A 72089-nucleotide genomic window follows, 5' to 3' on the forward strand; every position below is an offset into this window, starting at 1 on the left:
GGTGAGAGCGTTGAAGGCCTCACTATGACTTTGAGATGAAGAACCGCAATAAAACTGCTGATCCTTTGCTTTTGGTTTTGTCAAATGCATGTAGACATTTTGTGTCATTAATTTATTCACAATATTTATCCTTTCTTATTACCCAAACAATTATTGTTAACAGACGACGACAGACCTACACATTATATTAAGGTCAATATTTGTTTCAGTATAGAAATTGGGGAAATTTGTGTGCAAGATATTAAAAGTTGAGGGCAGGTTTTTTATGATGCTCTGCTCATGTAAAGAATTTAATGGTTCTACATGTTTCTGGTACAAGTTAACTAGGATATGAATAAAAAAGAGCAACTAACCTGAAAAAAAATCTTCTATGCAACTCAGTCATGATCAACATAAATTTTTCTTACACACTTTCATGACTTTATGACTTTATAAATCTTCCATTACTGAAATACAGTTCGCCTTTACAGAGTAACCATCAATGCAGCCATTGATGCAGAAACCATAAGGTTTTAGCTTATCATATGAATCTACATGCCATAGATAGTTAGGCCCTTTGCCATTATATTGTCGCCTCCTAAATTTTCTCCTCGAACGAGTGGATGAATAATGCAACATCTAGAATATTCGAATATTCTTTTCGTAGAAAAAGTATGTGTGAAGAGAGCATTCTCTTTACAGTTCTCATTAAAACAATTAGTCCGTGCTACAATGCCAGAAAATGCAGTATATCCTTATAACTTATTCCCAATATGAAATACGTGAAAATCAGATCCATCTGTGTTTGATTATAAAACTTACTGACAAATACAAGCAGGCTTATAGACATATATGACTGACAGTTCTGTGGACAGTTTAAAAAGTCGTACGCTCAAGATTCAAAGTTGTGCGCTCAATTTTAAAAGTTGTGCGCACAAGTTTAGAAATGTTGTGCGCACAATTTCAAAACTTGTGCGCATAAGATAAAAAGTTGTGCGCACAAAGACTAAAAATTGTGCGCACAAGATTAAAAGTTGTGCGCACAAGATTAAAAGTTGTGCGCACAAGATTAAAAGTTGTGCGCACAAGATTTAAAGTTGTGCGCACAAGATTTAAAGTCGCGATCACCAATATTATACATTTCATCTTTGACACTTAAGGGGCTCCGTAGCTAGTCGACGAGCCTTTTTACGAGCTTTTTGTTATAGTCGATAGTAAACTTGTAAATGTATTTTAATAACAGTTACTGATAATGAGTTTTCCCAAATGAAACCTTAAAATGTATACAGTTCTAAATGAGTTACCTTGCGTGTGATTCAGATTTGGATCAATTGACATCCGGGTATTTTAAATATCTTTACAAGCAAACATAAATTTGTCAAAAAAGCTGTAATAAAATTCAATTTGAAAACTGTAAATGACTTTAAATGCTTCAAAATTACAATTTTAGTACATCCGTGTATTCTTTTCATTAACAACGTATTTTTAGCAGAGAGATAGAAAGAGAAAAAGAGCACGGTAAAGAACACAATGAAAATTATAAATGAGTACATAAGAACTGTATAAGTGTATCCTCCTTCCGATCGCTTAATCTGGTATTTTTTTCTTTTGAGTAATTGCATCATATTACTTCTTTCTATAGTTATCTATTATCATGATTATATTGATTTTGGCTATAGTAGTTACATGTATACCTAGAACAAGGAGTAAAATCTCGAACCTCACGGCAAGTTACGACCAATTTTGATTGAAATCGCTGCTAGATTTTATATCGCAATAAATATATGCATTACAATGAAAAATTGTATCGAATTGTTTTACCTATGTGCGTGTGTTTTTTTTTAAATGTTATAGTTTTCCTATGAAAACACTGTGAAAATAAATATTGTATCATATTCTAACAGTATTAAAAGGTGTATAAAGATATATTGAAGCAACGTAAATTTAAACTAGAGGCTCTAAAGAGCCTGTGTCGCTCACCTTGGTCTATGTGCATATCAAACAAAGGACACAGATGGATTCATGACAAAATTGTGTTTCGGTGATGGTGATGTGTTTGTAGATCTTACTTTACTGAACATTCTTGCTCCTTACTATTATCTCTATCTATAATGAACTTGGCCCAGTAGTTACAGTGGAAAATATTATGTAAAAATTTACAAAAATTTACAAAATTTATGAAAATTGTAAAAAATTGACTATCAAGGGCAATAACTCCTTAAGGGGACAATTGACAATTTTGATCATGTTGACTTATTTGTAGATCTTACTTTGCTGTACATTATTGTTGTTTACAGTTTATCTCTATCTATAATAATATTCAAGATAATAACCAAAAGCTGCAAAATTTTCTTAAAATGACCAATTCAGGGGCAGCAACCCAACAACGTGTTGCCTGATTGGTCTGAAAATTTCAGGGCAGATAGATCTTGACCTAATGAACAATTTTATCATCATCAGATTTGCTCTAAATGCTTTGGTTTCAGAGATATGAGCCAAAAACTGCATTTTACCCTATGTACTATTTTTTAGCCATGTCGGCCATCTTGGTTCGCGGGCGGGGTCATCGGACACAATTTTTAAATTAGATACCCCAATGATGATTGTGGCCAAGTTTGGTTAAATTTGGCCAAGTAGTTTCAGAGGAGAAGTTTTTTGTAAAAGATTACAAAAATTTACGAAAAATGGTTAAAAATTGACTATAAAGGGCAATAACTCCTTAAGGGGTCAACTGACCATTTTGGTCAAGTTGACTTATTTGTAGATCTTACTTTGCTGAACATTATTGCTGTTTACAGTTTATCTCTATCTATAATAATATTAAAGATAAAAACCAAAAACGGCAAAATTTCCTTAAAATGACCAATTCAGGGGCAGCAACCCAACAACGGGTTTTCCGATTCATCTGAAAATTTCAGGGCAGATAGATCTTGACCTGATAAACAATTTTACGTCATGTCAGATTTGCTCTAAATGCTTTGGTTTCAGAGATATAAGCCAAAATCTACATTTTACCCCTATGTTCTATTTTTAGCCATGGCGGCCATCTTGGTTAGTTGGCCGGGTCACCGGACACATTTTTTAAACTAGATACCCAAATGATGATTGTGGCCAAGTTTGGTTAAATTTGGCCAAGTAGTTTCAGAGGAGAAGATTTATGTAAAAGTTAACGACGACGGACGACGACGGACGACGGACGCCAAGTGATGAGAAAAGCTCACTTGGCTCTTTGGGCCAGGTGAGCTAAAATGAGTAATTTTCCATTTTTCGTCAGTTCTATTTGTGTAATGTACGTATTACTTGTCGGGCTGAGCGGCATAAATTAGAGAATGATAACATGTATGAAAAGTAAAAAAATAGTTCATTGTTCATGATTTATGAATTCAACACTGATGTGGTTAATTTTTTTACGAAAATCAATACATATTAAATATATTTTTGAATTGATATAAAACATCTCTAATACAGTATAGTGTAATACTTACTCATAGAAAATATTAAAAAAAAACAATTTAGCATCACTGTAACCAAATCACTTATTTTTTGCGTGCTTCCATGATTTATATGTCCCCTATGAAACGTTTTGTGTCCACTAAGCAACGGGTTGTGTCCATTACGAATTCGCAATGAAATGTTGCGTAGTGGACCGTTGCGCAGTGGACGTATTTACATGTTAGCAGTCATTGTTGTTACACGCGGTTTCTCAGATACATGCTTTTGTGATTATTGTCTTAGATAATACATTTTATTTCATAAACTCCACGTTTTTTATGATTTCAGGTCAATATTTCTTACAAAAGACGTTGCAAAGTGGACAAGTAAAAAAGTACGCTGTCAATAGGACTTGCCAATTGATTAAATGCAGACAAACTATATCATCAGAATCCATAGATGACCGCCATTTTAATAAATGAAGTTATAGTAGTGGGAAATAAAAGGGAAGACTACAATTTGAATATAAGAATGATTATAATTTTGCCAATTGTCTGTTGTCGTTGCGAAGTGGGCATTTTTTTCATGGACGCCACTTAAAAGGTTACTAGCACAAATCTATTTGAACTTATCTAAATATTCGAATACTTTTTTGTAATGTTCAGATGTAGCTCTATGACAAAGCATTGAAAAAAGGCGCAAAAAAGTTGGGTAAATTGTATGAAATTTTGAAAATTTGAATAAACTTTCAAATGTGGAGAGCGTTTTTGCTGTTTTTGAGCATTTTGGTCTGATATTTTCAAAGCAGACAAATAATGTTGTTGTCTTTAATAACTACAATTTATAGACGGAAACAAAAAAAAATATATAAATGATTTTATCACAGTTTAAGCCCTGGACAGAGAAAGTGGACATTTTTTGAAAAACGCCCATATATGATATTCAACCACAAACTGAAATGTGGGTTATTGAGTGACAAGACATCCTCAATATATCTAGATCTGAAAGTGCAAAAATCTTTTCAAAGATGTTTTTTTTTTTTGTCTTTAAGAAGGTTTCGTATGGAATCTGCAAATACAAATCGGCCCGACTATGTGTCGTTCTTTTTTTATTTGTTTAAGGATTTTTGTTATGTTGGGGATAAAGACGGGAGATTTGTATTTCCCTTTTTTATGTTAATACCAGTGGAGAGAGGACGGATTTGTGATTTTCACAAATCTATTCTTTTGTGAATTATGTAGGGGTATATGTGGGGTTCCAAGTTCTTAAGTTCAAAAGTCCAAATAAGGATTTTTTTGCATATAAATAAAATATTGTTAGAGGCTTTGTCTGATGGACAAACAACATATTTGTGGTGGAGAGAGGAATATGCACCCACAACCTCGAGCTTCTTGGAAACGGTTAAAAACCCATGCGTTCATTGTACATCGTAGAATTATTGTGACAGATATTAGTGTAAACATATTTTATTAATTAAATTCAAGTTCAATAATGTACACAATTTGGCATTAACATATTAATAGAATTGAATAATTAATAGGATCCGGAAACAAGCTTTTAACTTATATTAATCCGTTTCCTAGATATCCGCGACAGATATTTGATTTGATACATAGATGACGTTACAATTATTAATTCAGTTTTACTTATACAACATTTTGACCTATTTCGGACAATAACCATATTTGGTAATTTCTAATTTTATGCTGACAAAGAAAGTGATGTTGACATACCATCAATTAAATGATTGCTATGTAAGTAAAAATTCTGTTTTGAGACGTCAAAGTTTGAATTTTGAAACTTATAGGTAATTCATGATTTTAAAATTATTAAGATTTAAAGTAAAATATTTTTAAACAAGTTTAACTAGAATAAAGATAATTAATAGTAATCATAAATAAAGTTTATCAAAATATTTATTGTTTTGTATTAGGGTAATAATTGAAAATATTTGTTTTACTTTATTGTTGTTTTTAACTGTTTTGTATTCTTTTTGTTTTTATTTATTTTATTAAAAAGTTTGAATTTTGAAACTTATAGGTGTCAGTCGATCCCGGCCTGCCTCAACATCGGCATCAATGCCCGGCCTGCCTTTACATCGACTGCAATGCCATACACCATCATAGGCATTATCAACGGCTAGTTCCCCCATCATGTAAAAATCAAGTACCAACTCTCACAGAAGTAGTTATTCTGTTGAGAGTCTGAGGGAAAAGAACAGTAAGCAGACCATGTTGCATTACGCGAATATCAACTTACTTTACAATAATTGGTGGTTCATTCTTTTTATACAATAGAATCGTTAATGCGTTTCTGAATGCATCACGGCGAAAAACTTTGATCCTTTCAACTACTGGAAGTGTTTAACGACCTTGACTGGCTGTTCAGCCCTCGCACGGTCGGTATCCTTTCAGATAAATTGTCCACACGTGTTGGTTTATCTGTCTCGCGCTTTATTCATTATTCTGGTTTCTTAGGAATTTTATGCGACTATCATACAAGTGAGAGGTTTAGCTAGCTATAAAATCCACCATGTTCTACATAAGGAAATGACTGTACCAAGTCAGGAATATGACAGTTGTTTTCCATTCGTTTGATGTGCTTGAGCTTTTGATTTTGCCATTTTATAAGGGACTTTCCGATTTTAATTTTCCTTGGACTTCGGTATTTTTGTTATTTTAATTTTTTGTATGACAGTCGCATATAATTCCATTATATTGACAACAATCTGTAAGCAAAACAAACAGACATAATAGGTAAAAATGTCAAAAACTGGGGTACAGCAGTCAACATTGTGTTACAATCTTAATCACTATAAAACAAACAACTATGTAAACAAAGAAATACAAAATGGTATATAGGCACTCTATAGACTAAGCACATATAAAGCAAAAATGAAAGACAAGTATACAATAAATTGCTTCGCTGAGCGCAGCTGGATACGACCACAGATGTACAACCCTGAAAAGTTGCGGCCAAAATGGACACATTATTCGCGCTTGATGCAGGTTTTAATTTGGATTGTAATTAAATATTTGACACATGATAGGTTTCTGACACAGAATAAGTATAGTCAAAGAACTTAAAATTGGTTATATGATTTAAAATTATATTCAATTTTTTGCTTTTGTGCAAACACTATGCTGTTGCGAATTGCCCCCCCCCCTCCCCAAAAAAAATTACCCGTTTTTTTTTTTTGCTTTTGTGCAATACACTATGCTGTTGAATATTAAACCCCCCCCCCAAAAAAAAAATATTTGAAGAAATTTTCTTTTTAATTTCTGAAATCTGAAATGAGAAAAATGGTAGCCCCCCACAAATTCTTATTTACCCCCCTCCCCCCAAAAATTTTTTTTTCAACTCCCCCTTTTCCTTATTCCAAAAATAATTTCAATTCAAATTTTTAATGGAGTTTGCAACCATAACTACTCATTTAAATACATCATAAAATATCAAAATATGAAATGACATACAGTCATGGTTAAAATTAATATTAATTAATAGTAACTTCTAAAAATAAATTTACAGCTAATCATCTCAAGACAATCAACATTTCTTAATACATAATTTACAAGCAGTGTAAGGGAGGTAATCAAACATATATACAACAGTATTCTTTAAATGGATTGGATTACCTCCCTTAAACTGCTTTTGAATTGTCTAAATTGTCCTTTAACCATAAAAACCCTTGTTTTTCCCCCTTTTTTGCCCCTAATTGCTAAATGGTTTGAGCAATAGCCCCCATAACCATCCCTTTGTTGTATGGAAACTTGTGGTATAATTTCAGAGAGATTCATACACTTAAGTTACTGTCTGGAAACTGCAAAAATGCTTATTTGGGCCCTTTTTTGGACCCTAATTCCTAAACCTTTGGGACAAAAACCCCCAAAATCAATCCCAAACTTCCTTTTGTGATTATAAACCTTGTGTTAAAATTTTATTGATTTCTATTCACTTATACTAAAGTTATTATCCGGAAACCATCTGATTTCGGACGACGCTGACGACGACGACGACGACAACGTGATACCAATATACGACCAAAAATTTTTTAATTTTTGCGGTCGTATAAAAAATGACCATATCACAATAACACAATGGTTGGATGTATAAATACCGAGCCACGCCAAAAAAGGATATTACCGAAAATGGACTAAATAGTAAAGGTTAAAGATATATACATAGACAAATAAAAAGAACACTATAACACGTAATTAAGATGACAAACAACGTGACCAGTTCCTATAATATATACTTCAAGACCATCATGTATTATTTGTGAAGTTGATACGGAATATTTATCAACAAGGTCTTGGTATCTTCTGATGATTTTTTTTTTTTCTGAAAAAGGACGAGACGTTCTTTGACATATCCCTGGTTCATCAACTTTCTGCTGAGTTTCTGGTGACGTTTTATAAAGTCTGTGTAGCAGCTTCAAGCTCTTGAATACCAAATAAGTTAGGAAATGTATATCCCATATGCAGGTGAAGTTGGTATATAGGTCCTAAGGTGGGAGAAATTTATAATTTCAAAATTAATAATAATATATTGTTATACAGTTATGACGCCGATGGCATTCATCCTATCGATACTTATATTAATGAAGTATTGACACTAAATATGTTGGACGTTAACTGATTGATACCTTAGTCTGGAATAATATGTTTATTGTATAAGTTGAAATTGATTTCGAGATAGCTTGCAGTGACTGCTAGTAGTCTAAGATCGGATTTTGTCCTAGTGTTATATTTTTGTTTTTTTGTTTTTTTTTTTTTGTTTTTTGTTTTTTTTTGTCTTCGTTTCTATCTAATGAATTGAACCCTTTCCAACTGATTTTTATAATTTGCTTTTATGCTGTGCTGTTACACCACGACCCCAGTTTATGGGAAGGTTTAAAGCCAACAAACGTGTTGTAACAAACCCGCCACATAATTTGTGTTCTTGTATAAAGTATGGAACCTGTTATTCAGTTGTTATCGCTGGTTGCTTCCTGTCATATTAGTTTTTATTTATTATTTGTAGCATTGCATATTCTGTCTTCACGTGGCATTTTATAACTTACTATATGGTATGGGTTTTGCTTATTGTTGAAGACCGTAGGATGACCTATAACTTTTTACGTCCTCGTTTTTGGTCTCTGGTATATAGATGTCTCATTGGCAGATATACCACATCTCCTTAATTTTATATTTATTTTTTTCTAATAAAATTCCAAGCCAAACTGTTGTCCAATATAGTACAAACTGTATTTAGATAACTAATGATTTTGATTCAACTGAATAATTTCATTAAATCTATACTCTTTTTGTTTTATTTTATATTAATTAATATTTAAAATGGATTTTTATGTTTTTCATGTGTGCATTAAAAAAATATTTAAACGATTTTGTCCCTCCTGCAGGAGAGTGATCCTAGATTCCGTCGGTGTCGTCGACATTTGTTTCTGTGGTTATTTATACAGCCATTACTTTGTCAAACCTTCGTGAAATTTTACGAATCATGGACAGAACTTTCTTAGTTATCAAAACACATCATCTAGTGCAAAAGTTTGAATTATTTTATTTTTATTTTACCGTGTTTCGTTCCCGTTGGTATCACCTGCCCAGTAATCAGCACTTTTGTGTTGACATGAAATATCATTTATGCAGCCCCGATATTCCGATACCCCATTAGTCCAACACCAAGTTGTCCGAAACCCCATTTGTCCGAAACCCCAATAGTCCGACACCCCATTTGTCCGAAACCCCAATAGTCCGACACCCCATTGGTCCGACACCCCATTGTCCGGCACCCAAAAAGTTCGATACTCCATTGGTCCGAAATTCCAATTCCATTAGTCCGACATCGGAGTATCTAAAAATTACTTAAATGGCTCAGGATACAGTATCACTGAGATACAGGTTAAAGGGAACGCAGTAAGAAAATAAAGGAACCGATTAAACTTTGCTGTTAACACGTTTTTATGTGTGAATATGGCTTCAGTGAATGAGACGGGCACGTTTTTCTGGTATAACTCCAGCGATAAAAAGTAATAACGGTTACTCAACTAAAACTTCTTATCTAATTAATGTTTTCAAAGGGGAGCTAATATGTAAACGGGAAGCCATTATTTGAAGAAGAACACCATTCTAGGTTGTCTATATCATGTTTATGGCCACCAATATTTAAAATTAAATTAGTGAAATAAGAACAGAACACTTGAGGTGAAGTGCTGTTTTTTCCATTTCTTTAAAGTCCGAAAAAGATAGCAAAAGCTATAGTTCAAATACCAGTTCTGTCGATTATATGAAGTAGATTTCCAATTACGAATTGTGTCGGACTATTGGGTTATCAGACTAAAGAGGTGTCGGATCAATGGGGTGTCGATTTAATGGGGTGACGGAATAGTGTGGCGACCCCCCTTGATTTATTCATTTTCTGTAAATGCACTGCTTTGCTATTTTGCCGGCTCTATTGAAATTTTGATATCTACTTAAATAAAGGCAACAGTAGTATACCGCTGTTCGAAATTCATAAATCGATTGAGAAAAAAACAAATCCGGGTTACAAACTAAAACTGAGGGAAACACATCAAATATAAGAGGAGAACTACGACACAACAGAAACACAACATTAAAATGTAACACACACAGAAACGAACTATAATATAACAATGGCCATTTTCCTGACTTGGTACAGGACATTTTAAGAAAAAAATGGTGGGTTGAACCTGGTTTTGTGGCCAGCCAAACCTCGTCTTTTTATAGCAATGTTATAATTAACACTAAAATGACATCATTACATGACATGAATACAGTACAAAGTTGAAGAGCATTGAGGACCAAAAGTTCCAAAAAGTTGTGCCAAATACGGCTAAGGTTATATGTCTGGTATAAGAAAATGCTTAGTATTTAGAATAATTCATATTTTGCAAACAGTAAATTTATAAAAATGACTATATGATAGATATACATGATAACACCGAAGTGGTGACTAACTACAGAATAAAAACGGATACATAAAACAACATAAACCAGCACATAAAAATTCACAGCCGAGTTAGCCAAAGAGATCAACGCTAAAAAAAGGTGACGTCACATTTGAATTTCTGAAATTTCACCAAAATAGGATAGAATTAGGATAGAATTCAAGATTTGGTTTATAATACTCATATAACATTTATCAATAACAATGAAAATTACAATACTAATTAATATAAAATGTGGTAGTAATAAGATAATTAATAGTATTATCTAGCTATGTCGGTGTTTCTTCTAAATCAAACTGTAAACCAAATATATCGTATAAATTTAGTTGACCCAAACTAAAATCTAATTAACGAACTGGGTTATTAATAATCTTTACCATAACACACGAATACAACAGACAAAAATAAGATTTACAACTACAAACGATAAGACATTAGACAAAATCCGATGAGAATAACAAATATAACATCAAAACTAAATACATGAATTTTGGATAGAAAGGTACCGTGACACGTCTTATAGCAATGCGAATTCACACTCAGCAAAACAGTCACAATCGGGAATAAGTCACGTTCGATAATTAAAAGATCAGACGACGTAATATCAAACCACAATCTAACACGTGGTAAAAATGTCCTTAGTTAGTTTGGACAAAGACACATCGTATGGATCGACCAATTCGTGATGGTGTCCGTGAAATTTACGGAGTGTCATTTTTAATCTGGCCGTCCTCATAACTTTGTTGGAGCAGTTTCTGCGTTAGGAGCACACTCCTGTATATGAAGTCCGTATAGTGTGAACATGCACGAGCATTACGTATCAACTGAGATATGTAAACACCATACGAAGGGGCAGAGGATATGTTACTGCTGAGAAATGGGAAATTGATAATCGTGAAGTTGAAATCGTCCCGTTTATCATAGATTTTCGTGTGAAGTCGTCCATATGTGTCAATATTGAGAAAAAGATCAAGGTATGAAGCAGTCCTTCTAGTATCAGTAGTATCCCTAATTTCAAGTTCACTGGGATATATGAGATGTAAGTATTGGCTGAAATATGGGTTATTCAATGATAGGACATCATCAATATATCGGAAAGTAAAATTAAAGAATTTCGCAAGGTGCTTTTTCTTTTTGTCTTTTAGAAGGTTCTGAATGAATTCTGCTTCAAACGAGTACAAAAACAAAATCGGCCAGTAGGGGTGCACAATTAGTACCCATTGGAATACCGACTGTCTGTTGAAATATAAATCCTCCAAACTCAACAAATATATTGTCGATCAAAAAGTCCAACATTTTGATAATATCATCTTCAGTATATTTTCTGGTAGATTCAGTGTGGTTCTTCACAAAATATGAATTATTGTAACCCAAAACAAGAAATTTGTATCTACGATTCCCATTTTTATAGAAAAAGCTCTGTTTAATGAGATGGTGAAGCCGATCTTTCAACTGAGCATGGGGAATAGTAGTGTAAAGCGTAGAAAAATCAAAAGTCTTTATGTTGCTGCAAAATTGCAAAGATTGTGATCGAAGATTAAGCAGTAGATCTTTCGAATTTTTGAGAATCCACATCTGGTTAACACCACTGGTAGAATATATCTCATCACAATATTTTTGAAGCCCATCTTTAACTGAAGAAAGAATAGTATTCAGTACTTTAGAAAGATGTTTAGTCGAACATTTTGATGACCCAGCTATGTATCGTTCTTTATATGGAGTTTTGTGAAGTTTTGGTATCCAGTATAATGATGGTAAATTTTCTTCGTTTTCTTTGATGTTGATACCAAAAGAAAGAAGGACAGATTTGTGATTTTGTAAAATTTCGTCCTTGGTAATTGATGTTAAAGAATATGTAGGATTACCAGTAGTTCTATTTATTCCAAGCTCTGTTGTGAGACATTGCAAATAATGGTTTTTACATATGAAGACAATATTATTGGAGGCTTTATCTGCTGGAACAACGACATATTTGTCATGCAAAGAGGATAAAGCATCCACAACATCCGGATTCGTGAAAGGGTTAGGAACTCTTGTGCTCATAATACATCGTAGTTTTTGAATCCGCTTCTGAATGCATGATCGAATAGCTTTGATCCATTCAGACAATGTGTCCACTTCTGGTTCTTCTGGTTCGCGCTTTACCCATTTTCTTGCATAGTCATCAACTGCATCCATCAGTAACCTGAAGTTCTTTTCCAGTTGATGGGCTGGGGAATTCTATATTTTGGTCCCTTGGCTAACAACTCTCTTAGTTGTTCATTGGTAACGATGCCAAGGTCGCCAGTAATAACATGACCAGCTGGACTAAAATTGTATTGCGACGATGCACATGAGCAATCCGGAGGCTTGGATTTCATATCTTTGAGGTTAAAGGCCTCTAAAATCCTCTTGTGGTTAAAAATTGTGAATGCAATAGACTTGGAGTAAGTATAAGAAATAACAGGTGTAGCTTTATTTTTAAAGTAATCAGGTATAGTTTTTTGTACAGATTTCTGGGGGGAAAATATTGCTAATATTTACAGCATCTAAACCTTTAAAATGTACATACTAATACAAAATTTCAGTAAATTAGTGTTCTCAAAATGTCCTTGGGCAATGACTGTTCTATGTACATGTACATGTACAAAAAATCATGTATATACTAATAAGAAAGTAAGTACAGTTACTTTTTTGGTCTTATTAACTACAATAAAATAAATCACGAGTGACACATGTCGAGCAGGATCTGCTTACCCTTCCAGAGCACATGAGATCACCCCGAGATTTTGGTGGGTTGGTGTTGCTCGGTGTTTAGTTTTCTATATTGCTTTTGTAAACTGTTGTTTGTCTTTTGGTCTTTTTTTTTTCGTATTTTTGCCATATCGTTGTCAGTTTATTTTTGATTTATGAGTTTGAATGTCCCTTTGGTGTAGTTCGCCTTCTTTTACTGCAAAACAGAAAATGAATATCAAACTTTGTAAAGCAAGTTGTGTACAGAATCCCCAAAGTCAGTTATTTCATACTTTAATAAAGGTTCAAGCAGTACAGGAACTAAAAAAAAGAAAAAAATGGTACACATTTGTGTGACAATCAAATTGCTACAGAATACTTAGCTACAACTATAAATAATGATGTACCAGATGGGGAGGAAATGTTAGAAAGTTCTGATGTCGGTCTGGATTCAAACAACACACAACAAGAGCGAGATGTCATTTAGAAAGATAAAAATCTACTAGATTGTGTGTGTACCTGGTATAACAGATATTTAACTTCCACCAGCAATTAAAAAGTGTAGAAGGCCAAAGGGAATGTGTGTTTTACTCATTCATTGTTAATATAATCGAATTCTATGCGACTGTAATACAAGTGAGAGGTTTAGCTAGCTATAAAATCAGGTCTACTCCACCATTTTCTACATAAGGAAATGCCTATACCAAATCCGGAATATGACAGTTGTTTTCCATTCCTTTGATGTGTTTGAGCTTTTGATTTTGCCATATGATAAGGAACTTTCCGTTTTGAATTTTCCTTGGAGTTCGGTATTTTTGTTATTTTTTGGGTTGCCAAACAAAAAAGCAAGAAAAAACGTTTGCGCAGAAGTAAGTGTTTACCCTTTCAAAAGAAGAGTTCAGAGGAAATAGAGACTGTTTTGTTAGAGTGAGATTGCTGCTTAAGCTGTAAGTGGAGATTTCTTGATTACAAAAAACCTTGTTGAAAATAAACCAGAAGTTGTCTCCTTAGCTTGTTTTGGGTCATTTAATCAACATTGATTCAATTAAGAAGTACTGTGACTCAGATGCATGGAGATCTGCCCTAAATATCCACTTGGAATCAGAAGAATCCAATGTACATTTGCAAAATGTGTGATGAGGATGCGGACTTTAAGGAACCACGGGAAATGTGCAGCTCACGCCTAGAATGGCAACATTTTTTGGGTGTCCAATTATAAAACACAACTAAGTCAAAGAAGTTTTATTATAAATGTAAACTTTAAATAACTTTTATGCAAAATTTTAAGGTACATTACATTTTGAATTGTGATGCATTACATTCTCAATTGTGATACATCAAATGTTCAATTGTGATACATTCTGATTAAGTTTTACTGCTAATTTCAATCTTTGAGTGGTGTTAAAGGTAGCAACTAGGTTATATATATATTTTTGAACCTAGTTTAAGTGACTTTTACAAATTGAAATTAAATTCCTGTTTTGATAAAAATTCATTCTTACAAAACAATTCAGCATTATTATTGTAACTTCTTTTTATAGGTTCAATATGTTTTTTACTTGACAATGTTTTAAAATGTTGTATGTATTTTATGTATTTTATGTATTGTGTATATTATTTATATTATAAAATAGAAATGATAATATTTTAATCCTTTCATGTTGATAATGCACACCATTTTACAGTATTCAAAAGACTAATTTAGATTTAATCAATTTTGTATCAGAGCTGGCAAAATAGCCACTGACTACTTTTTTTTTATTTTTACATAACAAGATTGGTTAAATATGCATGTTTAAACTTGAATAATGTTGTCAATAGAAAAGAAAGGATAATAGGTATCCATCCATGACACAAAATCAGTATATGCACAGCAAAAAACACAAAAAGCACAGGAACAACGCCTTTATTGCTGTTCTTCGTCTCAAAGTCACAGTGAGGCCTTAAACACAGAGCAAAAAACTCTCACATCACTGCAAGTTTAGGACGGCCGCTAGCATTGGTTTGAGCGGCGTGCAATTTTACACATCTTGAACAAAAGCTTCTTTATAATCAACAATTAGATATTTTGTTTATACATTTTTTTACTGATAAACAGAAAAAGTGGTGGCAGTCAAATTACACTTTTACACTGATAGCAGCCGTCGCAAACAAGTCACAGGGTTCTTTAGAACTTTTTACAAATGTTTATCTATGTGGCGTGTCTTTTGATTACCTTAATAGTATAAATTGGAACAGACTTTATCTTGCAGAAACAAAGACAATGTGTGCTGATATAATGTTTTTTAAACCACTATCAACAAAAAAATACTTTTTTGACCATACCCATGCTGCATGAGATTGACTGAGCGGTAATTTTGGAGAACTCATTTTTCTTTCACTGATTTTTTTTCTTCGATTGTATATCACAGTCATGACACATAATTTTTTTTGAAATGCCATATTCCCATCTAAAATCACAGGTAATTTTCTGTTATAAATAAGTATCAACAACATATTAAATGCTGGCACAATCAGATCTATCCGAATTGTTCATTCGTGAAATGCAACTGCTATTTTCATCAGTTCACTAGCTCCAGATGAGAAGATCAAATCAGTTTATAGAGAGCAGTTGACAAGTTATAGCAACATCTAAAACTGACCAATGGCCAGACCGGCTAAGAGTGTTTTCATATGTTAACCTCCATTTCTCAAATAATCAGAATGATTTTCCTCATCTCAAATCAATAACAAAAGTTATTATGAATCAGAAGAATTGAGGGGAACTACAACAACCTTTCTTTTGAATAAGTGATATTTAGTTTACCATTCATACCTACAACTAAGAACTACGTTCAATTCTCAAAATTAAGTTCAACATCCATATGAAGAACATTTTTACTCGTCTTTATTTATTATAAGGACATAAATCTGATATATTATGTGCAGCATACATGCATTGCATGGCAGTCATATCAATATGAGTGCCAAACTCACTCATCATCAAGACACATTTGGTACATTTTACTCATCAAATGTGCTGTGTATGTGTTACATAAAAGTTACCAATACATGTGCATAATCAAGAAGTGTGTTAAGCGAGATATTAATCTTATCTTTGTTTTAAAGTCAAACATTATTAATTATTCCTGTCCTGAGTCTGAAAACCATTCTGGATTAAGAGGAGCTTGTGTGTAAAGCAAAAAAAATTACAATCCTGATTTACAAGTGAAGTTTTACAAATATAAGGTCAAAATGTAGTTCAGATGAATACCGAAAATTAGGTATAATACCTGAAAAGCAATCACTTTATCCACAGTTTTTGGTGGTCTCCTGTTGCTCAGTCTTTAGGTTTCCATGTAATGTGTTGTAATTGTTGTACATCCTTTTATTGATTTCTAGTTTTTTTTGCCATGATGTAGTATCTTTATTGGACCTCTGATTTTCTATTGCCCCTTGGAGTTTTTTCCCTCCTTTTTACGGTGCCAGAAAATTATTAAGGATCAATTAAAATAGAATAGCTTGCAAATATTTTTCTTTATTCACATAAAATTTTTTCATGACTGATATGAAATGTTTTAGTCAAGTTTCATAGTAAATATATTCTGATGAGAGACAAAAGCGGAATGAATATTTGATTCGGTGGAAAGTAAATACAAAAGAAACAATAAAAATATGCATAGTTTATTAACTCCATGCTCAGATACCATACAAAATGTAGCAACTGAAACATAAAATTGAATTACAATAAATCAATTCTGTCAAATCAAAATTAATTCAATAAATAATTGAGGTAGACTCAATAAATCCATAAGTTCATTTTCATACCAGCCACACAATAAAAAAGCTCCTTCAGAAGTTTTCCTTATATAAATATATTTCAGTAGTAGAAACATTCACATCATTAAAACAACATACCAAATTTTCATCAATGAAACTTCAAAGTTAAGTTCAGAAGCCTTTCTCAAATAAAATGGGATTCCAAATTTACTTTGTGAAATCTAAATTCTCCTCAGTGTTTAGAATATTAAATTGTTTGACTTTTGTATTTCTGTACTACAGCAAAATAGGCTATAGGTGTTAACTGTCTACCTTCATACAACAAGACAGTTCAACAGAGCTCATAAAAATTGGAAAGAATTAAAATCAATATTGTTGATAAAAGATAAGGTAATCATAGGTCTCAGGCAAACGTATGACAAATCGAGGTGACTTCATTCATTAAATCTACCAGAATCACTCCTTGGTAAATTATGTGTCAACAACTGACATTTTTTTTAAATTTTTTTTGTAATTAGCATAAACACTTTCATCAACAAAAAGTCAGAAAAAATACTTGATAGCCTTATGTGACATTGAATATTAATTACATGAATCTTCTTTAACAGACATTATTATTCTTCTAATTCAGATAACTGTCAACCTATTGCAGAAACAGTTTTCATTCATTACAATACCTAATCATTTCATCACTTGTGACAAAGAAACAAAACAAACTGATATGTTAAAGACTGACAGACACTCCAATTTTATTTTGTTCGACATAAACAAAATTCTTCAACAAGTATATACACCTCTAACATTTACACACATATATATATAACTAACACAGCCATTTTATAATAGCTGACAATGAAACTTACTGTCAAAATTCTTTTATTACTATACTTTTGTTTTGGACTTGGCATAACACAAAAACTTCTGTGGTTTTACAAATACACATACATTTTGTTTCATAAAAACTTCTGTGGTCTTAACAACCATTAAAATCCATAAAAAAATGATAACAATAATTAACAAAACTTTACAGTAATTTCCACAACTATCAATCCAAAAAACAATTTTGCACGAAACTATATGGTATTCTGCATATAAACATACATTTATAAATCTTTAACCATCCCTTATATATTCAAGTCAGTTTGTGGCCTTCAGAATTAAGGTCATTCAATATATTCTTTAAACATTAAACTTGAGCTTTTAATTAAATTAAAAAACAAAAGTTGACTGCTTAACATGAATCTTTTGACTGAAATGCAAATATTTTCAGTGCTTTCTCTGAGACTGTTTTCAACTAATTGTATCATGTGTATGGTCCAGTATCAGCACTTGTTCCAAAAATATTTCTAATCTAGTAACTTGTCCTTTCTGCTTATTATTGTACACAATGTTAACACTTTACTTCTTATCATTGTTCACAATGTTAACGCTTTACTTCTTATTATTGTACACAATGTTAACACTTTACTGCTTATTATTGTACACAATGTTAACACTTAACTGCTTATTATTGTACACAATGTAAACAATTTGTTTAAACTAACTTGCTAATTGTTGAATTAACGAGCTTTTAAGCAGAAAAATAAAACTCTGTTTTAGTTTACTTGAATAAACAGAAATTAAATCACATATTAAACCCCTTAACTACATATACCATGCCCATGTCAACACCCACAAACACTCCATGACAAAAATTCAAAAGATTAAAGCATAACAGATTTTGTATAAAAGTTTCTTTTACACTGCTCCTTGCTGGTCATAAATGCTTTTTTTAATGAATAATGATTAAAATTTTTACAAAACAAATCTTTCAAAGATTGAACAAATATAGTTCTCATTTACTCCTCAGATCATCACAATATATCAAACTAATGCTGCTATATCACATGCCATTATATGCTGGGCCCTCACCCCCCTGAGGACATACCCAGTTAATGTTCTGACTAGGGTCCTTGATATCACAAGTTTTACAATGTATACAGTTCTGAGCATTTATTTGTAGTCTTTTCCCATTTCCATCTTCTGTTTCTACATATTCATATACACCTGCAAATGAAAATAATAAATGTTGTTTCATCTATGGTTTGATATGAATGTTTAAGGTGATTTTCCACAATGTTTTCCAGATCTGAATTCATTTGACCTTTAAATAAAACTAATATATGATATATTTGCTGCTATAAAAAACAGTCCAAGAAAATTCTAAGTTGTCATATTTTTTTTTTAAATTGAAAAAAAAGATTCCAATTTGTTTCCCTCATTTCAAAAATAAAGTCTGTTTTATTTGAGTTCTGAAATATCATATGGAGTAGTCCACTGTTATCTGCCTGTTTGCAAGTAAGATTATAAATTCAGTCTGCAAGAACCCAGTTGTTTTTGTGAATTAAAAGAGGCAAGGGATCATTAAAGGTAGAGTGGCATAAATTTCAATGTCCCCTTGTCAATTAAGGATAGGAATTTTGAAATGTAACCTATCACAACTAATTTCTTTTAAGTAGCTTGGGTAAGCTAATTATTTATTTTATAGTCAATCCATGTCTAATTCATGAAACAAAGAGAATTTTGCAATTTGCAATATTTTATTTAAACTGACTTATTTATTAGGTTTTCACAAATAATATGTACATACCTGCTGGACAGAATCTTTGTTCTGGTCCATCATACACTGCTAGATTATGATTGACAGGTATATCATCATTAAGTAGTGTTAGATGGGCAGGTTGATCATGGTCATGGTTTGTTCCTGTTAAAGCTACAGACTCCAACAAATCAAAACTAAGTTGACCGTCCGGCTTAGGATAATCTATTGGCTTACATTCTGCTGCTGGCTTCAGTTTAGTATAATCAGCACCTGAAACACAGTATAAAGCAAGACTTGTATTTAATAGTATTTAACATGAATAAAAGTGGAGTATATGTCAACGAGATAGCAAACCAACAACAAATAAACTGTTGATACAGAGATATGTCTCACCTTAAGTCGTTCCCCATAAACTGATCTATTCACATACTTATACATTGTTGCCGCCACCACTACCAACGCCGCAGAAAAAACTATGCTTAAGTCACGCTTTTTCGACTTAGTCATGGCGACAAAACCCAAGATATGTATCAGGTAACCATACAGTTTTCAACAGTAGACAGATGTCTATACGATATATGTCAAGTTCTTGATCACCTCAAGTCTAAAAAAAGTATGATTATAGTTAGCAATGACTATAAGATATCTGCCATCAACATAAAATTTTAAAAATGAACAAACTAGTTTAACCCCGCCACATTCTGTATGTGCCTGTCCCAAGTCAGGAGCCTATAATTCAGTGGTTGTTGTTTGTTGCTGTGTATCATATTTGTTTTTCGTTCATTATTTTGTACATAAATCAGGCCGTTAGTTTTCTTGTTTGAATTGTTTTACATTTGTCATTTTGGGGCCTTTCATAGCTTACTATGCGGTATGGGTTTAACTCATTGTTGAAGGTCGTACAATAACCTATAGTTGCTAATTTCTGTGTCATTTTGGTCTCTTGTGGAGAGTTGTCTCATTGGCAATCATACCACATCTTCTTATTTTTATAAAACCATTATATATAATAAAAGGTTTGGGATAGATTATGATTTATTGATTTAACATAATCAAGTATCATGAAAAACTAAAATATTGTGTTAAGACTGTTGCCTCTGTTTCCAAAAATCAACCTCAGCATTTGTTTAATGACACAAAATCAAACGAATGAATAGAATACCTCCATGAGACAATGTCCATGGTTCCTTTCCTCTGCCGAGAACATAGAACAGGCCAGTATACAGCACTCCTCCATAAAGTCCTAACTTTGTGTTGAATGATGGTCGGACGTTCCGTACTGAATACAGTTCCTTCCATACCCAGCTGTCTCTAATCTTTTGTTCATACACTTCTGGATCCAGACCTGTTGAATTAAAATAAAAAAAAATACCAGTAAAGAATGTGGACACTGTTAAACTGAGCATTCATTTAGCTATATGGGACTACCATCTTAATTATTTTCTTTATACATTTATCAGTTTCATGTATATTTAAAATTTGAAAATTCTGACACATGAATTGCATCCTCTCTCAAAATTTGCATATTTCATTAAAGATCTAGACTATTTTCCCCTGTTTTTTTACAATTCAAGACCGCAGAAAACAGCCAATTATCATTAACTGTCTTTCAAGTAAATTCTATATATTAAATTTAGATTCAACCTTAAGGACATATGATACAGTAGCAGAGGAAGAAAAAAAGTCATCATAGTTTAAAGAGTTGTTTTCAAGGCATTGCTATATGCATCCCTGAAAACACACAGATGCCATCAGATCAGTTGTGTGAATTTGAAAGAAGTAGCAGAGATAATGGTTATAGAACCCAGTAAAATCATCTGCAGGAGACAAAGCTGGATTAAAATAAACATCTAGTTACTTTTTTGTCACCAAATATATTCAATAAATGTCAAGAGATTTGTATGTTGTTGTAAAAGAAGGGAATGCTATATGCTAATGTTGTATTATCAATACAACATAATATTTTGCCCCAAAATCAGTAATGCTATTTATAGCATTAAAATGTGAGGTTTTCGGCTAATAAAGTCTGTTGGCCTCCGTTTTTTTTTTTTATTTGTAATCAATTAAGTACTGCTTCAAGAAAGTTTTGTCATAATTGTAAAAAAAAAAAGCATAATTTTTTCTGCATGCATTTGTATTGGCAAGAAAGCAGGTGAAAAAGTCTCTTTTAGGTTTGAAAGTTTTGCTCTTTTTTCAGCGACTTATTGAAATATGAAAATTTTTGTTCTACCTCAAACAGACCAAAATGAAACAAAAGTATGTCATGAAGGTATATTCATCTTTGCATACATGTTTTTTGATAATGCATACAAGTGTATGCCCTTAATATCAGATGTAATCTTTTCACACTAACAAACCATACATGACCATTAGATTAACATATAATATAATGTTAACAAAGGGTAAACAAATAACAATGCATTCAAATTACCTGCTGTTGGTGAATTTGATGTTAAACTTTCATTATTTAATGTTTCAAAAACAGCTTCTGCAGCCACCATTCCACTTTTCATTGCATTGTGTGTGCCTTTGATTTTTGGAACATTCATAAATCCTGGACTACATCCTGCCAATATTCCTCCTGGGAATGTCAGCTTGGGGAGTGACTGCAAAAATAAAGGATGAATAGTGTCATTCAATAGTTTTGATCAATGATTTTTTTATACTTTTCTTTTGATGTAGACCGAGCTTCTTATTAAAAAATTTTTAAATAAAATTCAGGATGGATCATCTGCTTAGTTTCATTTATATTTTTTGCATAGACACATTATTTACAGTTAATATTTCACTTCATTTTTTGAACAGGTGCAATAGACCAATCTTGAGTTGAAAGTCGTCTATAAGAATTTGAAATAAGGTTATTTGATAAAATAAAAATTTTATGAATTGCCTTTACAATAAAATTTTCCTTTTTTCCTTATATTTGATCTTTGAATCAAGATATTAATATTTTGCAATAAGTAAAAACTCTCAAATCTCTGTCTCAACATTACCTGAAATCCTCCTTCATTTAGAGCCCTAGCACCATAGCCTATTCTCTTTCCTCCTCTTAGTGTTTGTGCAATACATGGATGGTGTTTGTACCTTTGGAATTCTTTAAATGGACTTATGTATGGATTCTGGTAATCAAGGCCAACCTGTAATAACATAAATAATATTAATATAGCTAAAAATGGTTGAGTCTTCTATGGAAGATGTGTGTTGTCTGTGGTGTCCAAATAATAATTGATTGATTGGTGATTGCTTCACGCCGTCCAAATAATATGAGGGATGTTCCCATTAATTCAAACATGGTACCCAGGGGAACTTTGAAAATAGGGTTACTCCCATAGAAGCAATTTAAAACAAATTAAAATTTCTTATCTGTCCATAAGTGTTAAATTCATGTTGCCATCTGGGTCCCATGTTTGTTTTTTTATGGAACAGCCATAAGCAGAAATAGCCTGTAGTGAATACCCAAAAAATCATTCAGATCGAAATTCACAACTTCATTACCCTTAGACATTGTTAGAAGAATCTGTGCAAGTTTGGTTAAATTTTGTCAAAGAATTGAGAATTAACAATCTGATATCAGTAGAAATGGCCAATTCCATGTTTATTTTTTTTTTAAATCGAGAAACTGAGATAAGGTCCTACCATTTCATCACAATATACTCTTAATTTCATTACTCTCTATTGAAATATTTCTATTTTTATTAAACCACTGCAAGCTGTAACATTAATAAAAGATTTTAAAATTTTGAAAATATTATCATCTCTTCTACCAGTCAGGGGCATTACTTAAACAAGTAACTTTTAAAATTACCTATACAAGTAATGTTGAAAACGAGGCTATTTTTAATATTACTTATATAAGTACCATTAATAAATATTATTTTTATAGGTGTCCAATTACACAGATTTTACTAGCTTTAACAAATTTTCACAGTAATCTGGTTATTTTTCCCTTGAAATATTAAATCTAATCCTTCTGAAACACTAATTGCCTTTCTGACGCACTTATCTTTCATATCGACGCTTCTGGGTCAAAGATTGGTCTCTCATAGATCAGGACTATTAAAATATAATTTTCCTTGAAAATCTTGAATGTAGACAGATATAAATAGATAGATACTTGTGATTTAATTAAGACTTGAAGTTATTTATAATTTGTAACCCAAAACAATTACATATGTTCCTTAAATAAGTGTTATTACTAATTCTTTCAAAGATGTATAAAATGACTTATTCAAGTAATATCATTATATTTAAAGTAACCCTTTAGCTCTATACTCCTCTCAAATTTAATAAATTCTTATTTTTATGACATAAAATGATGTAAAAGTTCATGAAAACTACATTTAGTCCATGTTTTATTGAATTTTAAAATAACTCTATTGAGTAATTTTATAATTTATAAAAACAAAAATTACCTATGTAAGTAACTAAAAAAAATAACTTGTTTAAGTAACGCCCCTGACTGTCTACTGTTTCGACAAGGTAGCATGTATATGTATATGGTCGGGTTGTTGTCTCTTTGACACATTCCCCATTTTCATTCTCAATTTTTATTTTATATGATATACTTGCTACCTTGTCAAAACAGTAGAAGAGACTATTATCATAGTGATCTTATACTAGCAAAGTAATATAACATAATTTTAAGGGCTTTTCCATAAATAAATGTTGAAAAGCACTTATCATTTTCAAATTCAAGCAGGTCTTCAAAATTATCAACAGCCTATTTATTGTAGGGAAAAAAGGAAGGTTACAATTTTGAGCTACAGTCAAATTATAGATTTGTTATGCTTGTTCAACATCTGCTTATCATTTTTGAGAATGAGAAAAAAATTAATAGTTGTATAGTGTAGATGTGACAGAAACTAATGAATTTAATTTTAAAAATATCAATGAATATTAAGGATAAAACTGTTGACACAGAGATATATCTCGCCTGTCGGCATAAAATTCAGAAAAAGACAATCTGATGGACAGCAACATTGCTAATTAATTCAAAGTCGCTGGACCAACTAGTAGGTAGGGCCTCAAAACGGTTGACAAAGTGAGATGTACAAACATCAATGTAACTTTATACAAAATATTGTCTATTGTAAGTAGTTCCTATCAAACTAACGTAATCATAAAACTTAACATTGAAAATTGTAAATTGATTGAAAGTCACTGGACCATGACCTAGGCGGCAGGGCCTTAAAATAGTCGTCAAACTGATATGTACTGATAGTAATGCAACTTTATAGAAAATATCATTGATATATCGCAAGTAGTTTATATCAATCTAACTTAGGCAGAAAACTTAACATTTAAAATGGCTAATTAATTCAGTCACAACAAAATTTCAGTGTTTTGCAGCTAACAATTGTGATGATATATGACTTACCACCATTCCTAATGTGACTAGAGGTCCTTCATCTAAATGGTAAAGGAATGTACCTCCATACGTATGAATGTCCTGAAATTTAATAAATAAATAAATGTGGATAGTGTCCACATGTGGACACAGATGATGCCCCGCTTGCATATCATATAGTTATAAAGGGACATAACTGAAGAACGGTAAAAGTGACGCTACCCAAATTTGAACTTGATCTGAGTTTTGTGGTAATAAGCATTGTGTGTAAGTCTCATAACATCTGGTTGAGGCTAACTTAAGTAGAGAACAGAAACTAAAAATTCAGCAATTTTTCTATTTGTAAACATGCATAACTCTAGAACGGTTGTGTATAAGTTTTATAACATTATGTTGAGACAAACTAAAGTTAGAGAATGGAAACAAAAATTCAGCAATTTTTATGTTTATAAAGGGACATAACTCAAGAATGGTAAAAGTGTCACCACAAAATTTCGTACTTAATCTGTATTATGTAGTAATAAGCATTGTGTACGGTATAAGTTTCATACCATTTGGTTGAGGCAAACTAAAGTTAGAAAACGGAAACAAAAATTTTGTGCTTGATCTTAGTTTTGTGGTAATGAATATTGTGTATAGGTTTCATAATGTTTGGTTGGGGCAAACTTAAGTTACAGAATGGAAACTAAAAATTTTGCAATCTTTCGATTTATAAAGGGGCATAACTCAATAATGGTTAAAGTGACACAACCCAAATTCAACTTGATCTGTGTTTTATCAGTGGAAGTCAAAATTAAACATTGCATTGTATAAAGCTTTGATTGTAGTTGATTCAACTATAATCATGGACAAAGGAAGATAACTCCAATTTTAAAAATTACTTGATATTTAGAAGAAAATAAAAATTTAGCAATTTTTCCATTTATAAAGGGGCATAACTCTAGAACGGTTAAAGTGACCCCACCAAAATTCAAACTTGATCTGTGTTTTGTGGTAATAAGCATTGTGTATAAGTTTCATAACATTTAGTTGAGGCAAACTTAAGTTAGAGAACGGAAACTAAAAATTTTGCAATTTTTCCATTTATGAAGGGGCATAACTCTAGAACGGTTAAAATGACGCCACCAAAATTCAAACTTGATCTGTGTTTTGTGGTAATAAGCATTGTGTATAAGTTTCATAACATTTGGTTGTGAGGCAAACTCAAGTTAGAGAACGGAAACCAATTTTGGGATGCACTGCTACGACGGGGGCATAAATATGTGCACATCATGTTAAACAGCATATGCATTTGTTTTTTAACATACAAAGTTAACCACTGCCAATGAAAATAGTATTATTAAATTTTCAAAACTAAATTATTTTGTTTACGTAGTCAACCAACTTTAAATAGAAAGCATTTATAACATCCATTTCTATCAATTTAACCCTATATTCCTGTGAATGGTTAAACATTTTTTTCAATATTCAAGACATGAAATTAAAAATTCTCAATGGACAGAGACATGAACATAACTTTGAAATAATAACAAGAGTGCACACGCTGAAATGTCTCGCCTTCTTTACTAATCATTGATATTATGTTGATAGTCCTAAATATAAAGCTTTACTACAACTATCACATAAACTTAACATGATCCAAGAAAATGAGATCAAGGTCATATAAACCAAACAAGAAATACATGTACACCTTACAATCATTCAATACACTAAATATAGTTGACCTATTGCTTATAAATTCTAAGATACAGACTTAACCAAGACAAAAGTGCACACACTGAAATGTCTCGCCTTCTTTACTAATCACTGATATTATGTTGATAGACCTAAATATAAAGCTTTATTACAACTGTCACATAAACTTAACATTAACCAAGAAAACTAAACATTGACCAATGAACCATGAAAATGAGGTCAAGGTCAGATGAACCATGCCAGGCAGGCATGTACAGTTCACAATTCTTCCATACAACAAATATAGTTGACCTATTGCTTATAGTTTAAGAAAAATCTGAACTTTTTTTTCAAGTAGTCACTGAACCATGAAAATGAGGTCAAGGACAATGGACATGTGACAGATGGAAACTTCGTAACATGAGGCATCTATATACAAAGTATGAAGCATCCAGGTCTTCCAACTTCTAAAATATAAAGCTTTTAAGAAGTTAGCTAACGCCGCCTCCGCCTGATCACTATCCCTATGTCGAGCTTTTTGCGACAAAAGTCGCAGGCTCGACGATAAAATGGGAAGGGGATAAATTTTCTGAGTAGGACAATGAAAAATATTGTAAGAACTCATATGTCTGATAACAGATTAATCAATACTCCTCTCATCTCAACAAATGTATTAAAACAGCTTTCTGCTTGAAAGTGCTGCAAGGTCATTTGAGACAAACAAGTTTAAACAGCAATAATGTGACAATGTGACAACTGGAAGACAATAGGTTCCAGTGTCAGTTTTGGTGGCAAGATGGCAGAGTTTTTATATACTTACAAATGGCCATCCTATAGTATGCTCAACTCTTCCAGGTCTGTGCTTTTCCGGATCAATTTCCCATAATTCCTTTAAACCTATACCATAAGACTGTGGTTCACAATCCTTTCTCAAATCAAATTTCTTATATAATTGTTTAGCTAATGCACCATGGCAACCTTCTCCAAATATTGTTATTTTGGCATGAAGCTCCATTCCTCTTTCAAATGTGTCCTGAAACATATGTTTAAAACTCAAAGTGAAAAGCTTAATGTTGCCTATGAGCATTTATTTATGAAATAACAATAAAATGTTATTATTTTTTTACAGTCTACAAATGCACAATTAATGGAATTATTGCAAAAAATCTGTATTTATGTAGGGCTGATTTGGTCTTCCTATTGAATATTATCCTAGTTAGCTATATACTATATTATAATATTCAACTTGGTATTCTGGTCTTGAAAAAGCAAAACATATTTGAACATCTGCTCAATACTGTAGACCTACTTTTGCACTTTGGACTAAAATTTTCTTCATGTCAGTTACATGACAAAGGAAATACATATGTTCCACTCTTAGGAAAGACATGTGCAACAGATAATTTAAAATCAATAAGACTGTAATGCTAATCCAGATAAAACTTGGTACTTCATATCAAAAAGCTGTGACAAATAGACAATGAGAAAATGTGACTAACATTTACTATTAAGATCAAATAAAAATTTGTTATTCCTAATAAAAGGACCCATTCACAGTATATAATTCAATACACATTATAAAAGAAAATTACACACACTTTCAAAACATACATCACATGCACTGATTATAAATAAATTGAAAATGGTATACTGTGTATAAAGATGGGTACCTTTATCATATTTATCTAATTTCATCTCTTCTTTGAGTGCATTACACTCAAAGCAGCTGACTCAATATCATTCCAATAGAAAATTGTCAGGAATATGACAGTTGTTTTCCATTCGTTTGATGTGATTGAGCTTTTGATTTTGCCATTTGATAAGGGACTTTTCGTTTTGAATTTTCCTTGGAGTTCGGTATTTTTTATATTTTTATGTTTTATAATGATATCTGACAATATATAACTTAATAGCTTTCACAATACAGATAAAACTTGGTATTGAATTTCGTGACACAGTTGCTACTAGTTGCTGATATACATGTATTTGTTTATCAAGAAGTTAAAATGGTACAAAACATCATGAACATAATTTAAATTTTATTGCTTACCTAAATAAAAGTCTATAATAAATTTTCATGAAGATGTGATTGTTACTATTGATAGATAAAATTAGAATGGAAACAGAGAATGTGTCAAAGAGATAACAACCCAACCAAAGAGCAGAAAACAGCCCAAAGCCTTCAACACAGCAAGAAAATGTATGAGACAGAAGAATGGCTAAATAATATTGAAGCTGAGTATGTCATTATCATGTTCTTGTCTTAAATATGGTGGACAGATTACCTAGTGTAAGTTTAATAACATATATGCTCAAAGTTCCTTTCATATGAGATGTCTTTACCTTAGGTGATCCATCTTTATATATTCCTACATCGTTTGTTGCTATTCCTTTTACACTGCCATCTTCATGAAATAATACCTGCAATACACAAAAAAAACACTGTAGATAAAAACATTTTACCTAGCTAGATAATAATTAATTCAAAAGTTCTTGCTTTTATCAGAATGTTTTTTTAAGTAAATGTAATACTACAGTTAGATAATATTGTGGATTCATTATTATTTGCTGGATACCAATTTTGTTGATTCCGTGGGTAAAGATAAACCATGACTTTAATGTTCAACAAAGTATACATTTTCAAGAGGCTTTAAGAATTTTGGCTAAACCCACAAAATCATATATCCAGGAAAATCCATTTTTTCCTCAATCCACCAAAAATTTGTACCCACAAAAATATGTGAATCCACAGTAATGTCAAATAATGAATCTTAAGGACCCAAGCATGTAAAGCATTGTAAAATGAAGTACTTTTTTTTTAACCTTCAAATAGCTTTCTCCAATGGTGTCATCCCTTTTCTAATAGTTTTTGTTCATTTCTTACTTGTAGGGTTTTCATGTTAAGAGCCACATTAAAGATTTTATATTGAATGACTACCTATTATTGTTTTTAGGAAACTAAAAAGTACATAAGGAATCTTAAGAAACCAGGAACATATATATGTTGAATATCAAATGCTTAAGGTTCAAGATGACTATAAATTGAAAGTTTTTGCATTTTTAAATTCAGTCAAGTTGTCTTTACTGAAAATTTTAACACAGATTCAAAGGATCAGCATATCCTTCCAACAAAAAGTAAAACAGTGTTAAAGAACCAATCTGTAAATAAATACTTTGTGTGTATACCTCACTAGAAGCATAACCAGGATAGATCTCTACACCAAATTCCTCTGCCTGCTGTCCTAACCATCCTACAACATTACCCAGACGTACCACATAATAACCATGGTATACATACCTCACTAGCAGCATAACCAGGATAGATCTCTACACCAAGTTCCTCTGCCTGCTGTCCTAACCATCGTACAACATTACCTAGACGTACTACATAATTACCATGGTATACATACCTCACTACCAGCATAACCAGGATAGATCTCTACACCAAGTTCCTCTGCCTGCTGTCCTAACCATCGTACAACATTACCTAGACGTACTACTTAATTACCATGGTATACATACCTCACTAGCAGCATAACCAGGATAGATCTCTACACCAAGTTCCTCTGCCTGCTGTCCTAACCATCGTGCAACATTACCTAGACGTACTACTTAATTACCATGGTATACATACCTCACTAGCAGCATAACCAGGATATATCTCTACACCAAGTTCCTCTACCTGTTGTCCTAACCATCGTACAACATTACCTAGACGTACCACATAATTACCATGGTATACATACCTCACTAGCAGCATAACCAGAATAAATCTCTACACCATCTTCTTCTGCTTGCTGTCCTAACCATCTTACAACATTACCCAGACGTACCACATAGTTACCATTGTATACATACCTCACTAGCAGCATAACCAGGATAGATCTCTACACCAAGTTCCTCTGCCTGCTGTCCTAACCATCATACAACATTACTTAGACATACAACATAATTACCATGGTATACATACCTCACTAGCAGCATAACCAGAATAGATCTCTACACCAAGTTCCTCTGCCTGCTGTCCTAACCATCGTACAACATTACCTAGACGTACTACATAATTACCATGGTATACATACCTCACTAGCAGCATTACCAGCATAGATCTCTACACCAAGTTCCTCTGCCTGCTGTACTAACCATCATACAACATTACCTAGACGTACTACATAATTACCACTGTATACATACCTCACTAGCAGCATAACCAGGATATATCTCTACACCAAGTTCCTCTGCCTGCTGCCCTAACCATCCTACAACATTACCTAGACGTACCACATAATTACCATGGTATACATACCTCACTAGCAGCATAACCAGGATAGATCTCTACACCAAGTTCTTCTGCCTGCTGTCCTAACCATCGTACAACATTACGTAGATGTACCACATAATTACCATGGTATACATACCTCACTAGCAGCATAACCAGAATAGATCTCTACACCAATTTCCTCTGCCTGCTGTCCTAACCATCGTACAACATTACCTAGACGTACTACATAATTACCACTTTATACATACCTCACTAGCAGCATAACCAGGATAGATCTCTACACCATCTTCTTCTGCCTGCTGTCCTAACCATCATACAACATTACGTAGATGTACCACATAATTACCATGGTATACATACCTCACTAGCAGAATAACCAGAATAGATCTCTACACCAATTTCCTCTGCCTGCTGTCCTAACCATCGTACAACATTACCTAGACGTACTACATAATTACCACTGTATACATACCTCACTAGCAGCATAACCAGGATAGATCTCTACACCAAGTTCTTCTGCCTGCTGTCCTAACCATCTTACAACATTACCCAGACGTACCACATAATTACCATGGTATACATACCTCACTAGCAGCATAACCAGGATAGATCTCTACACCAAGTTCCTCTGCCTGCTGTCCTAACCATCTTACAACATTACCTAGACGTACTACATAATTACCATGGTATACATACCTCACTAGCAGCATAACCAGAATAGATCTCTACACCAAGTTCCTCTGCCTGCTGTCCTAACCATCGTACAACATTACCTAGACGTACTACATAATTACCACTGTATACATACCTCACTAGCAGCATAACCAGGATAGATCTCTACACCAAGTTCTTCTGCCTGCTGTCCTAACCATCTTACAACATTACCCAGACGTACCACATAATTACCATGGTATACATACCTCACTAGCAGCATAACCAGGATAGATCTCTACACCAAGTTCCTCTGCCTGCTGTCCTAACCATCGTACAACATTACCCAGACGTACTACATAATTACCATGGTTATTCATTGGCATTCCTAAAACATAAATTCTTTGTAAAATAACTTATAACAATCATATAAACAACTGTATTCATGGTGTTAGTGCATAATTTAAGAATTGAATGCTTCCTTTTGTAATTTAAAGAGGAAGTGATTCATACTTAAAATGTGTGCATGACCAATGCTGTTACAACCCTATAAAATTACAAAAAGAAGCATTCAAATCTTATAATTATATTTTAAGCTACAACCATGAAATAATGAGTTATAGCAAATTTTTGTTTGTTCTCCTATGCATTATTGTGACATTGTCATTATATTTAGAAGCATGTGCTGTCATGAATGTTGAATTTTATTGAGATATACAATTTGATTATCAAAAGTATGGATTCTTATAAAACATAAAATTAATGTAATAATTCATGGATATCAAAGAAACAAGCTATTACTCCAATGTACATAAATTAAATGCATTTTCAAAATAAATGAGTATGTGTAAGTTACCAATGCCAAGTTGAAAAACTATACCTCTAATTTGAAAGTCACTTAAGGCATTATATTCTAAAACTGAAATGTCTGATCAATTTAAACAAAAATACCAGTCATAATGTTCATTGATTAGGTTATTACCAACTGGGCATACAATGTACAGTATATTAACTTTGAGTATTTTCATCAACTTATTAATTGTTTATCAAAATATGTGACCTTACTGATCAAAAGCATGTTAATCCTCATGACTTAGTCTGTTGAAATATTGCAAATGGTTAACTTCCTGTGATGTGAAAAGTATAATTTCAGAATCTAATTCAGTGAAGACACAATATCTTAACTGCTTAACTTATAATCCTTACCACCATTTTTTTTACCCATTGTGAAGTTGTTAAATATGGATAGTATGGAAAAGTTGTACCTTGTGATTCTAACAGTCATGGTTTTGAATTTTTTAACAGTTTTTTTGTTAATTCAGATAGGACTCAATTGCCTGTTAAGTTTTTGATTGTAATTTCCATCTTTGCATCACAACATGACATGTTCACCAAAGTTACATTTATAGGTTATTTAGGGGGGTCTTATAAATCCATAAAATGTTGTGAGTCAATATAATTCTTCAGTATAGTTACCTGGGAATACTGGTATAGGTATTGTTTTATTCTCTGTTAAGAAATAAAATTTATCTTCTGTTACTGGTGTCTTTAAGGGTGCCTACAAAAACATCAATATATGTTGCACTAAATTATTAATTACAATACACAAATGGGTATATCAATCTGATATCTAGATCTCTCATTCTGCTCTGTTATTCTGGAAGCCCCTGTGGGCGACTTACAAAAAATTGAAGGACAATAATAAATCTCATTTATGGCTGACAAATTCATGAAATTTGTCAGTTAAATAGCTAATAAAGGATGTTCGCTAGTTTTTGTTTCTATTTTTTTGTCAGATATTCTGAATTCTCTGGTTTTACCCATGTGGTGCCATTGTAACATTTTGCCCGCTAACCCCTACTTTTCTTTTTGTCAAAATATTACATATACATTTTTCATTAATTTAAGATTTTTTTTTTCATATAAATAATAAAATCTTTGTTATGCCAAACAACAAATTCAGCATGAAAAAATCAAAATTGGATCTCCATAATTGTATGAAAATTATGCTGAAAAAAAACCAAGGATTCCCATTTTTTTTCTTTTGCAATCAATTGTGAACAGCTCCAAGCAATTTATGTCAAAACTGCAAGAAAAATCAACAATAGATTTCAAAATTTATGATATGTTTTTTTTTAAATTTCAAATTCTGTGTTTTTATCTCTACAAACTAAAATATCTTGTGTAGTACGTCATGAGTATAGGTTTTCTTTGCATATTTTGAATGCAAATACCCAAAATTGACTTTCGTAAAAATATAAAGTAGCACCAAGGAAAGACCTGTTCTAAAAATATAATAAAGTCACCATCCTTGTTTTCAAGTTAGAGTCCTTGCACAATTCACATTATCAATAAAAAAATCTCAAATTTAATTTGTGACTAGAAAGAAAACTTAACAATTGGAATAGAATAAAATAAGGAAACTGTCATAAGCAAAAAAGGAAAAATGGGAGAATCATACATATCACATAGATAATTTTACAAAACAGTCTTTATGTTTTTCATTGTCATTTTGCTTAGTGTTTTCTGTTACCTATTCTAACATTGTATTCGAACTTCTTTTGAACTGAGTTTTACTGTGAGCTGGTTTATTCAACTTTGGCTAGAGGTATAGGGGAGGGTTGAGATCTCACAAAACAAGTTTTACCCTGCCACATTCATGCGCCTGTCCCAAATTACTCTTATTTTTTCTAATTTTGGTTCATTTGTATGTTTCGGGGTTTATTGTGGCGTCCATTTCGCTGAATTAGTATACATTATTGTTAAGGGGCCAGCTGAAGCCCACCTTTGGGTGCTGGATTATCTCGCTGCGTTGAAGACCCATTGGTGGCCTTGGGGAGTTTTCTGTTCTTTGGTAGGGTTTTTGTCTCTTTGACACATTCCCTGTTTAGTACCATTCTCTTTTCTATTTGGTAAAAATATATTATTATCTTTTTTATGTATTCGGAGAATATAGTAATTCCCATTAAATTTCTTCATTTACTAAATAAATTTCATTACGTCATCAAAAATTGCCAATTTCAGTAAACATCTTGACCAATCCTTTGCATTAAATTTCAATTTAAATTAGTAGATAACTTATACACTAACGGATTTTAAGAGTGTGCTGTCCATCAAAGAATTAAAAAGAAAAATACCTTACAATATTTTATTAAAACAAGAAGAAGCAATTTTCAATATATTACTAGATGAAAATAATATTATTGTATTTATAACAAGTGAAACTGCGAGCGACTGCTCACTGATGATACCCCTGCCGCAATTTTCAACTACTTGGATGTCATGTGTAAAATGATGTAAGTGTTCGGTATAAAACAGGAAGTTGTTGAGTGATGAATCAAACGGATAGCTGACTTATATAAACCATGAAACCAAATTTCAGAAATCCTTATGATGTAGTTCCTGAGAAAGGTGCGACAAAAAATATTCATGGGACGGACGGACTAACAGACAGAGGTAAACCAGTATACCCCCACTTTTTTAAAGCGGGGGTATAATTAGAGAATAATTACTTCTACTTCAATTGAACTTTAGTGGATAGTTGTCTCATTGGCAATCATACCAGACAAACGGTATTTTTATTGTGTAACATTTTTGTTGATCATGAATTACATTATCTACTCTAGAACAAAGATAGTATTAAAAGTTTATCTGGCTTCTCAGCTACTACTTACTCCTTTTTCTTTCCAGTCAGGAAAAAGTTCACTTAGAGCTGTCGGTTCTATACATGCTCCAGATAGTGTATGTGCTCCTGAAAATGTATGCGCAACAGAATGTAAATGATATATTGTTTCATGCATTCAGACTCCTTCCTAAAATATTAGGGTCTATTGGTCAAGATCTTTTTGGATTTTTTTTAGTCACAATCCTTAAAATATTGTATTTTCACCCTGTCCAGTTCTGGTATTATAAAAATCTTTCACTCATGAAATCAGAACTTTCAACATTTGACTCGGTTGCAGAGTGGTCTAAGTAGTCACATAACACATGTGGGAGGTGCATTATACATGTACTCAAATCTTAATTGACTAGGATTGTCAGCTTTCCTGATGATGTTTGGTGGTTCTCTGTTTGGCACTCCTGTGGGAGGTCCATTATACATGTACTCAAATCTTAACTGACTAGGATTGTCAGCTTTCCTGATGATGTTTGGTGGTTCTCTCTATGACACTCCTGTGGGAGGTCCATTATATACATGTACCCCAATCTTAATTGACTAGGATTGTCAGCTTTCCTGATGATGTTTGGTGGTTCTCTCTATGACACTCCTGTGGGAGGTCCATTATATACATGTACCCCAATCTTAATTGACTAGTATTGTCAGTTTTCCTGTCGAGGGTTGGTGGTTCTCTCTGACACTCCTGTTGGAGGTCCATTATATACATGTACTCCAATCTTAATTGACTAGGATTGTCAGCTTTCCTGTCGAAGGTTGGTGGTTCTCTCTATGACACTCCTGTGGGAGGTCCATTATATACATGTACCCCAATCTTAATTGACTAGGATTGTCAGCTTTCCTGCCGAGGGTTGGTGGTTCTCTCTATGACACTCCTGTGGGAGGTCAATTATATACATGTACTCCAATCTTAATTGACTAGGATTGTCAGCTTTCCTGATGATGTTTGGTGGTTCTCTCTATGACACTCCTGTGGGAGGTCCATTATATACATGTACCCCAATCTTAATTGACTAGGATTGTCAGCTTTCCTGATGATGTTTGGTGGTTCTCTCTATGACACTCCTGTGGGAGGTCCATTATATACATGTACCCCAATCTTAATTGACTAGGATTGTCAGCTTTCCTGATGATGTTTGGTGGTTCTCTCTATGACACTCCTGTGGGAGGTCCATTTTATACATGTACTCCAATCTTAATTGACTAGGATTGTCAGCTTTCCTGTCGAGGGTTGGTGGTTCTCTCTATGACACTCCTGTGGGAGGTCCATTATTCATGTACTCCAATCTTAATTGACTAGGATTGTCAGCTTTCCTGATGATGTTTGGTGGTTCTCTCCTTGGCACTACTGTGGGAGGTCCATTATATACATGTACTCCAATCTTAATTGACTAGGATTGTCAGTTTTCCTGTCGAGGGTTGGTGGTTCTCTCTTTGACATGACAGTTGGATGGCCATTATTCATGTACTCCAATCTTAATTGACTAGGATTGTCAGTTTTCCTGCTGAAGGTGGTTTGTTCTCTCTATGACACTCCTGCTTCCTCCACCAATAACATCTGACTGCCATGATATAACCAATAGTACTGAAACTTGGATTAAACATCAATAAAATGCTTCGTTGAGCGCAGCCTGATACAACCTCAGAGGTCGAACCCTGAACAGTTGGGGCAAATTTGGACACAATATTCACGCTTGATACTGTCTGAATTTGGATTGTGATCAAATTTTTGACATAATATAGGTTTCTGACACAAAATAAATGTGGTCAAAGATCTTATAAATCCATTGCGCAATACTATGCAATTGAAGATTTCTTCTTGAAACCTTTCAAAAATTTAAAAAAAAATATGAATCCCTTTAAAAATTGGGAAAAAATCCCCCCCCCCTCCAACTTTTTGAAACCCCCCTTGGAGCAATAACCCCAAAACTCAATCCCAGCCTTTCCTTTGTAGCATGGATCCTTGTAGTACAATTTCAGAGAGATCCATAAACTTACACACAAGTTATTGTCTGGAAACTAGAAAAATGCCTGTTTTTGGCCCTTTTTTTGGCCCCTAATTCCTACATGTTTAGGGCAATTAACCCCAAACTCAATCCCAGCCTTCCCTTTGTTATATGGAACCTTGTGGTACAATGTCAGAGAGATCCATACACTTACACACAAGTAATTGTCTGGAAACTAGAAAAATGCTTGTTTTTGGCCCCTTTTTTGGCCCTTAATTCCTAAACTGTTGGCCCCATAACCCCTAAAATGAATCCATACCTTCTACTTGTGGTATTAAACATTGTGGTACAATTTCAGAGCAATCCAAATACTTATACACAAGTTATTATCCTGAAACTAGAAAAATGCTTGTTTTGGGCCCCTAATTCCTAAACGGTTAGAACCATCATCCCCAAAATCGATCCCAAACTTCCTTTTGTGGTATTGAACCTTCTTAAAAAATTTCATAGAGATCCATTCACTAAAACTAAAGTTATTGTCCGGAAACCAATGTGTCTTCGGAAGACGACATCATATACCATTATACGATCCCAAAATTTTTTTGCAGTCGTATAAAAATCAATCAATCAAAATTCCCCCCCCCCCCCATTTGCAATTTTTGATATATACAAAGTGGGGATGCTTTAAAGTATTTTTGATATATATCATGAATATATTGCAAATTTTAATGAAAGTTATGGGTCAACAAAATATTAATAGTTTGGTGAAAAGTTTTTGAAGAAATTCTCATAGAACAGTTAATTTTTAACTGTTATTACACTGTATGATAGTGTCTGCACTAAAAAAATTACAGTTGGTTGGGATAGCCTTTACTCAGGCTTTTTGTATAAAAATTTGCCTAATTTTTAGGGATGTCTAAATCTAAGTATTTCACAAAAGTCTGGTATCAAAAGACAAAGCCTGAATCAAAGATATCTTGGTCTATACTTTGGGGGAAGGAGGTACACAATCTTCCCAACCTTAACATTCATTTTCTAATATCTGCCATGTCTGTTATTTCTTAACCCATTTTCTCCTTATTCTTAATACATTTTCATTATTTTATTTTATAGCCATGATAGCTTAAGTATGTAATCTTCTGACGTTTCAGTCTTGTTGAAATCTCTTTCTGGAATTATTTCCAAAACATTTGATACAAGTGGAAAATATCAATGAATTTATAAAATATTATAATCAAACTTAACTCTGTGAAAAAATTGTGTATTTACAATAAATAGTTTTTGAGTAATAAAATTTTCAAATTTTATTACCAATTAATCAAGTCAATCTCATTAGCCGAAATGTTGAGAAAATTGGTGAGGGGTACAAGAAATTATTTTACCAGAAACATGTACATCCCATATCAATTTTTTCTTTTCACATTTCTTAGATATGTATTTTTTCAATCATTTATAACAAAGAAGTTTAAATAATATGCTTTTTGGTAAAAAAAAAGAGAAAAATCTCAAATTAAAAAAATTGACAGCATGGTAAATTTGACACGAAAAAGCAACAAAATTTTATAAAACTTTCTTATATTAACACCTACCTATAGTTTTTTTAAGTTAAATTTATTCAGATTGGTCCACTTCATCTTTATTGAAAGAATGAAAAAAAGTTTAATTGTGAAACTGTGTGATTTTTTTCATGATAATAGCCCAAAAATGGGTAAAAATTGATAAAAAATGGGAAAATCATCAGAATTGGGTACTTTCAAATGGCTGTAGCAAAAAAAGAAGTGCACCACCATATGATTGTTTCTTCACCAATCAATTTTTTACAGTCATATAAACCCAAAAATCAGGTTAAGAAAAAAAGTTTATTTCTAGAAATTTTTGGCTCCTCTGAGGTGTACATCCTTAACCACATGTCCTCAAAAATTCAATCCTCCGACAGTCAAAACAATTTCTCTGAACACTTGAAACATATAACATGTTCATAATTAAAGAGTTGTTTCATAAGTACATCCTAAACTACATATACAGTAATAAGACTTTTCTGGTGATATAAAATTTGGTTCAATACAATTAAGACACATTTTATTCTTAATTACCTATGTTGACCAGCCTATCTTATTATACCTACCTATTTCAGGAGCTTTTTCGACTAAGCAAACCCTGAGTTCCTTTTCTTGTTCGTTTGCCAACTGTTTCAAACGACAAGCAGCAGACAGGCCTGCTGGACCGCCCCCAACAATCACAACATCTGCCACATCTTCATATCGTGTCATGTCTATATCTGTTAAACATAAATATTTTCAAATGACATCTTTAACAATTGGGATTTCAAACAAGAGTGCACACACTGAAATGTCTCGCCTTCTTTACTAATCACTGATATTATGTTGATAGTCCTAAATATAAAGTTTTATTACAACTGTCACATAAACTTAACATTAACCAAGAAAACTAAACATTGACCAATGAACCATGAAAATGAGGTCAAGATCAGATGAACCATGCCAGGCAGGCATGTACAGCTAACAATTCTTCCATACAACAAATATAGTTGACCTATTGCTTATAGTTTAAGAAAAACAAACCAAAACACAAAAACTTAACACTGAACAATGAACTGTGAAAATGAGATCAAGGTCAAATAAAACCTGCGCGACTGACATATAGATCACAAAATATTTCCATACACCAAATATAGTTGACCTATTGCATATAGTATTAGAAAAAAAAGACCAAAACTCAAAATCTTAACTTTGACCACTGAACCATGAAAATGAGGTCAAGGTCAAATGACACCTGCCAGCTAGACATGTACACCTTACAATCATTCCATACACCAAATATAGTAGACCTATTGCATACAGTATAAGAAAAACAGACCAAAACACAAAAACTTAACTATAACCACTGAACCATGAAAATGAGGTCAAGGTCAAATGACACCTGCCAGTTGGACATGTACACCTTACAGTCCTTCCCTACACGGAATATACTAGACCTATTGCTTATAGTATCTGAGATATGGACTTGACCACCAAAACTTAACCTTGTTCACTGATCCATCAAATGAGATCGAGGTCAAGTGAAAACTGTCTGACGGGCATGAGGACCTTGCAAGGTACGCACATACCAAATATAGTTAACCTACTACTTATAATAAGAGAGAATTTAACATTACAAAAAATGTTAACTTTTTTTTCAAGTAGTCACTGAACCATGAAAATGAGGTCAAGGACATTGGAAATGTGACTGACGGAAACTTCGTAACATGAGGCATCCTTATACAAAGTATGAAGCATCCAGGTCTTCCACCTTCTAAAATATAAAGCTTTTAAGAAGTTAGCTAACGCCGCCGCAGGATCACTATCCCTATGTCGAGCTTTCTGCGACAAAAGTCGCAGGCTGGACAAAAACAATACAAATCTTTAGGTGTATTACGATGAAAGATATTGTTTTTCCAGTTATTTAAGGTAATTAAGCTATGCGGTACGGGTTTCACTCATTGTTTAAGGTTGGATTGTGACCTATTAAGTCATGATAGTTGCTTACTTCTACATCAGAGAGTTGTCTCATTGGCAATCATACCAGATATTCTTATGTATTATTTTTCTGTCTTTCACTTATTACTTTTCTATGATTGATACATGTATTAAAAATATATGTTAATAAATCAATCTAAAATGAAAGAGTAAGGATCTTTCAGGGAAAAACTCTGTGGTAAAAAAACATGTAGTCATCATGGTCAGGTAGTGAACATTGCTTTAATAACAGTTGAAATCTTCTTAAAAATTAATACAGTACATGTATGCTGTAAATCTCAAAACCTACCTTTCCATCGTGGATCTTGTTCCCTAGAGTGTATAGTGTAATGTGTTGTTATCTTCGTTGAATACAGTCTGCCATATTTACAGTGGGACAGGAAATGTGACACTGAAACAATAATCATCATTATTGTTGTACATTTGTAGATGGTGCAATTTTCCAAATTATTAATGTTTCCAAGGGGCATGTATACTCTTTTAAAAATATTTGATCGGCACTGATTTTCAAACATATATATATAGACATTGCTTATATAAGCCTATGATATAAGTTTCAAAAAACTCTTTCAAGAATTGTACACATGAGAGCCCTAATGTTGCAATTTTCCAAATTATTAATGTTTCCAAGAGGCATAACTCTTTTTAAAAAAAATGGATCCTCACTGATTTTCGAAATCTTCAAAGACATTGCTAATATTAACCTATGGTATAAGTTTCATAAAAATCTAACAAGAATTCTACAAATGAGAGCACTAATGATGCAATTTTCCATATAATTGATGTTTCCAAGGGCATTACTCTTTTAAAAATACTTCTTTGGCACTGATTTTCGAACTCATCCAAGACATTGTTGATATTTAAGAATTGAATGCTTCTTTTTGTAAATTTATTGGGGTGTAAAAGCGTTGACTGAAGTACATTTTGTATTATGCCCGGAAGCACTTCATTTTAAAAATGTGCACTCCTATAAAATTACTATAAGAAGCATTCAATACTTATAATTACATTTTTTTGCTAGGATCATGAAAACACAGTTTCTATCAAGTTTTTCTTTTATTTACCTGTGCATTTTATTGTGGAAGCTTGTGTCATCATGAATGTTACTACTCACCAGATTTCATTTTGAAATGAAGGTTAATTTCAGGATGACGCGAGATTGCTGTTAGCCAATAAAAATAATGTATTATAATGAAACATGCATGCACCTGTCCTAAGTCAGGAATCTGATGTTCAGTAGTTGTCATTTGTTGATGTGGTTCATACATGTAAGTGTTTTGTTTCTCGTTTTTTTATATAGATTAGACCATTGGTTTTCCCGTTTGAATGGTTTTACTCTAGTAATTTTTGGGGCTCTTTATAGCTTGCTGTTCGGTGTGAACCAAGGCTCCGTGTTGAAGACCTTACTTTGACCTATAATGGTTTACTTTTATAAAGAGTTGTCTCATTGGCACTCATACCACATCTTCTTATATCTATGTAATGTAATGATAAACATATGGTATAAGTTTCATGAAAATCTGGCAAGAATTGTACAAACAATGCAATTTTCATATAGTTGATTTTTCCAAGGGACATTCCTCTTTTAAACATGTTAAAAATACTTGATTGGCCATGATTTTCGAACTCGTCCAAGACATTGCTGATATAACATGTATAAACCTATGATATAAGTTTCATGAAAATCTGGCAAGAATTGTACATGTGAGAGCCCTTACAAGACCGTACAGACGTTCAGTATTTTTATATCCCTTGCAATGCATTGCGCGGGGGACAAAAATGATATAAATGTAAATGCATTGCCACATTTTTACATGTAAGTTCCTTGCTACATGTGTTAATGACCTGAGTATTATCCAGGGCAGTAAATACTACCAGTAATCATGTAATTAACAGGGCAGTATCTACTGAACCTTCCATGTAGCATATATATATAGGACTCTAAAGTGCGATGGTCACGCTAAAGTGTGATGGTTGTTTGTTTTTTAAGTGCTATCAGATAACATGCTAAAGTCTGATGGTATGACACTCTAAAGTCTGATGGTGTTACGAGAATGTAGTTCAGGTAATGGTTTTTGTTTGTTGCTGAGTTTCTATTACTTTTTCGTTTATTGTTTTATTTATACATCAAGTCGTAGTCTTTCTTTTTTGAATTGTTTTACACTGGTCATTGTATAGATCCTATATAGCTTGTTACATGTATATGTGGCATGGGCCAAGGCTCATGAGGCTTTACATTGAAGGCCGTATGATTATTAGTTGCATACATGAACAACATTTGGGGTTGGATGAATAGTTCATACTACATCTTCATATTTTTATTTACAGTACGATAGTTGTCCAAAAAGTGTAATGGTTACATTGCAGTAGTTATAGTATATCCGGAATTTAGTGGTAGTCGTTTGTTGGTATATTTCATATTTGCTGTTCTTTATTGTTTTGTATTTAAATCAGGTTGTTATTTTTACTCGTTTGAATTTTTTTACACTGGTTGTTTTGAGGCCCTTTTGGTTTTAATGGAATACTATGCAGTGTAAGTCAATGCTCCCCGTTAACATGGTTAAAGGTCATACTATAGCCTAAACATGCTAAAGTTGCATACATTAATGTTATTAGGTGTTGGATAGTGAGTTCATCTGTTGTCTTATTGGCAATCATATGATGATACTACACATTTGTTCGTTAGGTTGCTGTCTAGTTGACGTATATTCATTGTTTAACAGAAAATAACAAACCCAATTGTAATTTTTTTTTATAGAATTATTCAATTAGAAAGTAAAAAGAAAGACTTTTTCGCACCCCAGCTGTTTTGATTAAATTTCTTTTTACAATTTTACATTTTAAGATAACCTCTTCCAGCATCGACTAGAAATGTTCCAGATTGTGATCATTTGTTTCTCTCTTTAATTTCTTGTGTAAGAAAAACACTTAATCTGGACAAACATTCTCGTCAGAATGCTGTTTAACGTTGCTAACGTCAATACTTTTGTGGAAAAACACACTTTAGCATGTTCAAATGAATAACACAGACCATCGCACTTTAGCGTATCAAACCATCCCACTTTAATGTAGGCCATCGCATTTTAGTGTCCCTATCTCACTTTAGAGTCCTACATATATATTCCCGTTTTCCTTACACCATCATGACCATAACTATCAAATGACAAAACAGATTGCTCAAATTTTTCTAGCTGGTGAAAGGCATGTCCAAATTAAGTGAGAAGAGATAGTTGAAACCAAAAACCAACTGTCAAACAAAGCACACAATATCATGGCCAATGGAAATTAGACAAAGATGATTGCCCCTGAAGAAGGCTTGAATGTTAATCAGTAAACATAAGATTTGGTACATTACAGTTAGAAGACACATTTGATGCACACACATACTACAGTATTCATCATGTGAAAAATTATTAGGTGTTAAAATTAACAGCACACTTAGCTGGACAAATCAAATTGATCAAATTTGTGCTAGCATTTCATCAAGAATATACCTTCTTTCTAAATTAAAGAAATTTTTAGATATTAATGCCAGGAAAGCATACTATAATGGGTATATTCTGCCGCTCATCGATTACTGCTGTATTGTTTGGGGAGAATGTAAAAATGAAGGGATGGTAAGAATATTAAAACTTCAAAAAAGAGCAGCAAGATTAATTCTTGATGCAGACCCTTTATTCCCATCAGCCCCCTTATTTAAAGAACTTGGATGGATGACAGTTGAAAACAGAATCAAATACCACAAATATTTACTGCTACATAAATGTATGCGGAAAGAAGCACCACAGTACCTACTTCAAAAGTTTCAACTTATATCTGTTAATAATCCTTATGCTTTAAGGGGTGTCACTCAAGGTAATTTGATAGTTCCTAAGCCAAAAACTGAACTGTTTAAAAAATCTTTTGCTTATTCTGGATCAGTTTTATGGAACGGACTACCATATGAAATGCGTAAAGTGCAAAACACTTTTTCTTTTAAACAAATTATAAAACAATACTTGAGACAGTCCCAATATTCAGTCTTGAAATGATTGCAACTATTACTCTTTTTTTTAGAATGTATGATTTTGATTTGTATATAATATCTATTCACTACATGCAATCTGTAACTGTTTTATATGTTCTAATTATGGTACATGTATATTGAACTATCATGATTATACGATTGTGTTAATATGTTGTATGTTTGCTTTTTTGACTTTTATTATTATTTTTTACATGTATTGTATATGAGGGCCTCAGGGAAGATTAGTAATTGTAACTAACTGTGTTTACCCTCTTTAAATAAAGAATTTATTATTATTATATTATTATTATTATACAGTAGTCTGGTATATTCTTTCATGTAGGTTTCCTTTCAAATTTCATAACCAAATTTTTGCAAAGCTAACATTAAAATGTGAAAAAATAGATAAATACATAAATATTACATTGTTTTTTAAAGTCCAATAGCATATATATACATTTATCTTACCTGCTATATATTTCTAGGAATATGATTGGTTAAAAGCAACAGCATGGAGACCGTGTATATTTCATATTGGGTTAGAAGGCAGGGCTTATTTCAATACACAGTTAGTGGTGTTACGTCCCTTTATAAAAACAACACAGTGTTGAGGAAAAATCTTAAGGTTTCAGCAGACGAAGAAATTAATAAAACACATTTAAAGCTAACAAGTCGTTATTGTTGGCATTTGTTTTTGTATAGACCAATGGAAGTAGGTTCTTAATACCAGTCAGGGGACTTATTGAGATAAGTGATTTTTAAATCACTTATTTAAGTAGCAAATTCGAAGTTTTGTCACAAATTGTGATTTTGTAGTTTTAGCAAAATTTTAAACACATACACATGTAGGTTTAGATAATATCTTTTCATTAGTAAAATTGAAAAAAATAAACTTTTTGCTTCTTTTACATGTTTTAAGCAGCAAGGTTTATGCCTTTGATGCAATCATTTAGCTGCAAATTCTATTTTAGTTGAAAAAATGCTCTAAAAATGGCTTTACATAATGAACTGATACTTTCTTAACAGATTTTTCCCAGCAGTGGGAGTATTTTTCCTGTAAAATTCAAGGTTTCATCTTATAGATTATGTAATAAAATTCTACTGTTCGCGATCAAAATTTCACTGTTCAGGGGTGTTGAAATTAGTGGGGGGTTATTAAAATGATACTTAAAGAAGTGATTTTTTGGAAGGAAATTGAGGTATGATACTTAAACAAGTGATTTTTATGTCATTATCCTAGATTAAGTACAAGGTCATCACCTGACATGACCCGGTCATCCTATCAACACAGATGTTGGTTCTGATAATTTTAGCAACATAATTAGTCCCTATATCATTAGTATTCTTTATTTAAAGGTACAATAAAATTAAATCACTTAGTCTAGTGATTAATTTGTTCTACTTCAATAGGTGATTATTAAAGAAAGACAACTCTTACTTCCAACCTTTATGGACATAATGTTACGTGAATCAGTGATTAAGGGAAGTCACTCATTAAAGTAAGTCCCATGACTGACTTTGGCGACATTGAAGACTTGATCACTTTGATAGGCCACTAGTCTAAATACCACATGTTTAGATAGTCGGTAAGATTAATTAATTCTTTACATAGTGTGCTAGTGACCTAATATGATATATATGGCGTCAGTAAATTCCATATGGGGATTTGAGCTTGGCTCTTATCCCATATGGAATTTTACTGACCCCATATATATCGTATTAGGTCACTAGCACACTATGTAACTAATAGTATGTAATCATTTGAACTTTATATTGGGATGAAGTCCCCAATAACAGTAAGAAAATCAATAAAACGAAAAATCAATATAAAAACTCATTACTAATGAACTCAAAATCATTTTTTCCTAACTTTTTCAGTTTCCAATATTTGCGCAGAAACCTGTTCTGGTATTGTTTGTGTATATATGAATTTGTGTTAAATATAGGAAGGAGCATCAAACTATTTACCACCAATTTGTTGCATTTGATCAAACCAAAAGAATATTGCCAGTTAAACAATGAAAATAAAATCATCATAATTGTTAGTATAATAGTACCAGATGAGAACGACCACTTTGCATTAATTCTATTAGTGTACATAAATCAAAGCACTGTAAGCGCTGTAGGCAGTTAACCAAAAACCAAGGCAAACGTAATTATGAAAACTGTGGCAGTGTTGCTTCAATTTTTTTTTAAGATTTGAAAGAACAAGAATTTAACCATGTTAACATTCGTACGTATATATGTATATTGTACATTTATGTTCATTAAATGAATTGGTTATTAAGGCAAATTAATTAATATTTCATCAAGGTTTTCAAAAGAAACTGATCATATATCAAAGTAAATGACCCCCATCTTCACCCCCAAGTGCATGATGTTACTCCACACCAAGTTTGGAATAAAATGACAGGTGATTATAAAACAGTTGGTCAAACATTCTTGGGCTTTACACTGCTTGAAAGATTTATATGTTTTCTTTAAAATGAGCCATAAATGAAAATTATTATAGGACCAGAAATAATTTAATAAATAATTAAAGTAAATTCAATTAACCTAGACTCATTTTTTGCATCCATTAAATTTTATAATAAACAAGAAATAATTGTAACAGGATGCCGTTACGAAGTCTCCCAAACAAAGCCCCCATAATTCGTCATTCCCATGGTCTCCTGACATTGGGCAAAGTCTAGTTCATATTGGTTTGGTCTAGTAAAGTGATATGCATATGTGACACCTAGGAGATTGACCCTGTATGTCATTCAAATCTTTTTGAAATGATGAACAGGAATAAATATGGTTTAGGTGTGGGTTCTCGACCGTTTCCAAGTTTTCAAACAGGAGGGGGTGGGGTGACCCCAGGGACTCCATAAATATTTCATTTGATTTGTTATATTGTCCCATACATGAATATATATGGTTTAGGGGTGGGGATCTTAACTGTTTACAAGTTCTCAAACAAGAGGGGGTGGGGTGTCCCCATGGACTCCCCTATATTTCATTTGATTTGTTTTATTGTCCTATACACGAATATATATGGTTTAGGGGTGGGGATCTCGACCATTTCCCAGTTCTAAAACAGGAGGGGGTGGGGTGACCCAAGAAACCCCTATATATTTCATTTGATTTGTTATATTGTCCAATACATGAATATATATATGGTTTAGGGGTGGGGATCTTGACTGTTTACAAGTTCTCAAACAGGAGAGGGTGGGGTGTCCCCAGGGACTCCCCCTATATTTCATTTGATTTGTTTTATTGTCCCATACATGAATGTATATGGTTTAGGGATGGGGATCTCAACCATTTCAAAGTTCTCAAACAGCAGGGGTTGGGGTGACCCCAGTGACTCCCCAAATATTTCATTTGATTTGTTATATTGTCCCATACATGAATAAATATGGTTTAGGGGTGGGGATCTCGACTGTTGACAAGTTCTCAAACAGGAGGGGGTGGGGTGACCCCAGGGACTCCCCCTATATTTCATTCAATTTGTTTTTTTGTCCCATACATGAATATATATGGTTTAGGGGTGGGGATCTCAACCATTTTCAAGTTCTCAAACAGGAGGGGGTGGGACAACACCAGGGACTCCCAGTCCCCCAAATTATTTTCATTTGATTTCTTTTATTATCCCATACAAGTATATATATTGTTTAGGGGTGGGGATCGTGACGGTTTACAAGATAAAAGTACCTTTTCAAATTGAAGGGGGTTGGGATGACCCCCAGGGACTAACCCTATATTTTGGTTGATTTTTTTATTGTCCTGTTCTCATTACTGAAGACTGCATGTGTCTATCACTTACTGTTTTCCAGAAATAGTCATTTGAAAATTTGAAATAAACTGCTTCGCTGAGCGCAGCTAGATACGCCAGCAGAGGTCCAACCCTGAACAGTTGGGGCAAAAATGGACACAATATTCAAGCTTGATTCAGGTCTGAATTTGGATTGTAATTAAATATTTGACATATTATAGGTTTCTGAATAAATTTAGTCAAAGAACTTGAAATTGGTTATATGAATTGAATTTATATTCAATTAAAGATTTCTTGCTGTTGTGCAATACTTAGTATATCTGTTGTCAGACTATACAAATAAAGTTCAATTAATTCTCAATGTCATATTAGAAATTTATGAAAATAAAAATGGAGCTTACATCAATAGATATAAACAATTCACCAAAGTTTCATGAGAATTGGTGACAGCAGTTTTGAGTTATTGTCCAAAAACTGGAAAATCACCCCTTTTTTTAATGAATAAAACCCCATAACTCATAAATGTAAAATGTAAAATTTATAAAATTCTAAAGGGAGCTTCCATCAATACATACAAACATTTCACCAAATTTTCATAAGAATTGCTGAAAGCATTTCTGAGTTTTTGTCCGAAAACTGGAAAATCCCTCCTTTTTTTATGAATAAAACCCTGTTACTCGGAAACGTAAAATCTAAAATTTATAAAAATCAAAAGGGAGCTCATGTCAATAGATATAAACAATTCACCACAATTTCTTGCAAGTTGGTGAAAGCATTCTTGACTTATTGTTCGAAAACTGGAAAATCCTCCTTTTTTTAATGAATAAAACCCCATAACTCGGAAACGTAAAATCTAAATTTTATAAAAAACGAAAGGGAGCTCAAGTCAATAGATATAAATAATTCACCAAAGTTTTATGCAAATTGGTTAAAGCATTTTTGAGTTAATGTCTGACATGTTGACGACGGACAGACAACGGTATACCATAATACGTCCCATAAAAGGGCATATAAAAATAAAATCCTATAGGGTTCTATAGTAAACCCCTCCCTTCTTCAGGCCCCTCCAAATACCCCTAAATAGACCCCAATGCAAAAACAAAAGATTAATGGCCCCACTAGACATGTTAGTCTAATATTTTATGAAACCCTAAGTAAATCTGACAAACGGTCAAAGTCGTCTTCTTAGACGGTTTGAGTGGATTCGGTCCGATTGGTCTCGGGGACGAGTTGTCCACATTACTTTAAACATCCCATCAACGTCGATTTCCGCATCTGTTTCATGACCTCATTTCATTCATAAAATAACAACAACCTTATTTGGCAAGATATTAAAGTTAAAAATTACCGCCCACTTATATAACTTTATTTCCTCTATCATAGAGATTTGTTGTACATGAACAATATTTCTGCGCATTTTGCCATTTGGGAAATATAAACGACTTGTAATTACCGATTTTCGGCGATGAAATATTTCATACAATTGTTCTTTGACATCGTAGCCAAAAGCACAGGGGATAATAAACTACGCACAGATTTCTATTGAGCACTACATTTTGTACTTCCTATGCGCAACTTCAAAAGTTTTGGGTAGTTCGACGATCATTTAAGTTTTTTCTGGTCATATTTTTCGTATTCCAGAAATAAAAGTATTAAAAAAAAATCCAACTAGTTATAAATAACATAATAGCCAGCTTGATAATAACAATGGCACGTATTTCAGCATTTATTGGGTAGAACACAAATCTAGGGTGCTCGCATAAGGCAGCTTAACTGCCTAAAAGTGAGTCATAAAGCTTATTCAACATATGACGACATATCTAAAGTATTCTAAAGGTTTACTGACTTCGTCCCCTTTCACAGGTAACACATCCAAAATATTATTTTCATAAAAAAATAAGATGTGGTTTTAGTGCCAATGATGCAAATCTCCACAAGAGACCAAATGACATAGAATTTAACAAGTTTTGAGTTCAACCTTTTATCTCGTGAACTAAGCAAAGAAATATATTGCACACATATATTAAGTAACTGTGCAAGGCCTTCAATTAGCTTCCATGGAGGCTTGTAAATGAGCAGTATTTTGAAGATAACAGACAAATGAGATTTTCATTATCCATGAAATCATACCATTATGAATAGTAAAGACAACTATTAATGACAGACAATTAAACTAAACATTTTTATCGCAATTTGGTCAAAACTATGTTTGCCTTTATAATTGTTCAACATTTCATATTTTATTTTTAAAATGCTTACTTAAATAAAAATTTTCAGGTGTATATATATGCTGTACATACACGACATAAACATTACAAATGGATATCTCATTTGGGATATTTTGTTCTGGCAAATTTGTTGTTTTTGGTTACCGAAATAATACTGTTAGTTAAACTATCAAAACAAATTCCTTATATTCTGAAATGAGTCTGGAGCTTATATATTCAACATACAATTTTATAGCAAACAAAATGTGTTCTCTTGGGAAACTCACCTGATCATAGTGATCAATCAGTCAGATTTTAGTATCTGATAAGAATAACAAGCCGACGACTTGGTATCTTCATCGTTGTATGTATGTACGTACGTAGATTCCTCCGTTTACGGAGCACCCCTCGAGAACTGTGAGGGTACAGTGGAATCCTGTGTACACTCCCTATCGGGATTAATGGAGATGTGTCACTTACGTATTTACAATGTTCAATATTTACAAGGACAATCCCCACCCCAACACCATGCAGGGAGTGTAAGGACACCGGGCGGATCTGTTATTATGGTGGAGGAAGCCGAAGTACACAGAGAGAACGACGGGAACAGACAAACCGAAGAGATATCAGCAGATTGATCTCCAGGTCAAAGTCGGGAGCAACTTTGACCAACCGAGGCCCCCATAGTACCCATTCTAGTTTAAACTCCGGTCTGGGTACCAGAGATGTGTGTGAGAGGGTGAAAATCACCCTTCTGATGAACTGATATTTTTAGCACCCTGAGTGAGAATCGAACTCGGGACCTTCAGCACTGTAGCCATCGGTCTTAACCACTAGACCACGAACTCGTTTAAAAGTTATAAATCATAACAATTTTTTTTTGATAATTCCTTGATATGAATAAAAAATGCTACCTGATGATAGCACTTCTTTTTTTACATCAGTCCTGGTAATCCAGGAATTCGACAATGTTGTTGTATTCGACAACGTTGTCTAATTCAACAACTCTCTTAAACTTTATGCTATTAAACATATCTTTATAAACAAATGTGATTTTAACTGTAAAATATGTATAATAATAAAGATAACTTAAAATACCGATGTTGTTTAGTGCTGTATTCATTTCGCGACAGTTTTTTTGACAGTTGTCGAATTCAACAACTTCCTGTCGACAATATTTTTGACCTTTTAAGAACTTTTGAACATGTTGAAGGATATAACCTTTATTTCCAAAAATAAAAATGTAATGAACGTAAGTATCATTTATTTCACTTGATTAGTCTACATATATAGATCACTCTCAGGAACATGTTGTTTAAGAAAGTCTCCAACATCCTGTAAGTTGGTAGAATTGTCAAATTCTAATTGGAAAAGACATTTCAGTTTTGGCCCTTGTCTGTCATGAATGATCTCTCCAGTGAAAAAGCAAACTGCATGCTGGAGGTTACCTCTATGCAACATGCCTAAGCTTATTACATTGCAAACATGTCTAGGTACATGTCCTATTGGCTGTCCCAGTATTTCATTAACAGTTTGTCTTCTAGGTTCAGGTCTAGTCTCCATGTTAATAAGATGGTTATGAACATGAGCTGGGGCTCTCACTAATACGGCATGTTGGTCAAATCAGAAGATATTTTACATACAGTCAGGGGTACTACTTGTACAAGTAATCTTTATTTACTTGAAGAAGTAAATAAAATATACTTATACAAGTTAATTATATTGTTTGAATAATCTCCCCTTAATTTTCTTAAAAATTTACTTGTATAAGTAAATTTTTTTTACAATCCCACAAAAATTCTCAAGTTTTGAGATGTAAAATCATGCCTTTAACAATTTTTCTCAGGTTAGCTCATAATTTTTGACAAGAGTTCAATGTTTCATCTCATTAATTCAACAAAGAAACTGATTGAGCAAAGATCTTAAGTATTTGTGCAAGGCCTTCAAAAATTGCTCCTTGGGGGCTTGTAAATGAGCAGTGTTCTAAAGATAACAGACAAATGAGATTTTTATTGTCCATGAAATTACACTTAAATGAATAGTAAAGACATCTGCAAAGGACAGACAACTCAAAATTCTGTTAGAGCAAAGAAGTTCTAAGAATTCAAGAAAAGAAGATAGGAAGACTTGTTTACTTGTTTAAGTAAAAAAATCTGAATGTCTAAGGGACATAAGTAGGCCAAAAAATAATTTACTTATACAAGTAAATAAAATACACTTGTATAAGTATCCTACAAATTTACTTATATAAGTACATGTATATTATAATTACTTCTTCAAGTAAATAAAAATTACTTGTACAAGTAGTACCCCTGACTGACATATAGAAAGGGGGGTCTCAAAACATACCACCACTACCAGACCATTTTATTTTTGTAATTTTAAAAAAAATTTTAATAAATGAACTTAGCGATTATGTACCTTTATTTCAGGACTAAATGGGGAAAATTAGGGAAAAAAAGACACAACACACTCGCCAGACATCATTAAAACCTGAGTACAGCCGTATATGCAGAAGTAGTATTCATGACAGACATAGCACTGCAGTACTTGCAAAAACGTGTGGGAAACACTTGAGAAAAAAAGATTTAAAATGGCTAATTGAGAATAAACTGTTGTCCCCTCATGCCAAATGGGTCTGTAAAGACTGTTAACTATATGCAAATAGTCGTCTCGAAAAATCTTCCTTGAATGTTTCCTCTAGATCTATTGAAGCTGATATTGATGAAGAGTCCATGCATGCAAAGAAAAATAGGCTTAAAAAAAACATAAAAAAGCAACAGCAAACACAAATGATACACGCCGGTTCTTAAGACCGTTCTCTGAGAGATCCAACAAACATGGAACAGTTGGTGTAAATAGGGAACCAACCAAACACATAATTTGGAAGATTTTGGATTCCCGATGTAATAAACTAGTGAAATAATCATTAATAAATTTTAACATGGAACTCAAAGTCAACAGACTTTTACCGAAATTCTCATTGAGGTAGCACACCTGCAATATGTTGACCTCCTGTTATTTACGTTCTCTATGTACTTGATTTCTTTCTTCCCCTTTTTCCTCTCCATGTCAGTTGACTTGGAGAGTTCTAACGAACTCTTTACTTTAGCATAATACTCTAAACCGTTGTCCATATCTGGTAGAAAAAATAGGACAAACAAATAAGGCACCTGCACAATTTGATGTATGAAAAAAGGGGGGGTTCATGTCGGCACAATAATATGTTTTAGTCGACTTCGCAGGCCAGATAATTTGTTCCACAATAACCATATAAGCAATGCTGGAATTTGAAAGAGAGAAACACGGCGTCAGGTTATATTTTTTACAAAATATTTTTAATGTAACTCATGTGTTCATGTTTTGAGACAGCCCTGCTAAGATTCCGTGTGAAATGTTTACTTACGGCAATATAAGAGGGCTTTTCATATACAGGTAATTGGAACTTTTAATATCGACCTTATCATATATTTCTGATAGTTTTCCCCACTTTTTCTCATATTTTCAAGCTGGAAAATGTGACCTATTCCAGCGGCACGTCCTATCACCTTGTATTTAGGAAGTGCCCCCCTCCCCTGTGCCTGTAAATATAGAAAAGGATAAACTTCATTAACCCCACCCCCTTTTCCGGTAAAAGGAAAGTGGTATTATATTAGTATTTCATACTAGAATAGAGGATTATAACGATGTTTAAAGGTTAACATAAGAAATGCCCCAATGCTGGGAACATTATTTGATATGTTTGCTCAAATGGGCAAACATGAGCTAGATTATTTTTGAAGCTAATGTTTAAGGTGTAAATCATGTTTGAGATAGCCCGACAGGTAAGCCTGCCAATGAAAAGACAGTACACTTCCATGACCCCGGCAATGACCTTCATTGAAAGATTTAACGGGAAAGCGTTATCAAGTAATATTTCACATCAGAGGATAAATGTTCAACCTCAAAAATTGTATATATGCTCTAGTAAATTTTATATATTTTCTAAACTTACCGACAGAACTCTTTTAACAACTGGCAAAATGAAAATATGATATCTGGCGCGATTTGTTATCAAAGGGAGATAATGCCAATGTTCAATGGTGCATGCCGATATGTTTACGTACAGGATTGTTGAATTCGACAACGTTTGCATTGAGGAACCAAGAATTGTCGAATACAACAACGTTGTCGAATTCCAGGATTACCAGGACTGACATTGAAAATTAGTCATAACTAAAATCCCTAACAACCTTGAGGATCAACATTGGAAACGTTTCTGTATTTCTGTTGTTTTTTTTTTTTCTCAACAGATTCTGAAGTTAAAAATATGCTTGAATTTAAAAAATAATTTATACAGCTTCCACTTTCACAGGTAACGCCTGCCTCATAGTACACACCAAACAGGTTATCATATCATATTATTTTGGGTGACTGGTTTTTTATAAACAATCCTGGTCAACAGCTATTAAAATGTTGTCCAGAACAAATTTATGTAATTCACAAAATGATTCAATATGGTGATTGGTGTGAATTTCAATATACTTGATCTTGAGATATAATTTACTAAATTTAGTATTAGCTGCTTTAACTTGTGAACAATGTGAATGCAGATTTATCATTTCTTTTCTTATTTAAATTGCAAAGATGAAAATTCATATTATTGGTAATGGTTAGCACATTTATTCAACAAATGAACTTTGGACTCAACAATACAACATTACGCAAGCACAAAAACGAAAAAAACAAGCGAAAAATAATCATCTATGAGATTTGGACTAAAAAAATCGATTTTGAAGATGCATATTTCAATATGCTATTATTGACTTCTGAAATATAATCAATTTAACCCCTATTTTCGTAAATACTCGATAAAATACCTGTTTTATAACCGCTTCTCATGAGCGTAGCCATTGCTTGTTTGAAAACAAAACGAATGACGACACATGTCGTTAATGGATCGGTTGGATGGGAAATCAAAATTAATCAAGATAATTGAAAACAAAAAAATTAATACTATAAATGATTGACAGATATGACAACATGAGCCGGATTTATATCAGAACTTAGGTATTATTAAGATACAATAATTGTCGTAAAGCACAGTATTCATGTAGCTTTCCAAAAAGCTAACCCAGCAGTAATTTCGGAAACTTCGGATGCGGTACCTCGAATGACCGAATAACACCGTTATTATCCAAATAACACTTGTAATGACCGAATAAAACTTGAAATTTTAATATGAGGAAGGCGCTACCTTGAATGCCAGCTTACCAAGACTTTGTCCTACATATTGATTGATTGTTGGTTTGCTTAACGTCCAGTGGCAAATATTTCATGCATGGTCAGGACGAATGTCCTACATATAGTTAAAGTTTTTGTCTAAAATAAAATAATAAGGTCAGATAGAAAATGTTAAGGGAACGATCATTGAACTTCAAAAGGCAGAATGGAGTATGTTTTTTTTTCTTCAAAAATATTCCCAAATTGATGAAAAAAAATATTCTAATCAAGCAGAGGACAAACAAATATTCTTAATCCAGATTATCCCCATACCTTCTAGTGTTAATTTTTGACCAAATAATTTTGATTGATAGCGTTGAAGCCCTTTGCGTGAAAAAAAATCGAACTCAAACAAAAAACCATACCCCCACCCCGCCCTTTTGAAGCTAAATGGTTGCACCCTTAATGTCTAACTTGTTTTCTGCTGAAAATAAATGTATTGGTGATTTATTTAAATGACAATGCTTAAATTCATTATCTTGTGCCATTTTCAAATCCATTTTTCTTTCTTTGCAAATTTTACAAAATTTAAAACAATAAGACATTTGTTTAATTTCAAAACTATGAATACTGTTATACAATCCATAACTTTATTAAATAATTTTTTTGTTGATTTTCATGAAAAGGTGGAGGATTTGGAATATCTTTTTCATCAATATCTAAAAGTTGTAGCTATTTTTTTTATTTAGTAATGCAAACAACGCTTTCTGTTTGTTGAATTATTTTTACTTTCTAAATTAGCTGGATGTTCATATTGTATTCCCAGTTTCCTGCATCTCATATATATGTGATCAGCAAGAGGATCATTCTGATTGTTAAAAGAAGAGTTTGAATTTACAGTGAGCCTGTTTTAGAATAATGTTTTGATCAGGTTTTTCATTTTGATCTAAGCATAAGGAACCATAAATAGGATTGTTAAGTTGATAATCTAAAGATTTTGCTATTTTATAGGATGCTATTGAAAATTTGAGGGGGGAGAACACTGCTCAGCAGTATAAATGTATTCCTGATCATCTTCTGTTTAAATTGTGGGTTTCTACATCAATTTCATGTCACGGTACTAATTCAGAGTCAGTTTTAAGTCATTTTTGCATTTTGTTTTATTAGCTTACTCTTCAAGTTTTTATACGAATGCAAAATAAAATTCAGAATGGAAATGGGGAATATGTCAAAAATTTGCTTTCGAGTAATGCAATCATGTCGCTGTTGTTGTCCAAAGACACATTTGGTTTCCGGACAATAACTTTAGTTCAAGTAAATGGATCTCTATGACAATGTATGAAATTGTACCAGCAGGTTCAACTTCAATACACAAAAGGAAGGTTAGAATTGATTTTGGGGGTTATCATATGGTACCAACAGTTTAGGAGTCAGTGGTCAAAAACAACATTTTTGGGTTGTTTTTTCCATAATTTTTGGGTTTTTTCTCCAAAAAATTTACCATTTTTACATTGATTATTTCTCATTTATATATAAATTATACAACAAATACTGATATGGCAGGAGATACACACGAAACAGGGTGTGTCAATTATTTTATCGGTAATTTGTGCATTTTTCCTTTGATGTGTACTTCTTGATAATGTCGACGTCAGTATCAGTGAACTGGTCAGGTTAAAGAAAATATTTTGGGTCAGTTTGCAATTGACATGTGGGAGTGCACCGCAAAAAGATCTTCTTTCCCTTTAATTCACAGAATTGCACTTGATTTTTTTCGCAGAAATGCACGAGTTATTTCATGAATGAAACACTTGTCATTGTTTGAAACTTTCAGTAATAAAAAGTTAGTTTAGCCTTTTTGAACGGAATACTGATTGTGTGAAAATTGGAACAGAAAATGTACGATAAACCTGATAAAATTGCGTTTTCTGCAGAATTATTGATAGCTTTCCTTACTATTCACAAGGACATATAACTAACATATCGTCCATGCTATTCCGATCTGAGTTTTTATTCATACATAGTCTGGCATGGCTGGTGTTGTTCCAAGTTGTCTTCTTTATCTGCATGTTTCTTGAGAAGTATTTGTTTGACCTGGTCAGTCACTATAAAGTGTTACAATTCATATTTAGACGCAACACATACATAGTGACCAAAAAGGTACCGCTTTCACATGTATGACATGAGAGAATCTAGAAAAAAAATTAAATGTACACATAATTTTCCAACATTTTTGCGGGACTATCATATAAAATTAAGGAGATATGTAGTTGGAGACTGCTGCTGAATAGAAATATTCGGGCTCACCTGATACCTGTTTTCAAATTAGTCCATATTAAAGTTTGAAGGGTCCAAAATTAAAATACGTTTGATTTCAACTGACATAAAATTTTTGGTGTTTTTTATATGCTAAATCTACATCTGCGGTTGTATTAGGCTGTGCTTGGCGAAGCATTTTATTGCTTTTTTGTTTGTACTTTATTTTATTTTGGTCATGACAATTAACTTGTAGTTGTGAAGTTGCTTACATTTTTAAAAGATGATAATTAGATAACTTCGCATGGTGACCTTTTCATAGATTTACTTTTTCCCGGGAATGCTTCATCTGTTGATATATTCTCATTGTGAACGATTTGTGTATATCTTAATATATAAACCGATGTTGAAAGACATGTATAATGTCAAATCATAACAATACAAATTGTTTAGTCTCAAAGAAAACTTGCAAGATTTCCGCAGTTATTTTTGTTGAATAGGTGCAAATTGGGTACTTGGTGCAATTTGGGAACTGTGACGTTATAGCCATAAGTGTTTATTGCTTTAATAGGTTGAAATGTACACCTGATAAAAGTATTCAGTAGAGGGAAAATGTTTTGATCAGGTTTAAACTGACGCATGAAATATACAGGCGACTGGGGTAGGCAATTATTTATATTGCATCCAAATAATGTGTCTACAGCTTGAATTTCAAAGGATGTAGCCCACATACTTCCAAGTAACATGCTCTATACCTATCAAAAGTCATGGTATTATCATAACTCCATCTTCCCATAAAATCCTATTTTGGACAATTATAGCTTCAGTGTAGCGATAAGTGAACACAACAGGGGTCCAGTTTAATGGTCAACCAGAGGCAGAGCACCGGATTTTACTACCTCCGGCTACGTTTCTCCTAGTCCAAATAATTATGACGTCTTGCAAGGCTATTTTAATTTTAAAATAGCCTTAATGGCAAGTGCAAAACGTCATAATTCATGTAATTATTTGGACTACGTTTCTCCCGAAATTTATTGCTTGCAGAGGGGTTTTCTGTGTTCCCATGGCTGGACGGAACTTTTACACTACAAATGTTATCATAAATTATGATATTGTAACTTTTAAATGAAGTACCTGTGGTTATTTAGGAAATTTGTCACTGATAATGGAAAGATGAAGCAGACGATAAAACATGGCGTAAGATGTTGTTGTCCAAAATTCGGTTATTTCCGTGGTACAATAAACTTTAAATAAACTACACAAGTTACTAAAATTTCTAAATTCTTGTTTTTTGTAAACAAATAAAAATTCATGTCGTATTTAACATCGAATTTATTCCGTTTTGTCCCGTTTTTTTCAAGATCGCGATTAAACGAGAAACTGGCAGCCATTAAAAATAAAAGGGTTAAACTAATGTCCTGACAATGTCCTGACGGATATTCCAATGCTAATTTCGTTTTCATTATTTGAAGAATGGACCCTATATTTGGAGCCAAACAAGAATACAATATTTTTTTAATAAATATGAGGAAAAAAAAGAAAAAAAATATTTTAAAGAGTTAGAAAACTTGACCTGATCAACTTCGAAAAATTAAAAAAAAAATCGTACGAGATTTAACGAGAGTGACGAAACTTTTTAGATTGATCATGTAGAGAGAGTTATCGTTCTTTATTCCAATTCGATGCTTCTACCATAAGTGCCAGCTAAAGCTGGCATAATATGAGGAAGGCGCTACCTTGAATGCCAGCTTACCAAAACTATGTCCTACATATTGATTGATTGTTGGTTTGCTTAACGCCCAGTGGCAAATATTTCATGCATGTTCAGGACGAATGTCCTACATATAGTTTTTGTCTAAAATAAAGTAATAAATTTAGATGGAAAATGTTTAGGGAAAGATCATTGAAATTCAAAAGGCAGAAGGGGGTATGGTATTTTTTTTTAGCTTTGGTGTGTCACAGGAAGGCGTCAAAGCAAAAATTTAAAATAGCCTTAATGGATGTCATAATTATTTGGACTAGTATTTTTCTTCAAAAATTGATGACAAAAAATACTCTGTTCAAGCAGAGGACAAAAAAAAATATTCTGAATCCAGATTTTCCCCATAGTATAGTGTTATATTTTGACTAAATAATTTTGATTGATAGCATTGAAGTGCTTCACGTGTAAAAAATCTGACTCAAACAAAAAACCATACCTCCCCCCTTTGAAGCTAAATTGTTGCTCCCTTATTGTTTTCTGCTGAAAATGAATTTATTGGTGATTTATATAAATGACAATGCTTACAATCATTAACTTGTGCATTTTCATATCCATTTTTCTTTCTTTGCAAATTTTACAAAATTTAAAACAATAAGACATTTGTTTAATTTCAAAACTATGAATACTGTTATACAATCCATAACTTCAATTAATTTTTTGTTGATTTTCATGAAAAGGTGGAGGATTTGGAATAGCTTTTTCATCAATATCTAAAAGTTGTAGCTGTTTTTTTTTATTTAGTGTTGCAAACAACGCTTTCTGTTTGTTGAATTATTTTTACTTTCTAAATTAGCTGTTTGTTCATATTGTATTCCCAGTTTCCTGCATCTCATATATATGTGATCAGCAAGAGGATCGTTCTGGTTGTTAAAAGAAGAGTTTGAATTTACAGTGAGCCTGTTTAGAATAATGTTTTGATCAGGTTTTTCATTTTCATCTAAGCATATAAGGAACCATAAATAGGATTGTTAAGTTGATAATCTAAAGATTTTGCTATTTTCTAGGATGTTATTTAAAATTTGAGGGGAGAACACTGCTCAGCAGTATAAATATATTCCTGATCATCTTCTTTTTGTGGGTTAATTTCTACATCAATTTCATGTACTAATTCAGAGTCGGTTTTATGTCATTTCTTGCATAATTTGTTTTATTAGCTGACTTTTCAAGTTTTTATACGACGGCAAAATAAAATTGAGAATCGAAATGGGGAATATGTCACAAATTTGCTTTCGAGTAATGCTATCATGTCGCTGTTGCTGTCCAAAGACACATTTGGTTTCCGGACAATAACTTTAGTTTAAGTAAATGGATCTCTATGACAATGTATGAAATTTTACCAGAAGGTTCAATACACAAAATGAAGGTTATAATTGATTTTGGGGGTTATGGTACCAACAGTTTAGGAGTCAGTGGTCAAAAACAACATTTTTGGGTTGTTTTTTTCCATAATTTTTGGGTTTTTTCTCCAAAAATTTACCATTTTTACATTGATTATTTCTCATTTATATATAAATGCAACAAATACTGATATGGCAGGTGATACACACAAAACAGTGTGTGTAAATTATTTTATCGGTAATTTGTGCATTTTTCCTTTAATGTGTATTCCTTGTCCTTGATAATGTCAACGTCATTATCAGTGGACTGGTCATGATAAAGAAAATATATTGGGTTAGTTCGCAATTGACATGCACAAGTGCACCGCAAAAAGATCTTCTTTCCCTTTAATTCACAAAATTGCACATGATTTTTTTCGCAGAAATGCACACGTTATTTCATGAATGAAACACTTGTCATTGTTTGAAACTTTCAGTAATCAGCTGGTAATAAAACGCTAGTTTAGCCTTTTTGAACGATTCACTGATTGTGTGAAAATTTGAACAGAAAATGTACGATAAACCTCATAAAATTGCGGAATTATTGATAGCTTTCCTTACTATTCACAAGGACATATCACTAACATATCTTCCATGCTATTCCGATTTGAGTTTTTATTTCTACATAGTCTGGCATGGCTGGTGCTGTTCCAAGTTGTCTTCTTTTTCTGCATGTTTCTTGAGAAGTATTTGTTTGACCTGGTCAGTCACTATAAAGTGTTACAATTCATATTTAGATGCAACACATAAATAGTGACCAAAAAGGTACCGCTTTCACATGCATGACATGAGAGAATCTAGAAAAAAATTTAAATGTACACATTTTCAACATTTTTGTGGGACTATCATATGAAATTAAGGAGATATGTAGTTGGAGACTGCTGCTGAATAGAAATGTTTGGGCTCACCTGATACCTGTTTTCAAATTAGTCCATATTAAAGTTTGAAGGGTCCAAAATTAAAATATGTTTGATTTCAACTGACATAAAATTTTTGGTGTTTTTTATATGCTAAATCTACATCTGTGGTTGTATCAGGCTGTGCTTGGCGAAGCATTTTATTGCTGTTTTGTTTGTACTTTATTTTATTTTGGTCATGAAAAATTAACTTGTAGTTGTGAAGTTGCTAACATTTTTAAAAGATGATAATTAGGGAGCTACCATTTGATTTTTATGGGGGGCTAGGATGAAATTTGAAAAAAATAGGCAGGACAGGAGTTTTGAGTAAAAAAAGAGGCAGGATGAGATTATTTGCAAAAAAAAAAGGCAGGATGACAATTTATGTAAAAAAAAAAGTCAGGATAAACTAAAAAAAAATGCAGGACCGAATAGAGTGAAAAATAAAAAGGCAGGACCGAATAGAGGGAAAAATAAATAGGCAGGACAAAATTTTTCATCCTAGCCCCCCCCCCCCCCCCCCCCCTCCCCTAAAAATCAAATGGTAGCTCCCTTAGATAACTTCGCATGGTGACGACACTGATGTTTTCGTAGATTTACTTTTTCCCAGGAATGCTTCATCTGTTGATACATGTATATTCTCACTGTGAACGATTTGTGTATATTTAAATATATTAACATATGTTGAAAGACGTGTATAATGTCAAATCATAACAATACAAATTGTTTTGTCTCAAAAAAAACTTGTAAGATTTCTGCAGTTATTTTTGTTGAATACGTACATACACATAGGGTGAAAATTGGGTACTTGGTGCAATTTGGGTACTGTGACGTTATAGCCATAATTGTTTATTGCTTTAATAGGTTGAAATGTGCACCTGATAAAAGTATTAGGTAGAGTGAAAATGTTTTGATCAGGTTTAAACTGAGGCATAAAATATACAGGTGACTGCGGGAGGCAAATATAAATTTTATATTGCCTCCAAATAATGTCTGCAGCTTGAATTTCAAAGAATGTATGAAGCCCACATACTTCCAAGTAACATGCTCTATACCTATCAAAAGTCATGGTATTATCATGGGTTATCATAACTCCATCGTAATTCCCATAAAATCCAATTTTGGACAATATGGGAGCATACAAATTATACCTAAATGTATCACTCAGACTCAAGTCTCCTTTTACTATGATTAAACTAAGAGAGTGAAAAAAACAGTCTCCATCTCCTGGGACTGTTTAAGGTAGATATGTGTCATAATTAATGACAAGATTTGTTGAGAGTTTGTCAAAGGAAGTACAGTGACAGTCTACAATTTACAAAATTAGAAGATTGTGAATTTGAATATATATATTTTTTTTTAAACTTTTGTTAAGTTTTGAATTTCACCTGCATTTGTCTGTTAGCTAGGAATAACAGTGACCACATACCACAGTATAACCAACTGCATTATCACTGTAACTTGATATGGATTATGGGAAATTCTGTAGCAGATTTTACTACCTTCACCTCCGGCTACGTTTCTCCCAAAATTTATTGCTTGCAGAGGGTTTTTCTGTGTTCCCATGGCTGGACGGAACTTTTAAACTACAAATGTTATCATTAATTATGATATTGTGACTTTTAAATGAAGTACCTGTGGTAATTTAGGAGATTTGTCACTGATAGTGGAAAAGTGAAGCAGACGATGAAACAAGTTACATGGCGTAAGATGTTGTTGTCCAAACTTCGGTTATTTCCGTGGTACAATAAAATTTAAATAAACTGCACAAGTTACTAAAATTTCTAAATTCTTGTTTTTGTAAACAAATAAAAATTCATGTCGTATTTAACATCGAATTTATTCCGTTTTGTCCCGTTTTTTCAAGATCGCGATTAAACGAGAATCTGGCAGCCATTAAAAATATAAGGGTTATACTAATGTCCTGAAATTGTCCTTACGGATATTCCAATGATAATTTCGTTTTCATTATTTGAAGAATTGACATTATATTTGGAGCCAAGCAAGAATACAATGTTTATTTAATAAATATAATGAAAAAAAAGAAAACAAATATTTTTAAGAGTTAGATAACTTGACTTGATCTACTTCGAAAATTTAAAAAAAAAAATCGTACGAGATTTAACGAGAGTGACGAAACTTTTTAGATTGCTCATGTAGAGAGAGTTATCGTTCTTTATTCCAATTCGATGCTTCTACCATAAGTGCCAGCTAAAGCTGGCATATTATTAGCACATATTGGTGAAATTTTAACATTGATTAATAATATGAGGAAGGCGCTACCTTGAATGCCAGCTTACCAAAACTATGTCCTACATATTGATTGATTGTTGGTTTGGTGAAAGCCCAGTGGCAAATATTTCATGCATGTTCAGGACGAATGTCCTACATATAGTTTTTGTCTAAAATAAAATAATAAGTTTAGATGGAAAATGTTTAGGGAAAGATCATTGAACTTCAAAAGGCAGAAGGAGGTATATATGCGGGTTTTTTTTTTTGGTGTGTCGCAGGAAGCATCAAAGCAAAAATTTAAAATAGCCTTCCTGGACGTCATAATTATTTGGACTAGTATTTTTCTTTAAAAATTGATGACAAAAAATACTCTGTTCAAGCAGAGGACAAAAAAAAAATATTCTGAATCCAGATTTTCCCCATACCTTCTAGTGTTATATTTTGACTAAATAATGTTGATTGATAGCATTGAAGTGCTTCACGTGTAAAAAATCTGACTCAAACAAAAAACCATACCCCCCTTTGAAGCTAAATGGTTGCTCCCTTATTGTTTTCTGCTGAAAATGAATTTATTGGTGATTTATATAAATGACAATGCTTACATTCATTATCTTGTGCATTTTCATATCCATTTTTCTTTCTTTGCAAATTTTATAAAATTTAAAACAATTAGACATTTGTTTAATTTCAAAACTATGAATACTGTACAGTTATACAATCCATAACTTTATTAAATTAATTTTTTGTTGATTTTCATGAAAAGGTGGAGGATTTGGAATGTCTTTTTCATCAATATCATTATCTAAAAGTTGTAGCGGTTTTTTTTATTTAGTATTGCAAACAACGCTTTCTGTTTGTTGAATTATTTTTACTTTCTAAATTAGCTGGTTGTTCATATTGTATTCCCAGTTTCCTGCATCTCATATATATGTGATCAGCAAGAGGATCATTCTGAATGTAAAAAGAAGAGTTTGAATTTACAGTGAGCCTGCTTAGAATAATGTTTTGATCAGGTTTTTCATTTTCATCTAAGCATATAAGGAACCATAAATAGGATTGTTAAGTTGATAATCTAAAGATTTTGCTATTTTCTAGGATGCTATTTAAAATTTGAGGGGAGAACACTGCTCAGCAGTATAAATGTATTCCTGATCATCTTCTTTTTGTGGGTTTCTACAAAAATACAATTCAGAATCGAAATGGGGAATATGTCAAAAATTTGCTTTCGAGTAATGCTATCATGTCGCTGTTGCTGTCCGAAGACACATTTGGTTTCCGGACAATAACTTTACTTTAAGTAAATGGATCTCTATGACAATGTATGAAATTGTACCAGAAGGTTCAATACACAAAAGGAAGGTTAGAATTGATTTTGGGGGTTATGGTACCAACAGTTTAGGAGTCAGTGGTCAAAAACAACATTTTTGGGTTATTTTTTTTCCATAATTTTTGGGTTTTTTCTCCAAAAATTTACCATTTTTACATTGATTATTTCTCATTTATATATAAATGCAACAAATACTGATATGGCAGGTGATGCACACGAAACAGTGTGTGTAAATCATTTTATCGGTAATTTGTGCATTTTTCCTTTGATGTGTACTCCTTGTCCTTGATAATGTCGACGTCATTATCAGTGGACTGGTCATGATAAAGAAAATATATTGGGTTAGTTCGCAATTGACATGCACAAGTGCACCGCAAAAGGATCTTCTTTCCCTTTAATTCACAAAATTGCTCATGATTTTTTTCACAGAAACGCACACGTTATTTCATGAATGAAACACTTGTCATTGTTTGAAACTTTCAGTAATCAACTGGTAATAAAACTTTAGTTTAGCCTTTTTGAACGATTCACTGATTGTGTGAAAATTTGAACAGAAAATGTACAATAAACCTGATAAAATTGCGGAATTATTGATAACTTTCCTTACTATTCACAAGGACATATCACTAACATATCGTCCATGCTATTCCGATTTGAGTTTTTATTCCTACATAGTCTGGCATGGCTGGTGCTGTTCCAAGTTGTCTTCTTTTGCTGCATGTTTCTTGAGAAGTATTTGTTTGACCTGGTCAGTCACTATAAAGTGTTACAATTCATATTAAGACGCAACACATAAATAGTGACCAAAAAGGTACCGTTTCACATGCATGACATAGAATCTAGAAAAAAAATTAAATGTACACATTTTCAACATTTTTGTGGGACTATCATATAAAATTAAGGAGATATGTAGTTGGAGACTGCTTCTGATAAGAAATGTTTGGGCTCACCTGATACCTGTTTTCAAATAAGTCCATATTAAAGTTTGAGGGTCCAAAACTAAAATATGTTTGATTTCAACTGACATAAAATTTTTGGTGTTTTTTATATGCTAAATCTACATCTGTGGTTGTATCAGGCTGTGCTTGGCGAAGCATTTTATTGCTGTTTTGTTTGTACTTTATTTTATATTGGTCATGAAAATTAACTTGTAGTTGTGAAGTTGCTAACATTTTTAAAAGATGATAATTAGATAACTTCGCATGGTGACGACACTGTTTTCTAAGATTTACTTTTTCCCAGGAATGCTTCATCTGTTGATACATGTATATTCTCACTGTGAACGATTTGTGTCTCAAAAAAAACTTGTAAGATTTCTGCAGTTATTTTTGTTGAATACATACATACACATAGGGTGAAAATTGGGTACTTGGTGCAATTTGGGTACTGTGACGTTATAGCCATAATTGTTTATTGCTATAATAGGTTGAAATGTGCACCTGATAAAAGTATTCGGTAAAGTGAAAATGTTTTGATCAGGTTTAAACTGACGCATAAAATATACTGGTGACTGCGGGAGGCAAATATTTATATTGATTCCAAATAATGTGTCTGCAGCTTTAATTTCAAAGGATGTATGTAGCCAACATACTTCCAAGTAACATGCTCTATACCTATCAAAAGTCATGGTATTATCATGGGTTATCATAACTCCATTGTTATTCCCATAAAATCCAATTTTGGACAATATGGGAGCATACAATATATAATACCTAAATGTATCACTCGGACTCAAGTCTCCTTTTACTATGATTAAACTTAGAGAGTGAAAAAAAAAACAGTCTCCATCTCCTGGGACTGTTTAAGGTAGATATGTGTCATAATTAATGACAAGATTTAGTGAGAGTTTGTCTTCAGTGACAGTCTACAAAATAATTAGAAGATTGTGAATATGAATATATATATTTTTTTTTAAACTTTTGTTAAGTTTTGAATTACACCTGCATTTGTCTGTTAGCTAGGAATAACAGTGACCACATTCCACAGTATAACCAACTTCATTATCACTGTAACTTGATATGGGAAATTCTGTAGCAGATTTTACTACCTTCACCTCCGGCTACGTTTCTCCCAAAATTTATTGCTTGCAGAGGGTTTTTCTGTGTTCCCATGGCTGGACGGAACTTTTACACTCAAATGTTATCATTAATTATGATATTGTGACTTTTAAATGAAGTACCTGTGGTAATTTAGGAGATTTGTCACTGATAAAGGAAAGATGAAGCAGACGACGAAACATGGCGTAAGATGTTGTTGTCCAAACTTCGGTTATTTCCGTGGTACAATAAAATTTAAATAAACTGCACAAGTTACTAAAATTTCTAAATTCTTGTTTTTGTAAACAAATAAGAATTCATGTCACATTTAACATCGAATTTATTCCGTTTTGTCCCGTTTTTTCAAGATCGCGATTAAACGAGAATCTGGCAGCCATTAAAAATATAAGGGTTATACTAATGTCCTGAAATTGTCCTTACGGATATTCCAATGATAATTTCGTTTTCATTATTTGAAGAATTGACATTATATTTGGAGCCAAGCAAGAATACAATGTTTATTTAATAAATATAATGAAAAAAAAGAAAACAAATATTTTTAAGAGTTAGATAACTTGACTTGATCTACTTCGAAAATTTAAAAAAAAAAATCGTACGAGATTTAACGAGAGTGACGAAACTTTTTAGATTGCTCATGTAGAGAGAGTTATCGTTCTTTATTCCAATTCGATGCTTCTACCATAAGTGCCAGCTAAAGCTGGCATAATATGAGGAAGGCGCTACCTTGAATGCCAGCTTACCAAGACTATGTCCTACATATTGCCTGATTGATTGTTGGTTTGCTTAACATCCAGTGGCAAATATTTCATGCATGGTCAGGACGAATGTCCTACATATAGTTAAAGTTTTTGTCTAAAATAAAATAATAAGGTCAGATAGAAAATGTTTAGGGAACGATCATTGAACTTCAAAAGGCAGAATGGAGTATGTATTTTTATCTTCAAAAATATTCTGGTTCCCAAATTGATGAAAAAAAATATTCTAATCAAGCAGAGGACAAACAAATATTCTGAATCCAGATTATCCCCATACCTTCTAGTGTTAATTTTTGACCAACTAATTTTGATTGATAGCGTTGAAGCCCTTTGTGCGAAAAAAAAATCTCACTCAAACAAAAAACCATACCCCCCCCCCCCCCCCCCCCCCCCCCTTTTAAAACCCTTATTGTCCATATTGTTTTCTGCTGAAAATAAATTTATTGGTGATTTATCTAAATGACAATGCTTAAATTCATTATCTTGTGCCATTTTCAAATCGATTTTTCTTTCTTTGCAAATTTTACAAAATTTAAAACAATAATTAAGACATTTGTTTAATTTCAAAACTATGAATACTGTTATACAATCGATAACTTTATTAAATTATTTTTTTGTTGATTTTCATGAAAAGGTGGAGGATTTGGAATTTCTTTTTCATCAATATCTAAAAGTTGTAGCTGTTTTTTTTTATTTAGTAATGCAAACAACGCTTTCTGTTTGTTGAATTATTTTTACTTTCTAAATTAGCTGGATGTTCATATTGTATTCCCAGTTTCCTGCATCTCATATATATGTGATCAGCAAGAGGATCATTCTGATTGTTAAAAGAAGAGTTTGAATTTACAGTGGGCCTGTTAAGAATAATGTTTTGAGCAGGTTTTTCATTTTGAGCTAAGTATAAGGAACCATAAATAGGATTGTTAAGTTGATTATCTAAAGATTTTGCTAATTTCTAGGATGCTATTTAAAATTTGAGGGGTGAACACTGCTCAGCAGTATATTAAATGTATTCCTGATCATCTTCTGTTTGTAGGTTTCTACATCAATTTCATGTACTACTTCAGAGTCAGTTTTATGTCATTTTTGCATTTTGTTTTATTAGCTTACTTTTCAAGTTTTTATACGACGGCAAAATAAAATTCAGAATGGAAATGGGGAATATGTCAAAAATATGCTTTCGAGTAATGCAATCATGTCGCTGTTGTTGTCCGAAGACACATTTGGTTTCCGGACAATAACTTTAGTTTAAGTAAATGGATCTCTATGACAATGTATGAAATTGTACCAGAAGGTTTGACTTCAATACACAAAAGGAAGGTTTGAATTGATTTTGGGGTTTATCATATGGTACCAACAGTTTAGGAGTCAGTGGTCAAAAACAATATTTTGGGGTTGTTTTTTCCATAATATTTGGGTTTTTCTCCAGAAATTTACCATTTTTACATTGAAATTATTTCTCATTTATATATAAATGCAACAAATACTGATATGGCAGGAGATACACACGAAACAGGGTGTGTAAATTATTTTATCGGTAATTTGTGCATTTTTCCTTTGATGTGTACTTCTTGATAATGTCGACGTCAGTATCATTGAACTGGTCATGATAAAGAAAATATATTGGGTCAGTTCGCAATTGACATGAGCGAGTGCACCGCAAAAGGATCTTCTTTCCCTTTAATTCACAAAATTGCACATGATTTTTTTTTTCGCAGAAACGCATGAGTTATTTCATGAATGAAACACTTGTCATTGTTTGAAACTTTCAGTAATAAAAAGTTAGTTTAGCCTTTTTGAACGATTCACTGATTGTGTGAAAATTTGAACAGAAAATGTACGATAAACCTGATAAAATTGCGTTATCTGCAGAGTTATTGATAGCTTTCCTTACTTTTCACAAAGACATATAACTAACATATCGTCCAGATCGTCCATGCTATTCCGATCTGAGTTTTTATTCATACATAGTTTGGCATGGCTGGTGCTGTTCCAAGTTGTCTCCTTTCTCTGCATGTTTCTTGAGAAGTATTTGTTTGACCTGGTCAGTCACTACAAAGTGTTACAATTCATATTTAGACGCAACACATAAATAGTGACCAAAAAGGTACCGCTTTCGATACACGCATAGCAAACTCAATTTATTCCTTGCTTTCAAATTGCTTTGGTTTGGGCGTTCCTCATGAAGGCAAATCTATAAAACCACTTTGAATGCACGAAAATTATAAAATGTTATTTGATTTCACTTGTCGTGTTTTGTATACTGTTGTTTGTCTTTTTGGTCATTTTTTTCCCATGGCGTTGGCAGTTTATTTTCGACTATGTGTTTGAATGTCCCCTTGGTATAGTTCGCCTCCTTTATATGAGTCAGTACATATCGAAGTTGACAATATATTACATTAAATGGCAAGTTAACGCATAGTGTTTGGACAAAATAGACACGAGCAAAGGATGTGTTTATACATCTTGTTGAAAAATATCTTTAAGGTAAAACTTGGTTTATATCAAAATATGTATATGATATTGGCGACATCGGGATAACCTATGCAGAACAGATGTGCTAGATAATTATCTCCCCTAAAACTAGAGAATGCTGTTTTTTAAGGACACACGATGCAAAAGCTGGTGGTAATAACGACTTTGACCAGGTTCACCTTTTAAAACGTCGTAAAATGCATAGGAAAAAGCATAAACATTATTATTGACTTATCCTTTAGAAAGTAGTATGGAAATATGTTGCCATCTTAAATCGCAAATGAAAGCAAATGATACATTTGTAGTGACAGATTATCGCTTTATATGAAATTCAAGAAATGTGGTATGATTGCCAATGAGACAAAAGGACTATAACTCACGAAACCAAATCCTTGCATCTATGAAAAAATAAAAAAACAGTTTTAAATGATTTATGGTAACGAAATCGGTGGCTTTATGATTTCCTAATTATACAAATTAAAAGATGAATTCGGACTCGCGTCATTTTTAAAGTGTTATTTGCATTTACCAGTACTAGGTCGATACCTCTGCTGGTGGACTGTTAGTCCACAAGGGTATCATCAGTACAGTAATCAGTGGTTTGATACTTAAATGATTTATAACTTAAATTTCATAAATTCCCCGTTGATAAATTAATAAATTATTTAGAAACTAAAGTTCCAACTTCCTCAGGCAAATATGATTTCATATAGATTTGTTTATATATTGTAGGTTTTTCTTTGTTTTATAGTTCATAATGTTTATATTATATTACATTAGCATGTTACATAAGGCAACCACAAACGATGTTCATGACTTGGGACAGGCACATTGCAATGCGGGTCTACTTGAACATGTAACATAAGGCAAACGAATACGAATTTCATGACTTGGGACTGACACATAGAAATGCGGCAGTACTTTAGCATATAACATAAGGAAACCACATACGAAGTTCATGACATGGGACTGGAACATATAAATGCGGGATTACTTTAACATATTACAAAAGGCAAACACAAACGAAGTTCATGACTTAGGACTGGCACATAGAAATGCGGGACTACTCTAGCATATAACATAAGGCAACCACAAACAATGTTCATGACTTGGAACAGGCACATAGAAATGCGGGTCTACTTTAACAGGTAAAATAAGGCAAACGAATAGAAAGTTTATGACTTGGGACTGACACATAAAAAATGCTGGTCTACTTTAGCATATTACATAAGGCAACCA

At 32.7% G+C, this 72089-nt stretch overlaps 1 protein-coding gene across 1 annotated transcript; it reads right to left on the reverse strand.

Moving 5' to 3' along the window:
• Positions 1-16737: 16737 nt before the first annotated feature.
• Positions 16738-55418, reverse strand: LOC127713931 (electron transfer flavoprotein-ubiquinone oxidoreductase, mitochondrial-like). Its single transcript, XM_052219887.1, has 14 exons — positions 55372-55418; positions 40832-40933; positions 39132-39284; positions 35059-35135; positions 32861-32942; positions 31654-31772; positions 28795-28872; positions 27272-27484; positions 24808-24879; positions 22424-22567; positions 21862-22036; positions 20593-20775; positions 19479-19700; positions 16738-18895 (listed from the first exon to the last, which is right to left on the reverse strand). The coding sequence occupies exons 1-14, from the start codon at positions 55403-55405 to the stop codon at positions 18732-18734; spliced, it is 1818 nt and encodes a 605-aa protein (XP_052075847.1). The 5' UTR covers positions 55406-55418; the 3' UTR covers positions 16738-18731.
• Positions 55419-72089: the final 16671 nt, after the last annotated feature.

This window comes from Mytilus californianus, unplaced genomic scaffold (assembly GCF_021869535.1).
Source record: "Mytilus californianus isolate M0D057914Y unplaced genomic scaffold, xbMytCali1.0.p SCAF_9, whole genome shotgun sequence".
Lineage (NCBI taxonomy): Eukaryota > Metazoa > Mollusca > Bivalvia > Mytilida > Mytilidae > Mytilus > Mytilus californianus.

What these genes read in the sequence shown, in the direction of transcription:
- LOC127713931 (XM_052219887.1), bottom strand. Translation starts at nt 55,405, where the DNA reads ATGGCTACGCTCATGAGAAGCGGTTATAAAACAG. An exon ending in CGAAAAAGCTCCTGAAATAG is followed by an intron (nt 35,136 to 39,131) that starts GTAGGTATAATA and finishes ATACATTTTCAG; the next exon opens with GAGCACATACACTATCTGGA. An exon ending in ACCTATACCAGTATTCCCAG is followed by an intron (nt 31,773 to 32,860) that starts GTAACTATACTG and finishes TTTATGTTTTAG; the next exon opens with GAATGCCAATGAATAACCAT.